A 72089-nucleotide genomic window follows, 5' to 3' on the forward strand; every position below is an offset into this window, starting at 1 on the left:
AGATACCTATCCAACTCTTTCGCTCTTTTTGCATCTCAAACACAGCTTTGACTCCATTTTAGTTGAAATTTCCCACGAGTGAAGTGTGCAGGTGCCCTGGAGAAAACTGGCTCACAAAAATTGGCGAGTCATGTATGGTACAGAATATGAAACAAAGGATGGGCAGTTTGATTGAAAAATAATTTCTTTTTGAGTGCACTTAAACTCTCACAATGAAAAGGAGTTTTTGAAATACTTGTCTCTGTATATGTTACCATTATTACAGAATGCTCACATTAAAAAAAATCTATGAGAACAGTTGAGAACATGTGAGCATGCCATTACTGTGTCAGTCTTGTGAAGGGAGCTTCAGATGTGTCCCTGAGGGACTGTCTGGAAAAGTGAGGATCTGGCCTGTGTGCCTTTTTAAAGACACTCCTCCAAACTTCTGGAAAAACTTTTTCATGTTGTTGGAGATCTTAAGAAACAAATCTTATCTTTCAATTTTCTGTATTTCAATTTTTCTGAAAGTTACTTTTGAATATTTTTTTAAAATTTTCTTTAAATTCGGGTAGATCACATATCTGAAGAGGTGATTCTAGGGTCACTTATGTGTGTTTTAGTGTTTATGCATAGTTGTCTACCTCTCAACACCATTTTCCAAGAGTTTTTTAAACAGAGAAGGGCTCATATGGCAGCAGCATAAGGCAATTCTCCTCTTTTTCCTTATCCCATCCCTCAAGTGAAAAGAAAAAAAAATAATTAATCAAAGAAACAAGTGTGAAATTCTTCATTCTTGCTACAATATGTTGTTGTCAAGGAGGTGTACTCTTCTTGGGGAAGGGGAGTGTCTTCCCTTGACACAAAATGACAGCTTTAATTACCCCATACATTCGTGATTTGTTTTGGAAACTTATTTTGACACATGCAGAGCCAGAAATTGGAATAGCTTAAGGGAGAAAGGAAACCTGTCACAGATGTGAGTGGCAGAGGAAGAACAAAAGACTAAGCCACCACAGGTTGCCATCTTTTTTCATAGCAAACTAGAGAAGAAAAAATTCCTGAAAGGAAAGCTTTGTCTTATCAAGTGTGATAACATCTCACAAACTGTACAGATCTTCCCCTCTCCCTTCCCCTCTCTTTTGTAAAGGTTGGGGCTAGGCTAACAACAGAGTAGCAGGTCATTGACCTATTAGCCTCTGCGATCATTTTACCCCAGGCCCTGAATGATGTCTGCAGACAGGTCCACCGGGAAAGAGAGGCAATAAGGTCACCACCTCCCCATTTCCTTTTCACCACTATCTCTGCAGCAGCTTCTCTGGGCTTGACTTCTGCATGAGTAATTGATGCGTTGAAAGTTAAGCATGTGCTTAAGTGCTTTGCTGGAGTGGGGCCAGCATGTGCAGCACCTGGAAAGGTCTAGTCCCGGGCAAGGGAGGGGCTGGCTCAGAGCTGTGTCTCCCCATGAAGCTGCTGAGAAGCTGCTGGGCTTGAAAACCACCATTTATCTTGGGCTTCTTGCTGCCAGCCCTGTCCAAGGAGCTGTATCCTACCCATGCAGAATCTGCAGAAATCTAAACTCCTTTAAAATATAACATGATAGATGACTTTCTCTATTATGTCTTAGAGAAATGAGACATTTGTCATGATCTGCATATCTCTGGTTGCATCTTACCACTCCTCCTGCCCTATCTCCTTTGAATTCATTGATGAAATTGATAGAGTAAAAAAAATCACTGAAAAAATTAAGATCTTCCAAATTTCTTTAAAGTAGATGGTGAGAAATATATGCTAAGATGGAGAAAGGGCCAAGGGATCCTCCAGCTGCTGAAATATTTAAATCATCTTCAATGATATGACATGTTCTCGGGAAGACAGCCAGTCTTAGTACTTCCAGAACAACTTCTAGGTACTGTGTGTCTTTTATTACAGGGCATTATATATTGACTTGATTCTTAAACCTGGGACTCTTGGGGAAAAAAAACTAAGAAAAAGGTACTTCCTTGATTCCCCAGGGCTCCCAACAAAGCTGAAAGGAACCACTAGGATTAATAATCAAAGCAAAACAAAGAGGGGGAAAGTATATAAATTCTTCCTGTTTGACCACTACTCAGCAATATTCTGCAGACAGTTCTTTGCATTGTGCTAATTGAACAGCTTTTCTGAATTTGAATTATATATAAATTTCCTGTTAAACAAATAAACCAACTGAGATTTAACATATCTTAAAGCATTTCATTCAAGTGGTCTAGTGCTCATGGCTGAAAAACACCAAGAGTAACAGAAAGATTGAAGTTACTTCTACAAGTAAAGCAGTCTTGAAAATAGCTTCACTGATCTCTTAATTATAGAAATTATAGAAATTTCTATGCAATACAAATTCCTGCATGCTGCTGAAAAAATAAAAAACAAAGAAAAAAGAAAAAAGATAAGTGTTTTAAACCTCTTTGAACAGATCAAATGCAAACTCAGTCTATGTTACTCGAGGAATTGATAGTCAAGTACTTATATTGTTCTCATATTCTCTTCTTAGAGAGAAGATACTCAGGATGCTTTTGTGAACCTCATAATTTAGGCTTCCGTGGAAGTACAGAAACTTTTAATAGTGGAGATGGTAAACAAGTTGTCTCAAAGAAGCTTTGGCAATTTTAAGAGTTGGAGTAGTGAGAGTTGATGCCTCTGCTGTCTCACATGGAGCAGCACATTACAACATTACAGCCATCCTTCCAGTTACAGACACCAGCAGCATCACTGTACTTAGAAACTTTCACGTTTCTGTGAAAAGTCAAGTGCAAGGCTCCAAAGGCCCTGGAAGGCTCCAGGTGCTCTCACAGACACCAACTTCAGTCCGAGAGCCAGTACTGTCTTTAGCAACATCTCTATAACATTATCTGTACCAAACAATGGGGATTCATTCAACCACTTGGTCTGTGAAGCAAAAAGTAGGGGCAGAAAGCTTGTTTTCTAAGGTTTGCTGAACACAATACATGCTTGGAATAAACTGTAACCTGTCACTGGCGACATTGCTTTTAATTGCAGATGTGCTGAAATGAGCAACTACTTCTCTTCCTCTTGAAAGGAAGGGAGAAATGGAAGCAAACATAATAATGTTTTCTTTTAATGTTACTTTTGTATCCCTACTATATAGATAAGCCAGGTTCGGACTTTGATTTCATGGCTAGGAGTCAAGGGAGACAGAGTTCTAAGGTAGATAAGGGCTTGGTCCAAAGTTCACTGAAGTCAATGGCAGCATTTCCACTGCCCGTGGTGAATTTCAGATCAGGTTGCACAGCTGTAAATAAGAAGATTCACTTAAAGGTGAAATATGAAAATTCATGTGAAGTAAGTAAGCACAAAAGGAGAAGGTGAAACTAAATATTATCATTACCTCATAAAGTATTAACAGGAACTTGCATTTTTAAAAGCAATGGGCTTTGTTTTGTTTTTTTTTTTCCCCTCTAGTTTTTCCCTCTGTGTTGTGCTGCTCTGCAGAGCACACATGGCACACTGCAGTGATTATGTGTCTTAAGCCTCTGGTACCACTCACTGACTGATAAAGAGGTCAGAGGGGGAGTCTGGGTGATGATAGTGGAGAGAAATGTTCCAGAAGAAGACTTACAAAGGGCTGTGAACTGTGGAAATTCACTCTCTTACTGTCACCAGCTATTAGCAGGGCCATTAATAACACAACTTCCAATGTATAGGTGCATTAGCTGTTGTCATGCTCTAGTGATGGACGTTCTATCGGACAGAGAGATCAGTGTCTTTATACTATAGGATAGTAATAGCCCTGTACTAACTTCTCTCCTTCCTTTGCTCTGACTTGTAGAAGGGAAAGACATAGTTCACACACACTTTTCTGAGGTTTTTTAACTCTTTTGTGCACTAGTCTTTCATATTGTTTGGGGCAAGTGCTGTACCCAGTGATTTTAACACTCCTGTTTTCAATGTTAATGTGTTACGTGTTCTCCACTTAGGAATTCGTAAATACTTGCTGTTGGGTTACTTTGGTTTGAAACTGATTCATCTGATACTATTTCTATTCTCAATTGCATGATTTCTGTCTCTGAAGAATTTGTACACTTTGTGCTTGCACAGTCAGTGGACACTTCTCAATATGTTGGTGATATTTCATCTTAAGGCTTGCAAATAGGCCAGTTTCAAGCTTCATAGCAGAACACCAACTTTTGAAACTTTGAAGCTTAATTTATGTGAACTGGCAACACTGCAAGTGTCTTACATGTTGCTCTGGATAGAAAATTGCTGTCAAATTCATGTGAACCATTAAAATGTATTTTTATTCATTATTTATTTTGGTTCATAATTCAATGCATATCCTTTTTACAGATTATAGTCCGTTCTCTAACCAAAACAGGTATTTTTTAATTGTCATTATAATGCTTTCTTTTGATGGCTTTTAAAAGGTTCTGATGAGAAGTATGTTTTCTTTATAAGAGAAAATTTTCATTTGGCCCCTAGAAAGAAAGGGAAATAAGCAAATTGGAATGAGGTAATGATAAAATGCAAATTTGTGGTTTAAATACAGAGATGTTTGGCATATTTCTTCGTACATCTAGTGAACTCAGCAGAAAACCTATCAGTCTTTAAAAAAAACCATGGCATTCCTCTTTCCGTCCTACAGATTCTAGTGTTGATAACCTGAGATGAAATATGAAGCACCAATTAAATCTGTGAGGGTATATTACAGTTCTGTGAGCAACTAAAATGAGATTTTATTCTTTGTGGGCATGTACCAATTCATTAATCTATTTTGAATTCCAGAAAATCAGAACTGAAAAAATAATCCAAGAATCTTTTATAGCCGCAATGAAATATACATACTTATGCCATTTTCTATTTCCCTTTGACATTTCAATCTTTTCTTAAACGTTGAAGTGATTGCACTTCACTGGCACGAATACCAGAGAAAAGGAATTAGTAAAGCTGGTTGAATATTCTCCCATGAGACTACTCTGAAAAATGCCTGTGCAACAGTTCTTGCAGGAAATGCTTTCCTGTTTATCAAACCCAGATAACAGCAATGATATCATATGAGGCCAGAAGACTGTCACAACCAGGCTCAAACTTTGCAGATAGGCAGTTTATGGAATACAAATTTTGAAGCAAGTATATTCAGCGGGAATTATCAGTGTGAAAACTTCAATATTTCTGTGAATGGCCTGACAATCAGAGAACATGTCCAGAACAATAAATACTTTATATCCTGACTTGTTAGCAATGGTCTAAAAACACAGAGTGACAGAGGAGACATGTAAAAGGAATTTTTCTCAAAGCCTTTCCATGATGCTTGTACAGGCATGCCTGGAGCACATTTCTGAACTTATTGTCACTGTAGTTTCAATCTATCATAAATATTGGGAATATCACATTTGGCCATGGCAGAGGTATTGGGTTGGCACAGCAAGACAAGGCAGCAGATAGAATTTCTGTGACTAAAAGCAGAGGAAGCCTTATGGAACAGCATTTGCAACAAATAAAGCTTTTGTGCTTTTATTAAGGAGGACTACAATTTGCTGAATAAGAGAAGCTAAACATTTCCTGTCATATTTTCATGACCTCAGGAACCTCAGAAGAAACCTTCTATGTATTATTTAAAGTGGATCTAAGCAAGCAAGACAAATATGTACGCCTGATGACCTGATGGGTAGACAAAAAAGAAACGGGGATGACTCTGGAAGGAGCTGTGTCCTGACAGGAAGTCAATGGAAAGATGGTACATGTATGTGCTTGTGCCTGCTCTTTTGGGGTTTTCTTCACAGAGAAGAATATGTTGATAGAGCTATTTTATTTTTCTTAACCTTAGCTCACACACTTATTCCCAATGACAGTGTCCCCAATGACAGGGTCTATTTTTCTTGGGAAAGTTAGCATGGCAGGGTCTGTTCATTCCTTCTTTCAGATATGCAGCCATTAGAAGACAGAATCATGTCTGTCTCACTGCACTTTGACCTATATCTTCTCAGCTGCTGTGCTGTATGTTATTGAAAAGGAGTAGGTTAAATACTCTATGATACACAGTACATGATAGTGCTCAAATGACTGCTAGCCAAGGGCTAAAAAGAGACTATACATCTGGATTGCTACTTTATAGCCAAAATCAAGCTCCATATTTTGAGTCATTATATGATCCTCCTACCTAGTAAGGAGAGAGCTCTGTTTTGCTCCAAGCTAGAGGAAAGACAAATATTTTCCCTCTTATCCTGGAAGAGAAGTAGACAGTGTCTTTCCACATGCTCTCTTTAACCTTTGCTGTTCATCTTTTGGTCCCTAAGCTTATTATAACAGTTCAGTGTTTCTTATGAAATCATTGTCTTATGTCTTCTGTTTGTCTGGGCCTGTGTAATGTCAGATGCTTTGACACTGACTTTCAGGCTGGCCAGGGTGAAATCAAATCACAGTTTTCTCAAGCTACTAGTTCAGACACTCTGGCTGACATAGCTGACATTGAATAACTGTTCTTTGTGAAGTTGCTAGTCCAGTACCAGTGGCTGGGGAAAATCAAAATAAAATAACACTAAGTTCTGTGGTTGTGGAATGACATCACATGTGTTTGGTGTCATGCTGGGCATGTTAAGTCGAAGTTTGTTTCCATTCAAGTGGCTTCTTTGGCAGTCAGGATGTGCTGATGTGCTGTTGGAAATGATTGTTCAAGAGAAGTCTGTGGGGATGATATTAATCAGTGATTCAGCAAGACTCAGACTCTTACAGAATTGGGTCTGGTGAAGAAGAGCTTATGTCTAAGGAGAGAAGAAAAATGAGGAAAGAACATGAAGTTTATGGAAAAGACATGAACATGACCAGAGGAAAGAAAATAAGCTGAGAAAAGAGGAAGTACAGGACAGAAACGAGAAGAAAAGAGAATGATGGGATGGCACCAAACACACTACTCTGTACCCTACTCTATAGTAAGAATGTCAGAAGGAGAATTAATCTGTTTCAAGCTGTCTGTGAAACATTTATCTTACTCAGGGAACTGGACCCTTATTGTAGGCCTTGACATAAAAGACCACAACCTATTATGAAAAACACTGGTTTAAGCTAAATTAATGTTAACTATATGAACTTCTCTCTTAATAATTATGGACACAGTTGTTAAACCCTAAAAAATTCCAGCTACCTAAAACTTTCCATTCACTTTTAAATTTTTATTTCCTTTTTTATAACATCAATAAGGAAAATGCATCATCTGGTATTAGCTGTGTGTCACAGATCCTGTTATTCACAGCTTACGAAAAATTGCCTGTCATCTGCCAGCTTACTTCAGTTATGGTCTGGACACCTACAGAGTTGATAGATTGTCCTGTTGGCAGCCCATGTGGCATGTAAATGCCTCTCATCAGGCTTGACTGAGGACATCTGCATTTATCAGTCTGCAGCTCTTCAACCTGCTAACATGCATTCTTAAGAGGATAATTTTACACTTGAAGTAACTGGGTGAAAAAAGACAAAGTTTCTAAACTAAACTAGAGCAAATTTGGTAGGCCATCATGAGGTCACATTCTTTTCTTAGAGTGCTTTGATCCTACTACAACATCTTTGAACTCAGTGTTTTTTCTCCTCTGCAAAGGTTTAAACCAGAATCCCAACTTCTCTGTCTTTTCTCTGTAACATAACCTATGAACCTAGGAATTAGAAATGGAAAAACTTTCCAGATCACAGCATAGCTGAGATGGGGAGTTCCAGATGTCTCTAGTTCAGCTCCCCTGCTCAAAGCAGGGTCAAGAGCAATTCACCCAGCACCTCAAATCTGTATCCTTTCCTTGCAACTGCAAAATCAACACCCCAATCCTCTGATCAGCTCTGCAAGGAACCTTTGTGGATGCATAATTACCCACCTATTCCAGTGGAAAGTACTCCTATCAGTGGGTGAATGCAGAACTCATCTTTGAGCCCAGTGCCGGGAGAAAGCATGACAGACACCAAACTACCTCCCAGTTCCCCTCCCTTTCTTTGCAGAAGATCAGGAGGGATAGTCTTTTACCTGTCATTTTTAGCAGGAACATTTGAGCATGGAAATGCCTCCTACCTATTCAGCAGTAGGAGTTCTGTCTACCTCTGAATATCATTTCCTCCATTGCTCTGCCGGTATCCCAGACTGTTGATTTTTTGGGCAGGATGCATGGTTCATCTGTTAGCTCAGGCCCTTGCCTAAGGACATGTTAGTGAACATGTCTAGTTTATCCTGGAGGGGACTCGGAGCTGAGTTGACACAGACCAATAAGCTGTCTGTTATATTTCTAATGGTAGTCAGAGACTGTCTGGACACATTTAATAAATTTAAAAAAAAAGTAAATAAAAAGCCACTACATTTCATTTTAACTTAATTGGCAGAGGAAGGACTCAAAAGGGAGCTATGTAAGGTTTCATGGGAGGTTCTTTTGACAGAAGCCAACATTTGCCAAGAGACAGAAAAAGCCCCAAACCCATTGTCAGAACTTTGTTTCTCATTCAGACTGCTCTTCTACATTACAAATCAGCAAAGAATAAAATCCAGACATAAAGAAACACAAAGATTCACTGGCTGTGAGTATAAATTTGTATTGCTTACTTGTCACTCTCAATTTTGCAAGTCACAATGTCTGCAATTATTTCAGAACACATTTAGGTTGTGACAGTAGAAGAAATATGCATATTTAGGATGCAGAGGGAAAGTAATAGGAGGAAAAAGGTTAAAAAGTTTAAGAAATATGAGTGAACAAGGAAATTTGAGGTGTTGAAGTTGTATGGCTGTTTTCCCATAGACTTATTTATGGTTTAGTATGTTCTGTACTTACATAATGGTGTTCCTTAATTTCTTGTGCCCCACTTGTCTTAAGTTGTATCAGTCGTGTTATATTAGTTATCCAAAATTGCTGGCAATTAGGGAAATAATATTGACCAGTTTCAGTACATCAGACCTTTTCAAGATGGGAGTCTTCAGCTGAAACAAGATGAGGGATCTATCACTGTATGCTAAAAAACATGATCACAGAATAGACAGCAATTTACTATATGAATCATCTGTTTCTCTTCTGAATAAAAGATACTATTCACATAAAAATCATATATTTATACTTAAATTAGTATTTATAACATGGTTTTGTTTTTCTTTTATTTCTTTGCCATTATCAAAATCAAGTTTTTCTGAAACGTAAAAAAAATTACTTCTTCCCTGGTAGTTTCTGGGACCCTTGGGATGCTGCCTTTTCCTTGGGCTGCAGTGACACCTAGCGCTTACACCCTTAAGGTGAGAAAATTCTGTCCTTTTGGCTTGTCAGGTTTCAAATGTTTTCTCATTATTACACACTGCCAAACAACAGTGTCAAGATCGTTAATGCAGCCACACCACTTTATTTATAGTGGTTTAGGTCTGCGGGGAGCTGGGAAGTTCCTCCAGTATGAACATTTGTATGATAGTCTCTGTTGAGGCAGTACTGGCCAAAGGCAGGACAGGGGCAACAGCATCTTTGTCACACAGGTGGGATGTGCCCACATCTCATCTGAACATGAAAGCAACACTTGGGTTCCTGGCTTAGGGAGGCTTTTCAAACAGCATTGCCAAGGTGTGGCCTTCCAAATGGCTGTGAATTAAGCCCTGAATGCAGGGCTTATAACGTCCAAAGGCTGCCACACCTGAAGGAGTATCCAATCTTTAATAACAAAAAATGAAAATTTTGGAGTATCTCTAATTCAATTTATCATGTAGTCTACAAAGTAGTAGCTCCAGTGGAATTCACTATGTTCTTGGTCACTATGTTCTTTGCTGCCACTGTGTATGTTGGACACTAACTAGTCAGAACGAGCCTCAGAAAAAGCAGGACACCACTAACCAGCTGGTCTCTTCTAGCTTGCACCTCTGTATGTTTGCAACCACTGTCCTCAGTGCTGTAAAACCAACGTTTTCATCTCTCCAGACCAGTGCATACATTTCTGCAATTTCTTTTCTATCTCCATCGTGCAATGGTGTGTAAGTTACCAAGAATCTGCCCAGAGCAGGCAAAAAACAGCAGGGTTCCTACTCTTCTTCCAAAAAAACATCACAAACAAAATCAGGACCCCTAGTTTTTCACCTTCGTTTCCTGCTATTAATAAGTGGCTGGTATCTTAAAGATGAGGAAGGCAGAAATGTATCCTGTATAAAAAAATCATATAACTACAGATACCCCATAGAAAGCATCTTCCATCTGACAGAGCTGGAAAGTCACCCTGCAGAGGAACTCTGAGGTGAGTGAGCATTTACCTCACTAAGCTCTGCTTCTCTCCCTTCCATAGAAACAAAATCTCAGTGCAACGTATTATCTCCAATCATTAGGTGCCATTTCTTCTGATTCTTTTGGGCTTTTTGAATTACAATCACTTCCTTCCCACAAAATTCCCCCAAAATATTGTTAGTTCATTAGTAATTTTTGATAACAGAGTAGTTATCAACTATTGAAACTGGGTAGTATTCTTTCAGATAGATTGTGAATTGATTGTGAACCTAGTGTGGGCTCTTGCATTACCTGCACAAACTTCACAGAAGCAACCATACTTGCCTGTTGCCTGACAATTTTTGTAAAACTCACCTGTGCTCAGACCATTTGCTCACATCTCAAACAGTCTGAGAAGGGTACACATTGCCTCACATCCAAAATGGGACTCAGCCCTCCAAGAGGGCTTTTGTCCCACACTCCTTGACTACTGGCTCCAGAAAGTTGGCCTGCGTTTGTAATCATCTTCTTCTTTCAGCTAGATTGAGATGGTGCCATTTGCCATTGGTGAGACTGAGAATGATGTGGGGGGCTGTTGGCCCATCATGGCAATTCTGAAGTCTCAGAGGGCCCTGAAGCCCATCCACCACTATCATGATACTCCTGGTCCTGTCTGTAAGACTTCTCACCCACACTACCCATTCCCTCAGCACACAAGTGTGTAGAAGCATCTGAATTCAGACAGAAATACCCACTGCTCTGCCTCACCACTTTTCATCCTTGCAGCAAGGGTAAAATTGAGCACAGCTGTGTGAAGCAGACAGCTAATCCATATCTTTCACCTTCAACTGATAAACCATCTCATTGGGACCACTCCTCCTAATGCAGGAAGACCTACGCATCTGTTCTTAGGTGGTTTATGCTGTTTCAGGTGGGTGTCAAAAGTTTCAAAACAAATTTGAAAGCCTTTTTACTATTACGACACTTGTAAAAAATCCGTTTCTTTTTAAAAGCAACAAAGCTCAGCCTAGGATCTGGAAACAAAGCTGCATTCCCCTGAGCTTGGGACAACTGTCTTAATGTTTGACAGGGTACTTGCTGCTTTTGTGTTAACCTCTACTGCTCAGAGCCCAATTGCTTCTGTGCATTTCCAGGCAACAGCAAAGATTGAACAGGTGTGATAAGGCACAACTTCTAATAAGGAGCAGCACCAATTGCTTCACCAAAGTCATGTAAATGACACCTAAATTGTGGTACTAAAAAACTTAGGACATCCTGAATGGGATCCCCAAGCCATATCAGAGGGATGCTTTTCTTCCAGTTGCCACTGCCCCTGAGCATTGCGGTGTCTGCCAGGGCCAGGAGTGACTGCCATGTACATGGAAGATGTATCCAGCCCGGTCAGTCAGCCGACTAGAACCCAGACACCTGCACTGAACATCCAAGCTAGAAGCTATGTGATCTGAAAGCAGCAGAAAGGATGTGTTTAGTTTCCATGTTGCCCATGAAGAGATAGGGATATTTTAAAACTTTATTCCACTAACCTAGGGAAGTAAAAATGATACTGAGCCAGGTGGCTAGGACAATCCTTACAGAAATTGCCTTTTCCAGAAAACCCTACTTCCTTTCTGAAAGGGATTTCAGCTCTCATTCTCAACAATAGTGATACTTCTAATTCCAGTGGTTGTGGAGAAAAGCTAAAAATATATTTTAAGTGTATCATACAGGACTAAAAATTGGAAGGTAAAAGACACAAATACCCTTTTAAAAAGAACAGTCTTTAAAACAATCTCCTTCTTTTTGAAGCCTGAAAAATGAATTTCATGAAGTTATGCTTTGTGTTATTGGAATTGTCAATTGCTATTAGATACCTATAAGAAGGAGTTCTGAGAAGAAATGTATTTCCCTTCTCATTTTATTGCTGTAAAGCACAACACCTCTGTAACCCTGACCTGTTGTTTGCCAACTCCTCCAAATTAGAAACAGTAGTTCCACAAAATGATGTTATGGAAAATAAGATATGGGTATGTTTACTGCTTGACTTGCTTGGGTTCTGCTTCCCTCTTGGGCATAAAATGTTTTTTTCCCAAGGGCTAATTGCTTATCTTTCCTGAGCCAACCTCCTTAGATTTAAACCGTGGATGAAAATGCAATAATGTGAAGCTAATTACATGTTCCAGCCTAAATGATTTTACAATTCTATGATTTACAGAACTCCATGAAATCTTCCTTGAGCATCACAAATGTTCAAATTTATGGAAAATATGTCGAGCATTTTTCATACAATTGGTAGCACTCTTTTAGATTGTCTTGCTTTGGCCTCAAAGGATTTCAGTTGAGCTGTGACAAGGACTTGTCACACAGAACATCTAGAGATGAACCAACATCCATGATGTTCAGCTCTTGGCTGAACAGGCTGTACAAATGGCAGGCTCCATCTACGGGGTGAGAGCCACCAGCTGCCAATGGTACAAGTCTGGCTTGGAGAAAACTCATTTTGCCCTACAAAAACTCTAGTTTAGGTATTTTGGATTTATAAAGCACTGCATTTTCTGTTATCTAATGGTACATAAGATAATCAGATGTGGCCACAATTTTTCCTCACATGTACCCTCCATACATCCATACTTGTACATACATGTACAAGTATGAGATTAAAAAAATCAGATCTATCATGGCTGAAATTCTACATTTTCCATTGCCAACAGAATCAGTTATCCTTGGTGACAATAATAGCACAGAAGAATCTGCTTGGTCCTTTTGGCACAGGAAATCCTGCCCACATGTTGCACTGCGATGCAGAAGACAATGCGAGAATATATCCAAAAGGCTCTCCAACATTTCTTTTCGCAGAGTACCCAAAAGTGCGAGTAACTAAGTGTCTGCTCATAGCTGTCTTGGATAAAGGAAAAAAAGTAAATATATGAAAAAAAGGCATATAAATACTTAGTGAGGTTCATAAAAATAGTACAATCTGTGATTGCTACCCTTGTCAAAACTTCAAAGGGAAAATGTACTAATTTCTTTTTTCCTTGTAAGGCTATTTAAAGCTGCCTGATTGTTTATCAAGATGTATCTAACAAGTATTTTCATACTTGAGTGACTCCTTGACACAGAACAACCTTTATCATGCCACTTTTTGTATTTTGCATTTTTAACATTTTGTATCTATTACTCTTGCACTAAATGAAGAAAGAAATGTCTGTTCACTTTGGGAGGTACCATCTGGTTTGAGTTTAGTCATGAGGAGGTGAGGGAGGACCTCTCTCCAGTGCAATAGTAGAGAAGCAGCTCAGTATACCAACCTGGAAGAGGTCTGTCTGTGCAAAGTCACCCCACTGGCCACATTAGCCTCATCCAAACACAGCTCACACCTGGACAAAGGGGCACGCTGGGATTTGCATCCCTGCCAGTCTGGCTCTGGAAAGCAGTCAATCATTTCCGCCCTCTGGTGTCCTTTTTGAGACATTGCGGGGAACAATTTAGGAGCACAGGATATCTCTTAAAAGCATCGACAAACGTGCAGGTTATTTTGCTACTGCTAGAGCACAGAGAAGGCAAGCCTTTATTGAAATCAAAATGCCAGTAGGTTATCAAAGGATCTGGAAGTGACACTAAGGGCCTCTGCCTCTCCCTTTTGAAACTAATGCAGATCCCTGAGACACAAACAGGTGTTGCCTGTTGGTAGAGTAGAAACAAGAGCATTATCCACTAGATTTGCTATTGCCTGACTGGAAGCTTGGCTAGCTATTTCAGTGGGCTTGCTTCCCCAGTGTGTTAGTGCCCTCATTACCATCAGTACTGGTGGAAGTTGTGTATTCACAGCACAGCTGAAAATTCTTCTAATTTTCTGTGTCCTACATATTTTTTTTCCTGCAAATATTTAACAAGAAATATCTGTTCTCGTTACAGAATTCAACAGGGCTGACTTTTTAAAAAACAGTCGAAGACTCTGGAGAGGATACATTTCCCTCTGTTTTTACAATAACTCATATGACTCTCCTGTTTACTTTATGGAACTCTTTTATTTTCATCCCTATAAAATTCTAGGAACACTTTCTATATTCAGTGAATACTATCATCTTGTAAAACTGGGATAAAATGAAAGCTGCATTGCCTAAATATTCTACTAATATTTGCTAATAAATGGATTTATTAATACTGTGAAAACTCTCATCTGATAAATTTAAACAAAAAAAAAACACACATAAAAACGTAAAAGATACAGTATCAAAGGTATTTTAAAACTAGTTTGCAAATGTTAGTATCACAGTCCTTTTGGATAGAGACTATGTAGTACCATTATCCTATCTGTGCTTGTGTGGGATTCTAGAACAGGTTAAAACAGTCATGTGGGGCTACAAGAGCCTTCCCAAGCTTTTGATTCCCATTAGGAGTCCCAAGTGATGTCTTCAGCTGCACAAAATTAAGTTACCAAACTGCTTCCAGCATAAACACCAGCACAATTCAACTCCTTGCCAAATATTGTTCAGTGATATCCAGGGAGATCTACATCCTCGGGTAAGTTATCTTGCCCATGGCATAGTGATGCTATAGCAGCATATATTTTCTGTGTCTAAGACAGGGAGCAAGCCATCCTCTCAGAATACACTGCCTCTAAGGTCCTCATGCCCCCTGTTAGCTAGAGGTGTGGGCATGCACAACAAGAAGACTTTCAGAGACTGTACAGATTAAATGCCCCTAAAGTAGAATGAAGCACAAACAAACTGTAAAATCTGACAATTCACACACATCTGGATATACCCTATGTGTTTTCAAAGATGATTTACTGGGATGGCTTTACAGTGGTGCAAAAACTGTGCATTTCAAAAGAAAAGTCTTGAAGTAATATGTTCCATCTGATTCTTCGGCTGAGTTTACTTGTCTGACATTCTTTTTGTTCCACATTTGTGTATATGTATATCACACAGGCTGAACTGTGACTCCTCATGCAGCTGGAAGCCATTGTTGACCATCTGCTGAAGCCCGAAGGATGTTTCACCTGCTCCTTTCTTCCTTCCAAACTAGCAGAAAACTAGGCAAGAACATTTCTAATGGTAAGCTGAAAATATCTTGGTGAAAAAGTGAGTCTGTGCTGATGGAGAAAGGTCCATACTGCCCAAAAAGTTGAAAATAAGCACATGAATGATAAGATTTACTCTAAGCAATGTGTTCTTGGAGATAAGTGGCATTAAAAGGCACACAGGAAGATGGAAAAAAGAAATGTATTGGGGGGTGTAGCCTTTACAGCTAGAAACACTTTGGACTTCTGGTCTCCTGACAACAAAATCCCTAATGATCTGCCTTCTCATACATGTGGAGCCTGACTGCTTTCCCTTTCATCCCAGTAGTTTAAACCCACTCACTTCAGAATCAATCATTCCTAGTGGGATGATGATACGGTCACAATTCATTTCCATCTTCATCAGCATCTGCAGGATGTCAAGTAGAAACATAGTTGCTGTAGTGCCAGTGGAGGCCAGAAGTTGATTTGATGCATCTAAATTCAGACTCACCCTTTGGGACTCAGTGGGATTTACTGCTTTACAGTAACTGTAGAAAGGGCTTAAGATGCTGCCTCAAGTGCATATTACTCAAACAATCTTTAAATGAGATGAAACTGCAACTCCTGTGTAGAACTGCCCAGCTCTTCTCAGCATGCCAGACAAGCAGCAGCTGAAAAATTGTACTCAGGCACAACTTTGTGGAAAACATAGGCTGGCTTTCATAACTGGCCTTTAAATTAAGTTTCTGTGGGAAGTCTATAAACTTCAGTTCAGGGAAGAAAATGGGAATTTCTTTTTTTTTTTCCTTGAATATTTTTGCAGAGAAAACTGATAATTATGCTGTGCTATATTAACCAACACATAAAGCACTGTTTCATATGCCATTCGCTTTCAAATGTTTTCCCCACAGTCCCTTAGCCTTCTGCCAATGTTTCCCTTCAGGCCACCAGAAGACCCTGCTTCCCAGGTTGGCACATTTTTCCTCAGCCCAGTGCCAAGGACTTTGAGCCAGGTTGCAATTACTAGAAGATCTGTTGTGAGCCTTTCAGCCTCCAAGTAATTTCGAGGTGAAGAAAGCATTTTAAAAGTGACAGGCTAAATATACAATTTTAGCAAAATATAGATTGTTCTTCTGGGCTTGTGTAGGCAGACCAGAATTAGCAAGCATTTTATTGTACTGAATGCTGTTCTGGAGAATCAACACTACATGCTTTGCAAAAAGTTTGTAAAAATTGTTAGCGTTTTCAGCTGTTTCCATCTGGAGAGGTCCAGATGGAGACTCATAAAGAGCACTCATATTTCAAAAGTGCTGAGTATAAGGGAAAGATGAGATCTAACTGTGAAGTTCAAATGAGCTGTATATGATTTCAAGAAGCCCCAGGGCTCAGAGCCTGTTAAGACAGAAGAGTTCTGGGGCACATCTTGAAGAAGACTTTGGGTGTCTAGAGACTTTTAAGACAAAAATGGAGTTGTATCACCTCTGGGATTAGGCAGCACCTGAGCTGTGGCTTACAGGATGAAAAATATTACACTTGTGTACTTTAATTCTTGCTTAAACTCCATTCAAGATATTAAATACTTCTTCTCATCCAATAAGGCACATACAGAATCACAGAATATGCTGAGTTGGAAGGGACCCACGAGGATCATTGAGTCCAGCCCTTAGCCCTGCACAGGACCATCCCCAACAGTCACACCATGTGCCTGAGCTTCATCTAAAAGCAAACATAACATTTATGGAGTAAATGGAATTTCTCAATAAGATATAAAAATCTGAGTGATTTTTCTTTTAGTTCACAGAAACTTTATGTCATATTTACCAGCAGACAAAATTGTAAGACTCCAGCTCGTTCCACCAAGGTCAAATAGAGCAGGTCACTTGTGCTTAACCTTGGTGAGGAAAATCTAGAATTAATATCATTAGGAATCCGCAGTAACTGATCTGTATTGCTCAGCTGACTTTTTATTTTTCCATATGACCTATTTTTCCATAACATAACCCGTCAATAGGTTGCTCTTAAATAAGTGATAAAGAAATTGTTGTAATTTTGGATGAGACTTCCTCAGAGGCCTAAACAGTCTCAGGGAAGAGTGGGTACTTCCGTAAGGCAATACCCCAACACTGATGTCTACTCTAATAGAGTAATGAACTTTCTGCTGCAAGTATTTCCCTCTCTGCATTAGGAAGACACATAAATAAGTAGCATAGATATCTAACTTTTAAGTAGCTGAACCTAGGCAACCTCAATGTTACTTGGTATAATTTTGTAAATGAATCCACATATTTTTCCGTGTAACATGAGTTATATAAGCACAATTGTGAGATATATTAGTACTAAGAAATAGAACAGGTTTTTTACAGCTGCCTACAAAGAATTGTCAGCTCACCTTTTCTGAAAAAAATATTCCCAAATGCTTTTGTGTTTCTGAGGGTTTCTCTTTTATAGCTTTGAAACTGGTCTTCTTTGCAGCTGCTTCAATCTCCACTAGTCAAGGAAACCCAAGGAATTTAGCTACCCTTCTGATTCCCAGCATTTTATTTTGATACAGAATTTATACAGAATTATATTTTAGTTCTACCTTTGGCAGAGTTTCAGCAGTGTTACTGTAGGCTTTACAGTTTTCCCTGGGCTTGCTGTGAACAGGCTTTGGGTCCCAGCTGCACTGAGGAAATCTAAGAGGCAGAGTAGAGAGGGAAGCTGTGGCAGACATTTCCCCTCATGCAAGGCTATATTGTCCATACAAAATGATGCAAGTGGGAAACATTGTGCTACTACTAACTTCTAGGAAACTGGTAGACTCCTTGACATGGTTTATGACTCCATTTTTGTAACAATGAGTTTTCTGGGATGATATAGGGTATGAGCCAAAAGCATACTTCCCAGGGAACTGATGCCAGTGGATGGGGAGATACTGAACTAAGGAAGCAGGTTATCTGATGGCAGGGTAGCATCCCCTATATGTCTACCTATTTCAGACTTTTTGAAGAAGACACTTAGAAGACATTTTTCATCTAGAGTAAGACTAATAGGAGACTAATACTGCAAGCAGTAGTTAAGCACTTTTGCAAAATGCATAATATTTCATGCAACTGCAATGCAGTTTTCAACTCCATCTATAGGATATGTATTTTGTAGTTAACTCTTCAATTCAGTCCTGTAATTTAAATTCCATGACAACATACTGGAACTTTAAAAAAAATAATGCTATACTGGGCAAAATTTCTGTCCAAAGTATCTTTATGTATCTTTATGATGATGTTATCGGGTCTGATTTTAAGAGCTATTCTGTGCTATCACCATCTACTGATACCCATGGAAAATAAATGCTCTGTAATTTTTAAAATGAGGTCACTGACTGTATTCATACATGGCCAACATATTTCAGATAATTTAGGAATAAAAGTGAACCTCTAACTGTTGTTCTGATTCTGTCAAAAGACTGGGGATTTACATCTGTGTGTAGGTATGCATACTTTGGATGCCAAGAATCATCAGAGAGGCACTGGACATATGGCTTGTAATACAAAGTGCTTTTGTTTGTGAAGCCTAACTTCTTTCTTACATTTTTGTTGGCAAAATTCCTCTTTTTCCAAAGGATTTAATTAGAATTATGTCATATCCAAACCTAATTTTTAGTGTTTCAAAATGCATTTCAATGTATATGGTAAGAGCTCCTGCCAAAATGTTTTCCAAAAAGAAAAAGGCTTTTTGACTGAATAGAAATTTTATGCAAAGTTTTCCATTTTTTTTCCCAAAAATATGTTATTTCAAGTTATTTCAAGTTTCAATAAAAGCCAGCATAAATATACATGTATATTGCATAAATATACGTTCTTTTAATGTCACTTGCAGAAACAGCAATTTTCTGACTATTTCTGTTTTGCAGCATCATTGAACTGATCTTAATGGGTCATTATGACCCTGCTGTACATGATTTTAGTAATACTCTGACTAAAAGTTGAAATATGCTTTACTTCAAATAATTAACCCCACTACATTTGATTCCTCATAGCTTATTGACTTTAGATATTCATCACTGAAATGCCTGTTTCACTCAATTGCACAGTGAAATCAAATCCAAAGCCACTGTAGAAGAGAAAAAAGTATTAAGCAACAGCGAAAGCATAGATGCATTATGTAAATAAAAGGTTCAATCTTCTTCCTCTTCTCCTTCTCCTTCCCCTTCTTCTTCTTCTCCTGCTTCTCTTCCTCCAGCAGAAGGATACTCAGGAGGTGCTTTATTAGATTTCAATTCTAGAAGAACCTTCCAAAAGAATACTTCAAATATTTTAGCATGTGTGTTTGTGATATAATTAACATCATCTATGCCTGTAAGAACATTTTCTCTCAGAACCTTCCATCTCTGTATTTTTGAATGTAGTGTGAGTTTTTCCTGATAACAGTCTTCCTCACTGTCATGTTACACCTTATTCCTCTCAAAAAAATTGCCACTCAAGAATTTTACTGCTCCATTTTATGCAGGGTATAGTACTCAACATGTCTTGTCTTTGGAATTTTTACAAATAGTAACAACAAAGCCTTAAAAATAGGTAATTGATATTTTATTACAAGCAATGAAAATGAATGAATGAAACTGTCCATACCATAAACCAATCTTAGCTTGTGAAAATTTTTCTTATGAACCCAAGACTTTAATAAACTTTTACCGAATCATGCATAACTAACATTTTGTTATGAGTTTGTTTGTTTGTTTTGTTTCTATTAATATAAGCAAATGTTCAGGCAATTACACCAGTCTGATTGCTGTGATGTTGTGCTTTGCACAGGTTGTAAACAGTTACATGTCTGCAAAAAATAAGTCCTACTCATCAACTGTCCAACAAGAAGTCTGAGGACTACATCCAACCTGTTTCAGTCCATCCTTCCCTTTTCCCTTGGATCTCAGGCAGATCAGTTCTCTGATAAATGAACATTGCTCAGGTAGCCCAGATTTGCTTCTTATCAGCCATCAGAATGTTGTGAGGCAGAGGTAGTGAGGCACAGAGAAATCGCTGAAGAGGGTACAGTGGCCTCCCTCCACAATTCCCTTCATCAGGTTCCAGCTGCAGGAGCCAACATGTACTGCATTAGTGGGAGTGAAGAAGCCAAATGCACAAAACTAGCCCTGTCATTAAACACTGGCTCAGTCACTTGCTAGGAGAGGTTCACTGCAGAACCTAATCACATCTGTGCTTTTGAAACCTTAAAAATACTACATGTAGTGTTTGTATACTTTTCTGTTGGAAAGACATAAATAACACCATGTCAAAAAACAGAGCTTCTGCTAAACACAAGGTCATATTCTAATTTTCTGTTAATTGCCCAAAAAAATAGACTCACTTTAGCTACAACTATTTTTACCTGTACATACTAATAATCAGAATATCTTTCTAGACAATGTAAAAGTACCTCTCCCACGAAGTACCTTCTTGCATAAGGATGTGAAGTACTCATCCTAGCAGCACAAGTAAAAGTAGAAGTAAAAATGGCTTTATCTTTGATGTTCTGGATGAGAAAAAAACTTAATTATGCAACTCAGTGGCTAGAAAAAATATGTTAAATACTCAGATATATTTTTAAATTTTTTTTAAATTGTCAATACTGTTTTGAAAAATAATTAATGTACACCTTTGCTAGTAAGCTGTTTCTTGACAGCAAATATATAAATTCTATATTTTTCAATTATTGAATGTGTTTCTTGCAAAAACAACAAAAGGGAATGCAATCAACACAAAATGATCACCATTGGATTTCAGGTCCAAAGTTCCTCTTAGAGAAACAAGTCCAGTTTCCCCTCTAGCCTAAAATATTATGACTTCCAGCATATCTACAACCACTGCTGCCCCTGTCCAGGCATGAGGGAGAGGGAGGTGGTATGTCAGTGCATGCATAGAGTGCTGTGTCTACCCTGTTCCCTTTCAGTGGCCAACCAATGGGTTGCCTGATTGCCTTGCTGTGCCTGCCCTGCTCTGGGTGAAGGAGAGCACTGAGCTGGGAAAGTCTGAATTTTATGGAGCATGGGGGCATGACTGCATGGGGAGGAAGCCTGCGGCGAGGGCAGATATTAGGAGATGCCTGAAAGAAGCAGAAAATAACAGATCCAAGTCTCCGAAGCAACAGAAAAATTTCTTTCTTAGTGACCCAGAGGGACCAAGGGTGAGGTTGTGCAAGACATCTGGGGCAATCTGACAGCTTATTGCCACTGAAAGTGTATATTTCATGCTGCTTCAAAAAGCTGGAGGCGTCAGACAAACACAAGAGCTCATGCAAAAGAAAGAGCAGACAACTGCAGTCAGAAGTGGGAAGTAAGCCTAGCCTTTGGGGAAGCCATGAGCTCAAATTTTTCAGGAATATTCAGCCTGTGTGGGGCCTGATGCAACCCAAAATGCCACAAAATGTTGCTGGACTGAGACAAAGAACTGTGAGTAAAAAGGTCTGTTATATTATTATGTTCTCACTCAGTTGAAACTGAGTTTCTGTATCTTAAATATTGATTGCCCTAGTTTAGCTAAAGGTAAATGTAGCCTTTAGAAGTTTGTAGCCCTCTAGGCGATTATGGTGTGTACGCTGTAAAGAAACAGTCTAGTTAGGCTTAACTCTAAGCTATGGACAACTCAAGATCCTTTCACAGTTAGCTTAAAGATATCCTAGTCTGGATTATTTGGGATGAAAAAGGCCAGGGAGCAGCTCCCCCAGGAAATTTGAGGGAACATTTGTCTTTGGCAGATATGAGTGAAGGCAACAATAACCTATGGTGCCATACCTAAAGAGAATGTGTGTCCCTAATCCTTATAAACAGCAATTATCAATTCATACTCAGAAATGTATCATTACCACTCTAAAGCCTACATACAGACTCAGAAAAGACACACAGGAAATTGAAAACTAATCTGTATGAAAATGCTATAAAGAACTAGTTTCAGATTAAAGCAAAAAGATTCCCCTTAGCCTTGGTTTGAAAAGGTACAAATGGGGCAGGACATGAGGTTGATATCAATCTTCTGGAAGATATTTTTTCCCTTCTCTTTAATGGGATTGGAAGCAAATACAAAATAAACATTTTACTAGAAACAGATAGTTCCATGAACTATAAATGAAACTAAAAAAAACAAGTAAGGAAAAATATTAAAAATTGTCTGTCTTAGGATGGGACTTTTATTATAGTCAAGGTTTCCAGCACGTACACCCAGAAGCACAAATAGGCTGAGAGGTCAGAAGAAGGAAATCCTTTAAGTACGTTGGGTAACACCAGCTGAGAAACTAGAAAATCTCACAAATCAGAAAAGACTGATTACTATATGCCTAGAAACAAATGGATAGCAGCCTGGAATGACAACTTAGTCAAAAGAAAGTATAATTTATCAATTTCTGAAAAGAAAATCTTTTAGAAATTGGAGGAATCAGTTAAAAGTGACAGTCTTCACAGGCTAAAAGAATTCAACTCCCATCCAAAGCTTTTACTGCTTTTCAGAGGTATTTCTTTGCAAACATTATCTCCTAATAACCAAAACTAGTTTTGGCCTTTTAACAATCAGGAGAGTCTGAACTCATCTCTCCAAGTCATATTGCAATAATTTCTGTGAAAAATGTTGGTTTAGAAGCCAGAAATCCTTTCCCTCATTTGAGCTAAAAGTTAGGCTGCATCTCTCTAAGCTTAGTCATCATTCACCATCACATCAATTAAGTGACTTGAATGCTGGCCATGTTACATTTAAAATGAATCACATAAAGCATTTTCTAACACAGTTCTTTTAAGATTGGTTGAAACTTTGAGATGTTACAACTCAGACATCAAATTATCTTTAAAACACTTTTGATATTTACATAAGATCTCACAATTTTATACCTTTCCTGTGTGAGAAAAAAAATTTCAAATTGAGCATTAAGTGGATGTAATGCAGATCAAACATAAACTCCTCTTTTTTATTTTTTCTTCAAATGACCTGTTAAGTTTTTTCTCAAAGGGACTGGGAGAAAACACAAAGGTAACCAGTAATCCCAAATGCTGAGATTGAAAGGCATCGGAAGGGAGAGGAAAAGTGTCCAAGAGTCTGGGTGGCAGGTGTGCCTGTACCTCCAGCCAGCACCCAGGAAAGACCTACATCCTGCAAGAGGAAGTCTATGGAAACACAAGTCCTTCTGCCCTCCTTCATGGAACAACTCCTGATCCTGTGCCTTCGCAGCAGTCTGAAGTCACCATTAACCTGTCGTGGGCATTATTGCTCTGTCATGTGCAGTTACACACTTCTGGACTGCAGCAGTGGACACTTCATCAAGTAAGAAAGATCTATTTTAGGAAAGCTGGTGAGAATCACATCATCACTCCTGGTTTAAAAGGATTTCAGAGCTTCCAAAGTTTCTGGGCTGCTAAGGTCCCTTAGGCTGCAAAATGTCTTTGCAGGGTGTGCTGGTTTAAAAGTTAACCAGCAAGGCAAAATGAACTCAATTCAAAAGAGAGATTTATAAGTCAGAATAACAATTTATTAAAATAATGCAATAAGTACAATTATACAGACAGACAATTGGTTTTAACCCACAAAACCCAAATGTACAAACCCAGCACCCTGGGGTATGAACAAAAGTGGTGTACCTTGGCCCACCCCCCGAGTCCAAAGCAAAGGGAGAGGGGATAAACCTGCTGGTGGGAGAGCTGCTGCAGTCTGGTCAGAGGTGGTGATTGCAGTCCAGTTGAGGGTGGTGGTCTCAGCCTGGTTGGGAGCAGCGGTGGTCTGCTGTCTTCCTCTGGGTCCCACGAGAGAGAGTCCCAAGGCTCTGAAACTCCCAGTTATATACTCTCCAGTTCAGGCGGGAGTGCTCAGTCCCTCCCTCAGAGTAGGGAATTCCATAAAAGGGCATGTGGATGCTCAGACCCTCTTCCATATAAGGGTATCAGAGCGGGGAATTCCATAAAAGGGTACAGGAACATCTTCCCACCTTGCAGGCCTCTACTGACAGCAGTTTTTGGGAAATGGCATGGAGGCTATAGAATACACAGTTTTGGGTTACACCCATCCAGGGATGAATTGGTCCCAGCCGTTCTAACCAGGACACAGGGAAAAAACCCAATAGATCTTGAGATGTCCCCTTTTCATTTTAGTAAAAGCCTTTTGAATATTTCAGTGATGGTTTCCCATTTTTGTCAGTCTTGTTCCTTTGTTCGACTCCTTGTCCGACTCCTTGTCCAGCTCCTTGCAGACATTGAGATTGCACACTGCTTTTGATATCACCGTGTAGTAAACAGCAAAGGACCTGTAATAAGTAACAGGTCAAAATATTATTAATTCCAAAATTATGGGTCATGGTGGCTTGTCTCTTTTTATCCACGGAAGTCCAGAGTAAGATGAAGTCCTTCTCTTCTGGAAATGAAAACCTACAAACCCAGAATCGTCAGGTTCAAACAAACATACCTCTCCAAGCAAAGCAATTTCACATGGGCAGCTCTTGCACAGACATTTAGAAAATCTGACTGGGAAGCAGGTTGTGAGTGGCCCATCAAAGATGAATCTACAGCACTTCTCATTATTCCTGCCAGGGAGGCATGAGGCAGGGCCCAGTGTTACAACCCGCCCTAGGAAAAGGGGAGGGGGGGTAACTCAGGTTTTTATCAGTAATTCCCTTGGGGTGGATTAGAGTGAAACGACACTGAATAATCAGTGTCTGAAAACATATATTGGTAAGGTTTATTTCAACAATTTTGTATCAACAGGCATGCTAGCATTTTGGGTGTTGTCATCTACATCATTTATAGCAATATGGCATAAGGATAACTTCGGGGTGGGAAAATGCATAAGGGAGAGAAAGGAAAGACAGGATAAGGGTAAGGGAGAGTAAGGGAAAGAAAATATGAGAGTGGAAAGGTGCATATAGTCACCGCCCACAGGGTCCAGCGATGACACTTGGTAGTTGCCGCTTCCATGTCCGTCAGTTGAAGTGGTGGTCTTGATCTGCTGGGGGTGAAGGAGGGAAGCCCTCACACTCCAAGAAGTTATGAGTTGTTATATCCATGGTTAGTGTCACGGGCCATGTCTAGAGCCTCTAACCTCTCCCTGGGCCTGTGCAGAGTTTTTTGAGTCTGGCCTGGTTCCCGCCTTTCAAGATTGGCGGGGGGGGGGTGGGGGGGGCCGAATTGCCCATCAGAGGTGTAAGGCAAAAGTCAAAAGCCTGCAAGCTCGGCTCTTCACTGGAGGGAGGGGCAGGCCCAACTGTCCATCTGAGGTATAATGCAAAAGTCAAAAGCCTGCAAACTCCTGGAATGCATAAATCATTAACCATTTCAGTCTCTGACACCCAGCACTTAGTGCCCATCACATCCTCCAGGTGGGTGCAGGGCAGCCGGGAGCACCAGGGTAACAAGCCTCAGCCACAGGCATCAAACACTTTCCTGGGAAAAGTGATGGGCTGAGGATTGGCTGGCATGCAGGTCTGTGGATGGGTTCAGCTTGGCAAGGCTGGTGGCCAGACAGCACAGACTGTGGGGAGCTGAAGTCTGATTCTGCTGAGGCATCACTGGAGCAGGGGATGACAGCCCCAGGGGCTGATATGGGATCCTGGGTCATGGGCATGGTGGGGGCAGTCCTGAGGACCACTTGGACAGGGACTTAACAATTTTCCAATTTTTTAAATTATATTTTTGGTTGCTGATTGCTCCGTTTTTAATCTTAGTTCAGTGTAAGTGTCCGGCAGATAGATCTGTCTGGGAATATGTCAGAGAAATCCCTCTTCCAAGGAACTAAATTCCCTCTGCCAGACAGACATTTCCTTAGTTTTTCTGGTTTCCCAAAAGAATGGTTGTGACAAGAGGTCATGCAGCAAGTTTTGCATAGATGTAAGCAAGGACACTGACATGAGCAAGGAGGGTGTGGAAAACATAACTATGTAGTATAAATGTATTTATTGTTGAATAAAGCCACTTCACGCTAATTTAGTTACAGGATCATCAAGGGGCTTCTTTCCCCTGATCCTCTCGTTTGAATGTCATGGTCCTTCCTACTTGCCACCTACTTTCCCAGAGAGGCCAATGGGAACAAAACACTTCAGAAAACATATAGCTGTTCGTTCATGACTGTAAGAGCTCAAGAAGTCCCACCCTTCATCAATGTGTGGAGTTTGCCAAAGTGTCAAAGGCTTTTCTGACCTGTCAACACCATGGTGGCCGTGTCAGATCTAAAACCAGACTATCATGTTCTCCCTGTACACAGACATTTGTGGGTTTATATCCACACCATATATCTATGTAAAGTCCACTGTGTGTCAGAAGGAGAGACTCTGTGTTGGTCCCTCTGCCTCGCCACTGAGCACTGCAGGGGCCTTGTTCACCATTTCAGGCCATGAAGCAGACACAGGGAGGCCACTAGACTAGTGCTATGATGTTTGTGCACCATATCCCTCCTGGAAGAACTCCAGGCATTCACTTGAGGTATACACACATTTTATTTGGTTACACCAAGCAAAGCACATGCCCTAGACCCAGGACCCACCTAAGAATTACCACCCAAATTCTTGGAGATACCAGATAGTTCTTAAAGGGATTTTTCTCTTCTCTCACAGGAAGGAAAAAGGGGGACTATCCACGTTTGGAGAAACATCTTTGGAACATGACTTGCTGTCATGCTACTCATCTGCTTATTTTCAGGTCTTGCAGTACACATCATATTTTATCTTTGCTGCCATCTTTGTTCCTCCTAGGGTATCTTCAAATTTCCGGTACATTTCTTCATTCTGAGCCTTAGAGAAGAGATCTTTCCAGTTCCCAACAACCCCTGTGTAAAACAAGTACAAAAAACTGAAGGAAGATGCTCCTGAGAGAAAATAATACCTACACAGGAACAGGACAGAGTCATTGCCTACACAAGGTAGGATCTGATTTATTCCCCTGAGAAGTCTGATTGTCTGGGAGAAGCAAGGTAGCAAAGATCAGAATCAAAGGCTGTAGCCAGACCACAGGGAGCACTGCTGGTGGGCTGCCTGCATGCCAACCCTCCCCCTCCAGAGGGGCTTCCATGGTGGTTCCATGAATCTTTTACAGAGAAGAGAGGAGAATCTGCTTTTGTCACAAGGGAAAGCTCATTCATGAATGGCTTCCTCTGAAGAGGGAAGTTTTTTGTGGTAGGTGGTAGAGAGGAGAGTGGCTAAATCCCTCTTCCTCCAAGGAGGGGTGAAGAAAAGGGGTTAAAGCAAGCCCATACCTGGAGTATTCAGAAACTAAAGACTCCTGATGTCATGGGGAGCAGGTGGGCTGCCAGAGCTCCGACACTGGCCCCAGGTCTGCGAGGGACCATCTCTGGGGTCACAACTGACACATTCATTGAGAGGAGACATATTAAGCTCTCACTGAATAGGTAACACTATGATGCCTATGAGGCCAGCAGAGCAGTTAGCAACGCGTTCCCTTGAGGTTCAAGAGACTCTTGTCCTATTATCACACCTCTTCCCAAAGGGGACTTTTATGAAGTGACATGTGCAGCCTTATCACCTGACCAACAGGCAAAGGCCACACCACAACCCCTCTTCACAGAGTAACCATAGAGCCCAGGCAGACTTGGTGCATAGTTGTTGGCATAACCTCACCAGCATTGGCCCACACCTCACTTGCCTAACTAACCAGGGCTACACAAAAAAAGAGCAACATGGAAGCAATGACTGAGAACACTAAGCCTGGCACTCTGATAAATTTCTCACAAACAGCCCCCAAATCCCATCACTGGCAGAAACTTGTACAGGATGCCATAGGAGAGAATTTACACAGTCCAGTGAGTTCATGGCTAAGTGAGGAAACATATTCAAAACTCCTTCTAGAGTTATACTTCAGAAGGTAGATTTTCCATTTGCAGAGACTTACCCTTCCTGAAGAGGGCATCCCCAAACTTTCCGTGGGTTTCATTGGATTTCTCTTTCATAGCTTTGAAACTGGTCTTCTTGGCAATTCTCGAAAAATCTTCCTCACAGAGGGAGAATCCAAAAAAGGCAGCAATCTTTTTCATCCCCTGTACCTGGTCCTGCCCAAAGGCACATAGCACAGAGGTGAAATCAAAAGATTTGGCGATGTGGCTGTGGCATGGAGCCAGAACCCAGTGGGAAGTGCAGCAGAGGAGGTTGTCTCCCACATATGTCACCAAGGAATTCTAAGAGCTCTAACAGAGAGGAAATCCACACATACTGCCCTCAGCTTCAAGGCTTTTTCTTCTTTCCTCAAAGCAACTGTGCCTCTGGTAGATATGACTCCTTTCATGAACAGGCAAGAATATCCTCCTTCTAAACCACATAGACCTCCCCCAAACATAAAAGAGTAGCTCAGAAAGGCACACCCTTCCAAATGGGCTGACAGGCTTGACTCAAGAATTTCTACTTCCCCACACACATATGTATCAGAAGGGTTGCATACTACACTCATCAAGGAAGAGCTGGATGAAATGTCACACCTCTTTGAGTTCCTCGTAGCTTATTGTCATGATCCTCTCATTGTCGATGTATTTGTTCCATTCCACTAGGTGGTCAAAGTAGGATCCCCAGGCCACTGCAGAGAAAGAAGAGGTATAGCTGTGTAGAGTACTCCCCAAAACCCAAAACTGGCCCTTAATCAAATCAGTCAGTCAAGACAGCTCTCTAAGCATGGCACTGGGATGGTGAAGTAGTGACCAGCTCAACACGTCTGTTCTTTCTCCTAAGGTCAGTGCAGAATGCCCCACCTATGGCCATTTGGTAGCACCAACCACAAGCTCTGTTGTGGGAATGGAAAAGTTAAGTTAAAGCTTTCTCATGATCTCTGTTCTGAGTTGAAGGCAAAACTCTGATTCTCTGGAACTCCCTGTTTCTGCTATAATATGGTCCTGTCTGTCTGTTCTGGGAGTGCCTTGGCAAGGTATGTTAGAGTAGGATTCCCATGCACAGGTCTCTGTGTATGTCCCTCATGTAAGGAGGAATGCCAGGGCAAGGTACCTTTCCCATTCATGAAGTCTGCAAAGTATTCATCCCAGGAGGCAAAGGATGGTAGCAGTGGCAGGTTGTTGTAGAAGTGGTAATAGGAGACTGCTGTGTCCTTGGGGTTCCGAACTAATACAAGGATCTAGAGGAAGAAAACACATAATGCAGTTATGATTTGATGGCTGACCAAAACACCATCTTCTCAACACATCACATAGAGTCATAGTATCACAGAATCATTTAGGTTGGAAAAGACCTCTAAGATCATTGAGTCCAACCATTAACTAAGCACTGCCAAGTTCACCACTAAACCATGTCCCTAAGCGCCACATGTACACATCTTTTACATACCTCCAGGGATGGTGACTCAAGCACTTCCCTGGCAGCCAGTTCCAATGCTCAACAACCTTCCATGAATAAATTTTTTCTAATATCCAATCTAATCCTCCCTTGGTGCAACTTGAGGCCATTTCCTTTTGTCCTGTCACTTGTTACTTGTGAGAAGAGACTAACCCACACCTGGCTGAAACCTCCTTCAGCCCTTTCAGGGCTACTGAAAAAGAGAGCCACAAGTATGCTGTAGAAGTTCCCTAGCTTTGCTCTGCAACAACTCCCATTTAAGATTATCTTAGTCCCAGCCTGTGGTGGCTTTTCCAAAAGTACTCTGGTCTTGGAAGCAAGTTAAAACAAACAGAGTAACTCCTCGCCTTGCTCAGTTGTCTGACACAAACCTGGAAGCACCTTTCTGAAGGAGATTTGAAGGGGCAGTCAACCCAGAGACAAGCCCACCAACAGCAACCTCTCGAGCCAGTGTCATGGGTTTAACCTGTGTCTGGGTTTTAGTAGCAGGGGGGGCTACAGGGTGGCTTCTGTTAGAAGCTACTAGAAGCTTTCACTGTCCTATGAAAAGCCAATGATAGTCAGTTCTGGGAGGGAATTCCTGCTGCTGGCCAAGACTGAGCCAATGAGATGCACTTCTGTGATAACATATTTAAGAACAGGGGAAGAGAAGGTTGTTGGGCATAAGAAATTCCAGTCTGGGAGAACAAGCAGTCACCAAGGTCGGTGCAGCCAGAGGGTGGGGGGTTGGGGGTTGTGGGGTGGGGGGAAGCCCCCACCCCCCCAGAAGCAGGGCAAAGACTTAGAGCTGAAGCCCCTGCAGCCCATAAAGAACCATTGGGGTGCAGAAACCCTCCTGCAGCCTATGGAGGAGTCCATGCTGGAGCAGGAAGATACATGAAGGAGGCTGTGACCCCCTGTGGGAGGCCCAAAATGGAGCGAAGTCCTGCTGGAGACCTATGGCCTGTGGAGAGGGAAGCCCACGCCAGGGCAGTTTTTTCCGAGTAGGACTTGTGGCCCCTGTGGGAGACCCATGTTGGTAGAGCTCAACCCATGAAGAACTGAACCCCCTTGGGGAAGTTGTCCACAGGGCAACAGAATGAAAAGAACTGTTGCCCAAGGGGTGGATGGACTCACGCTGGAGAGGTTCATCAAGGACTGTCTCTCGTGGGAAGGACCCCATGGAACAGGGGAAGGACTCAGATCTTTAGCCCCGCCATAGTCTGTGGTGAAGACCATGGTGGAGCAGGCTGCTCCCTGCAGCCCACGGAAGGGTGACCCACAGGTGCAGCAGACTTGGAAGACCTGTTGCCCTATGGGTAGACTTCTCTTCCTGTACTGATGCAGGGGGAGAAGGGAGAACATGGAAGGAAGGAGGGGTGGTTGGAAAGTGTGTTTAAGATGGTTTTATTTCTCACTCTTTAGCTGTTATTCTGTTCATAATAAATTTAAGTTTTATCCTCTGAGTTTGTTTTGCCTGTTAACACTGCCTTCTCTCAATCATTATCTCTACTTATGAAATTCCTTTGCTTTTTTTTCTTCCTCTCTCCTCTGCCCAGCTGCAGGGGAAGGAGCGAGGGTAGTGGTGTGGTTTTAATAGGCCCCTGGCATCTGGCCAGGGTCAAACCATGATAGTCAGCAAAGCTGCTGCTGGGAGAGGATGTTTTTTCACAGTCTTAGTTCACAGAGCTGTCCCTTTGACCTTGGAAATCTGCCTGTGTATTGACCAGCCCAGGTGAAAAAGCAGAAAACCCATTTCACACAGAGGGAAGTTAATTTGAGGTGAAAAAGCTTTTGCAGTGTGCTGCAAAGACTCACCTTAGCCTTGCTTTGGAAAATGGATGGAGGCAAGAGATGAGGTGTCAGATGGGTTACTATAATTCTTCTGGAAGGCAGTTTCTTCATCCTCTTTAAAGAAAGTAGGGAGAAATGTGACAAGACAGAAGTAGCTTATTCAGTGATATGCCTTTTCAGGAATTGTGGGTTCAGAGAATAAGGATCTTATCCTTGGAAAACTCACAGGAATGCATGCACTGGTGGTGTAGGCTTCTACCAGCCTCTGCCACCAAACACCATTTCACACTAGATAGGCCTGAGGACAGGACACCCAAAAGAAAGGTCTTACTGATCAAACCCACTGGTTCCAAGGCAGGAACACCTTGTGGCTTCTCAGCCCTGTGTGCCGTCTGAACGCCTTTGTATTGAGACACCAAGGGCAATAGCACATGCTACTTGTGCAGAACATAGCTGTTATTAAGGCTCTAGGCTCTTCATTACCTCTGAAATCAGCCATTGTCTTTCAGCTATTACTACTTGTAGGTAGAGCAGTGCCAATATTTTCATTTTCTGCTTACCTCGTATATTCCAGGATCTCCAAATTCTAGACGCTGAAATGTCTCTAGCTTCTTTTCAGCATTTATTCTCTCTTTTCTTTCCTCTTCTGTATATTTGGCATCTGCCAACTCCTGCACCATTTGTTCAAGCCAGTTGGTTCCTGAAAGGATAAGGACACCAGAATTGCCTTCATTCAACTGCACTTTTCCATGTAAACCTGGTTGACAGGATATATTGTCAATCTGGTTCCATGTGAACCAGTCTTGTTTTATATTGTACTTTAGCCTTTCAACAAGTATGTGTGCTGGTTTGGGCTGCAATGGAATTAATTTTCCCCATAGTAGCTGGTATGGGGCTATGTTTTGGATTTGTGCTGAAAACAGTGTTAATAACACAGAGGCATTTTAGTTATTGCCAGGCAGTGCTTACACAGCACCAAGGCCTTCTCATAATGAGCCACCGGAGAGTAGATTGAAAGTGCACAAGAAATTAAAAGGGGACACAGCTGGGACAGCTGACCCCAACTGACCTAAAGAATATCCCCCAAAGGGGAATTTTGAGAGTCATGGCACTTGTCTTACTAAGTCACTGTCACATGTGATGGAGCCCTGGAGATGGCTGAACATCTGTCTGCCACTAAGAGATAATTCCTTATTTTGCTTTGCTTGCACACATGGCTCTTGTTTGACCTGTTAAACTGTCTGTATTTCAATTCATGACTTCTCTCACTTTTACTATTCTGTTTCTCTCCCCTGTCCCGCCAGGAGTGAATGAGCGAGTGGCCCCTGTGCGGCTGAGTTGCCAGCTGAGGTTAAATCATGACATTGGGCAATAATCAACAAGGGTATGACAAAAGCCAACAGGGACAGAGCTGTCAAGCAGATACTGTGAAGTGCCACCCTGCTTGCTTCAGAAGCACATCCCATCCCTCAGTAGAAGCAGAAGCACACCTCCATTGCTCTTTTCAACTCTGGCACTTTTTGGTTACCTCAGACTACTCCCTGTGGAAATTACTCAAGAGCAGTGGAGGTCCCAGCACAGGACCAAGTCATTCCTTGGCTGTTTCTGCTCTCCTTCCACAGTGCTGCCTTTGGGAACATTCTGGCAGCAGAAAGGGTCATCAACCAAACCACCAGACCATCAAGCTCCTGACAGCATCTTTGCACTAAGCTTAGCTGCATTGACCTCTGCATCCTGACAAAACTGGTGTGTGAGGGACTGGGCTCACAGAGCCAAATCTCAGCTTTCAACACCTTTCAACTTTCCACACCTTGTGTGGTATGTAGGTGGACCCTCACACATTTAAACCATTTCTGCCTATGTACAGCTCTACAGGCTGCACAAAAGGGGTTGTGATAAAGATCAACTTTCTCTTTTTCTGCAAATGACCTTATTTCTCTAAATTGAACAGGAAAAAATGAAGGAATCTGAAATGCCCACAGTGAAAGAGAGAGAAAATATCCAAATACTGTATTCTGCAATGCAGTAAGACTGTGGAAACAGTAGTTCCTCTGCTCTCATTAGCAGGATATATTCCTTGTATTGTCCTTGCAGAGAGTTGGGTAACAGCATACTTTCATGTATTAGCAGTGTGGTCAGAATATCAAGGGATATCATTATCTTGCTTTACCCAGCACTGGTGAGTTCACCACTGGAATACTGTGTGCGTTCCTGCACTGAAGCACAAATTATTTTGAGAATATGGAGAAAGTCTTATTGTACTTTCATGAAATTACTGAGAGCTGGAGGAAATGAAATGCATAGAAAGGCTCGGTTTGCTCGGGTGGAGATTAAAAAAAAGTCATGGGGGACTCTCGCTGCAGTCTTCCTCTCCTGGAGGTCATAATGAAGACAGTGCCTTTATCACAACAAGGGGATGTATGAATGCATTGATGTAAAAACAAGCAAACAAACTAAATCCCAACCCCCCACCCCCCCCAAAAAAACCACTGTCATAGGAAAGCACTGCAAAAGATTTCAGCGGGTGGTGAAGCTCCACCATCAAATGTTTCAAAACTCTTCTGGACAAGGCCTTGAACAACCAAACCTAACTTTGAAGGTTAGCTCTATCCCCAGCTTTGAACAGGAGGTTGTATTATTTGACCTCCAGATATGCCTTACAACTTCAATTCATGATCCTATGAACTCTGATGGTACCATAAGCTTTTCTTGGGAATTACTACTGTGCTAAATGATGGCTCAAACTTCTAGATTGCAGCACTTTGTGTTTGACTACTGATCAAAAAAACAAGACTCACCTGATTTAGGATAGCCTACTAGAATCACATCATCGCTCCTGGTTTCAAAGGATTTCAGAGCTTCCAAAGTCTCCGGGCTACTAACTGAAACAGGGAATAAAATATCTCTGTAGGAAAACAGCATGTCTTCTGGGGCAATCTTTTCACTCTCTGAAAAATATTTTTCCATTAATTCAACGACTCTTTCACTATTTCTGGTCATGTTTGTATCCTTCTGTAACTCTTCCAAAACAAATACAGACTGTCTTTCCACAATGCAGGAAAGCTTTATGCAACACATTAGCAAATCAGACCAGATGTTCACTCAGGGTTGAAGGTACAAGTCACTGATTAACTCTGTACTCTGTTAACCCTTTTGGACATTACAGGACTGGAGACTGACAATAGAGGCATAGGGTCTTTGCTGCAGCCAATACTAGGAAGAGGATATATTGGGGCAACAACTAATAGCATTCAAAATGTTAAATGAAACAAAAGAAAGACCTATAAAAGGTATTCCCTGAAATATTTTTAACTGTTGAGCAATGCAATGCAATTTGCAAACTGGACAAGTGGCATGTAGTGGACATGTGGACAGTGAATCTCAACCTGGCTTATTGACTACATTGATGGATACACATCCACCATGGCTTCCTTACAGATGATGGCTCTGTCCTGAAGCCTATCCCTGTAACATCGTCACTTTAGGCAGTATCTCCAGAGCTAAGGACAAGTACTATTTAAGCCAGAATTCTCATGATGAAATACTCACACTTGAGACTTTTATGTCACCAAATCCTACAGGAGGGTCACTTTCATATGAAGATCAATACTTAGGTTCTGCATTAATGTGAATCAAATTCTACCTGTATTACTTCAGTTCCATTTCTCTCTCCTAACATCCATAATTTAATCTTTAGGTGAAATTGTTCTTTACATGGCTGTTACTTGTATTCTAGCTGATAGCTTTTTAGAAGATAAATAGTATTGAGGTGCAAAAATAGATATCTCCACAGATCATCCAAACAGACAGACAATATAGAAAGGCTTAATTGCCCTGTGGAGGACCTTTCACTCTTCTTTTCATGCCCTTGAATATAGTATGAGTCCTGTTCACTATCCATATATCAAACCCTTGCATCACATACTTGTCTCTTTCATCATAAATGGCTGTTAGACACTTACTTAGTAAATCTAAACACAAGTTTAATTAAACATGAGGAGATGTTAAATCAAAAGCATAACTGTAAGACTTGGAAGATCGATTAAAGTTACTCACAGAGAATAAAATTATTTTTATCTCAAAATGCAGAACCATCAAAATGGACCATTTCATTGGAAATATTTTCTCTAACAGTGCTATTTTACTCATAAAAGTTTGAGACAGTGTTCACACATTATACTCTCTGTCAGTTTTGTTTTTGTTATTGTTTTCAGTTTTCTGTCCATGTGTTTACTCTGAGTTGCAAAGGAAAATTTCCTCCCCCTTGCCAATACTAAAGAGCATCAAGAAATTAACACTTTTTTTCTCCTGTCTTTGGAGCCAGCCACCTGAATCCTGAGGGAGCCAGATAAGACCTCAACATGAAATTTAACAACTTGTCACCTGAGCTACTGGGGACACAGGTGCCTCCAGGTCCTTTAACCCTTAGACTCTGATCTCTGTTTATGAGCAGGGTGCTCGATGCTGTCACAGCCACCTGTCAGTCTGCTCAGGAGCTGCAGAGGTGAGGGGTCAGAGCAGCCCTTTCTCTCTGGAGAGACTAGGGGGAACCGGGTGCCTGAGGATGCTGGGAGTCCCAGTCCCAGTGCTGTCTGTCCAGCAGCCAGCGTCTCAGGGTAAGCAGGTGACTGACTCATATGGCACAGCTCATATGGTCGCCAGGCAAAACTCTGACTTGTTCAGTTATCTACAGGAAAATCTGCCTTGGATAGAAATGCTGGTGTCAGAAGCATTTGCAGTACAACATAAAGAGAAAATTCACCTTAGCCAAAGATTTACCTTAGCCTTGTTTTGAAAAATGGATTGGGGAAAAGACATGAAGTAAGAGATGGGTTATTATAATTTTTCTGGTTTGTTCATCTTCTTAAAGCAAGCAGAGAAAAATACAATGTAAGCATCCTCTTCAGTGGAAATATATCATTTCAGGAATCATAAGTAACAAAAAAACAAGACCAAAAAGAAAGATAATTTATTTTTTTTATTTTGAAGATGGGTAAGGATCTAGCAGTAATAACATTTGAAAGCCACTCCTATTGTGTTAGACAATTATGTCTTACCTTGAAAAGAGATTCCCAAATTTTTCTGAATTGATTCTCACACTCACTGACTTCACATCTGCTGATGTTTCACTCCCTCATAATGTTAGTCATCCGTCAAGTTTCCTTACCTACATTAATTTTCTAACATGGCAGCTTGTCTTCTCTATCCTCCCGTCTCCCACCTTCTTACTCCACTAAATGAAAGGGCCCATAGTGTATCTTCAACAGAGCAAAAGTACATCGGGTGTTACTGCTTGAATAGCTTGGTCCTTCAGAGTGAGACTATAAGGGCACAAAGGGACTAAACCCAAGCCTTGGGATGACACAGGAGAGGATAAACTGCAGAAATAGGTCAGGGTCTGGTTTTCTGTCAGATCAGCGAGGACATGTCTATGTTTTATTTTAGTTTAGGTGTTCTCCAACTAATTTTAATCTAGTTCAATAGAGTAATGGTGATGTATTTTTATTTGAGGAATTACCCAGAGAGCTTGTCTTTCCCCTGGAAGCAGTGTAGCATCCAGTGTTTGCAAAGATTGTTTCCAGACTCAGTAACAACTACCTACATAATCTCTCACCCAAAAATGCTACAAAGGTAACAGTTTTTTAAGATTAATGATTTCACCTTCTCAACTAAAATAAATGTGATACGCAGATTTACTTCTCAAAGTCCATTGGGTCTGGAAAGCCTCACTGCAAGGGAAGGCTCTTGTGTGGTATCAGTGTCTGAAAACCCAAAAGCTGCCATGAAGCTACAATGGGATTCAGCCAGTGAGAACCCAGAACGCAACTCTAAACTCTGGTGTGGATCTAATGGGGGGCAAATTATCACATAAGAAGTCAGACTTGATAGACTTTTGCCTGTTCCATAAACTGGGGTGTTTGGTGAAAATATAATTCAAGCAAGAAAGGGGCACGGACAAGGGATCAGTAAGAACGCAGAAAGCTGGTGTGCTATATTACAAGATGCCTACAAGTATAGATCTAGAAGGGACTTTATGTGAATTTCTAGTCCTCACCTTGTACTGCTAAAGTATCAAGCATGATTATCTTTTCCCTGACAGATGAAATTTCTTTGCAGTCTGTGCAGAGCATCATTCTCCAGTTAAGACTGACCTGCAAACAGAGGCTGTAATAATTATTGCCTGTGTTCTAGGTATGGTACTCCTGTTACAGTAGACCTGAGTACGATTTGGTCATTTTTTTCCAGCACTGTCACCATGTTAGTTCTTGTTGAGTGTGATTCCTCAGGTCTTTTCATGCCAACTCCTGCATCACTGGTTTACCCCCATTAAGTACCTGTGCCTTTGCTTTCTCTTTTCTAAATGTAGTGTTTTACGCTTACCTTTACTGATCTTTGTGTTTGCTAATCTTTTCAATTTGCTATGTTCTTTCAAATTGTTTCCCCATTTTCTCAAGTACTTTCAGTCGTCTATTCTGATCTCCAGACTTAAAAGTCAATCATTTATTTCTAGCATTCCTATTTCTTTGCAAAACTCTACATGTCTACATATGTCCAGGCAGAACCAACATGCTTTAAAAGAGTGAAGCAAAAAGTCAAAGAATACTTTATTATTCCCTAGTGTATCTTTTATTTCTATTTCTTATCTGCTTAGTGGTGAATCTATAAATTGGGTGTGGTTTTTCCTGGTTTTAATTCAACTGTTCCTAAAGAACTTCATTTTGTTTCTTTTTCCAGAACAGGTGGCTGAAGTGCAATCCGCCTCTGGACAGGTCTGAAATACGGTGTCCACAGTGCCAAATAGCAATGGCAGTACAATATTGCTGAGTATAGTAATGTCTCGCACCATCACTCTTGGCAATCCCACTCTCTCAACAGAACCATTTTCAAGAAAGACACTGACAAACTGGAGGGGTTCTGAAGGAGGATCAAAAGGATGAGAAGGCTCAGGGACAACCTCATCACAGTATTTCAGTAGTTAAAGGGCAGCAACATAGAGGACAGAGGTTCTCTATTCACAAGGAGCCATATGGAGAAGGTAACAGGCAGTGGGTTCACATTGCATCAGGAGAGGTTTCATCTTAATATAAGAAAAAATTTTTCACAGTGAGAACAATCATTCACTGGAACAACCTCTCCAGAAATGTGGTAGAATCTGTCCTCATCACTGGAGGTCTTCAAGATGCAATAATCTCACCTAGGCTCCCTTTCTCACAAAAGGTTGGACCGTATCATTTTTCAACATCCTGGGCTGTTCTATGTTCCCATAAAAGCAGTGATTCTGAGCAAATCTTTCCGGTTGACACCAGCCCATAATCTGAAATCCATCCTGATTTTTTGCATTCAGAGAGATTAAAATCCTTAAGAATGCTGATCCTCATTCCCTTTCTTTCTTCTCCCTCTAGCTCTGATCCAGTTTGTGCTGAAGTCATGGAAGACATCCTTTGTCATTAGGTTTGTGTCAGATCCATATTTTTGCTAGTAATCTTTTCTGTGAAGATGTTGCTTGATTTGAAACATTTTTGAAGAAAAAATTATCTGCACAGTAAATAACTACAAAATAGTCTAGAAAGATGGGGTTTGGCTAGAAAGAAAAGGGGCATTTCCTTCCAGGTGACAGCTACTGGAACAGGGCTGTTGAATTTTTGTGAATATGATTAGTTGACACGTTTTTCAGCAAATGGGTGTAGCCAAAGCAAGCCAAAGATCTCACCATAAAACAAAAGCCTACTATTCATCATTGTCACTATAAAGGCTGCTGCAATGTGTTTACTACAGTAATTTTAAGGTGCTTTGATAATTTGATCTAATTTTCCAGTATATAGTATTCAGGTTATCAGCGTGTGCCTTGAGAAGTTCTTGTTCTGACCACATTTTTTTACTCTTCAGGCTTTACAGTACACTTCATACTTTAACTTTCTTCCGAGTTTAGTTCCTCCTACATATTCTTCAAATGCTTTGTCCATTTTCTCATTCTGATCTTCACTGAAAAGATTCTTCCAGTCGCTTACAGCACCTTCAGAGAAGTAAAGAAACTTGAACATCAAGAACACTTTTTCTATAGATCTGTCATTCTTATTCCATTGTGCACTAAATACTGTTGATCTATTTTTCCAGATAAAACTTTACTCATTTCTGCACCAATATAATTCTGTGAAATCAGTGGAGCTACATATCTGCAAAACTGCTATAATGCAAAAGAGAATACTCCTCTTCAGGTGACTGTGTTCAAAAAGGCAGCCTAAAGTCCTGGTTCCCTACAGCTCTCTATTCCAGTCAATTATGACTGACAAAGTGAAAGATCACGAAGAATTGATTAACAATTATCTCGCAGGAGGCAGAGCTGGGTTTCTGCTCCTCTGGCAGCTAGAGTTTTTATCTAATGACTTCTTTAACGTAAAGTGCATAAATAGATTGACAGCCAGTTGGCCTTCCCATTTCTGTGTCCCCTACACTACGCTGCAAAAATAGTTCCCTTTTGTTGCCCCTCCTTTGTGTACCTGATTCTTGCATGCTTGACTTACTCCTAACCGGTAAGAGTGAACAGGGGTTTGGCAGTGGCCCTCCTAAAAAGTGTGATCGTGCCACTCAGGTTGAGTTTGGCCCAGTGCTGCCTGCTCGGATAAGCCTCTAATGGCTGAACGATCAGTGACATAGGAACAGAGGTGAAGAGGAGTTCAGACACATGACAGTTCCTCCTTCCTGACAGCCGTCTGTGGGCCTATAAAATTTGCTCTATTGCCAGAGCCTTGCTGGGTATCTTTCTCACCAGTGCTCCTTGAATAGCTTTCTCAAGTGAAACAGTGATAACCTGCTTGATACTAACTTGCAATGCTAATATGTGTGCAAAAAAAAAAAGCAAAGAATGGCCCAAGTTCTTGAGAATGTGACATTTCTACCTCTGAACCACTTGGAGCTTCCTACCTTTGCGAAAAAAAAGGTTGCCAGATTCCCCATGGGTCTTCTGTGAGTTCTTCTTCATTGACTGAAAGCTGCTCCTCTCTACCACAAGCTGAAGCTCCTCCTCAGTCACTGAAATCCCTAAGAAAGCAGCTATGTTTTTCACACCCAGGGCACGATTCTGGAAAGAGGAATGTAACATGCCACATGACATTCAAGCAAATTACACTGCTTTCCAAGGTGTTTACAATTCCCTACATCTCTCTGCTAGCTATATGGATGGAATATTCATACAGTTCAGTAGGACTAGAGTGATACATAGTGTTTCTCTTCTCCATAATTATTTTGGAGGAGATATGAGCTGTTTCCCTATAGATTACAAAAGATTGTGCACGATTTACAGCTGAACATAATCTACACTGTTGAATATATAAAAGCTCCTCCCAGAAAATTATTGGGGATTTTGATTTACAATTATTTAGTCTTATAGCACAGTTAAATAAAAAACAATAACAATTTTCATAAGCAAAATTTTAAAAGGTTTTTGAGTTTGCATTTTACCTTTTCTTTACGTAAAACAAGAATCTATCCCACACAGTTTGCGTACCCTACATGAATATAATGGTGACTTGGTTTAGGAAAAAATGCTCTTTCAAGTATAAAGTATTTGTAATTATTGATAACCTCACCTCTTTTAGCTCTTCATAAGTTATTGTCATAACATTTTCTTCATCAGCATATTTGTTCCATTTGGAAAGGTATTCAAAGTAGGATCCCCAGACCACTAAATAAAACAAAAGAATCCTAAGATGTGTCATAAATGAACATTAGACAAGCTCCTTAAAAAATAAACTAAATTTTATTCATTAAGTTGATCTCTCAGCCATGGGCACTATTAATCATATCTATGGCAGAGATTACACCCTTCTGTGGAAATTATAGGTTTTGCTCCAGGCTGTTCTGGCATATGCACAAGTCTCAGGGATATGATACAATTTGTAAGTTGGAACAGTAAAACTTGTTAGTACCTCAAGGCAGATGGGGCTCCACCAAAGAGCTATCAGTACTCAAACCATCTTGCAGACTCCCTTAATCCACTTTGAAACCTTGTGTAACCCTCCCTTCAGCTGGCCGTGTGCTATGCTAAACTTATGCAATTTAAACTAGTGTTATTATTTTCTCTCCTTTTTAATGCATTAGACTTAGTCCAAATAATTCCTTAAATCCTATTTGGCATGTCTGTGTTTATATGCCTGCATGGACACAAGATGATGGACATTGGAGAGGAGAGGTGAAGAGGATCCAAGACAGAGATAAGGAAGAACTACTTCTTCCAGAAAAAATATCAGTTTAGACAAGTTAAAGCAGCTTGTGGAACTGCAGTTTTGACAGAGACTTATCCTCAAGCAGTAAGACAAGTATGATAAACTCTATTGCAAATGTCTTTCTCTCTTAAATCTGTGCTTTTGTACTGTAAACCAAAAAATCCTAGTGAAGCTGATTTACTGAAGTACAAGCTTTTTTAGACAAAGACAAAGCACTGAAAAATTGACACAGACAGAATAATATAATGTACCTTTCTTTGTCATGAAATCTGTGAAGAAATCATCCCAGGTCTCATAGGAGGGAAGAATAGCCAGGCCATTGGAGAAATGGTAAAAAGATGTAGCTAAATCTTTTGGGTTACGAATCAATAACAATATCTAGAAAAAAAATTCATTATTTGTACAGAAAGTCGTAACAGACTACAGCATGAAAACAATAATAATATACTTTATCATTGCAGTTGGGGAATTTCTAATATCTTGTATGCTACTTGCAGACATAGCAATTTCATTCCAAATTAAGAAGGTTAAGCATTTAACTTTGCTTTGGTACCATATGAAGATGATTGCTTTTAATTATTAAAGTATCTTATACAGATTAACCAAATTAATTACGCAGCATCTAAGTATGTTTTGCTCAATACAAACATAATTCATCATTTAGGTAGCAGGGAAAAAATCACAAAAATACAAATTCTCTCTGAAACTTGACACACTGAAGCTCTCACTTATGACAACACCACAAAATGTCTCCCATGGGAAATTGTGTCAAAATGCATTTTGCCTCTGCAGGATTTGTTCAAGCCCTGCAACTCCCTTATGGAGACTGTCACAAAGGTGCCAATAAGGATGAAGAGAGGTTAAGTGAGAGGAATGGCAGTTCTTAAACAGGCATGTAGAAATGGGCAGGCTAAACACTTAAGTATAAGAGTGATTCTGAAAATTGGCAGAAAAGTTCTTCATTGGCTACTAAGAAAAAAAAAACAACTGTTGAAGTGTTTGCTTTCAAGACATTAAAATCAGCACTCACCTTGACTTTATTTTTGAAGATAGACTTGGGAAGGTTTTCAGGACGGAGATGAGTAACCATAAATCTTGGAGAAGGTAATTTGGTCATTCGCTTTAGGAATTGGAAGGAGGAGAGTGGACAGTTCAGTCAGTACAAGTATTCTTTCCAATAGCCTATTCTAAAATGTTGCCTTGCTAAACTTATCAACTGTTATTGGCCGATAAAAGCACTTTTTTGTGTGTGTATGTGTTATCCTGGGATATTAGTGGGCTGCTGTGAGTAGCTCTAATCTTCAAAATCCCCTGAGAATGAGTGACTAGAGAAAGACTATCCATCATTTATTCTCTTCAGTGATAATGAATTTAACATGTTCTGGTAGACAAGGGCTCAAATCTGAAGGTAAGGTACAGACTCTAACTGGGTATATGTGAAAGCTGAAGGATCTCAAGGACTGAAAGAAGGGGTCAGGAGGAAGAGCTAGTAAAAGACATAAAAGCTAGTATTTCATTATTTGATATTTCTTGAAACTCTTCTTAAATACAGAACATGCTATGTTAAATTTCTGCAGTTCTTGTGTATCTAATAGGTAAGTGCTCCTGTCACTCTCATTGAAGTGTTCATTTATCCCTCACCATTTGGCAATCCAGACAAGATTCATCCTGACCACATGCCACATACAGAAAAGCAGGATAGTTCTTTTCAAACAGTGGAATATTTCACACCCCATATATTCAGTATTCGAAGCACATAATTTCAATAATTTTATGCATATTCTGTTCCCACCTCATATTTCTCAGCATCTCCAACTTCAAGGTAGGGGAATTCTTGTTCTTTATCACTCACACCGCTTTCTCTATCCTGTGTTTTCTTTTTGGATATGGTTATCAGGTCAGTTAAGATTTGACTTAGCCAGTTTGTGCCTGAAAGAGGAAAAACACAGAATTTCTTGTAAAAGTTTTAGAATAAACAGAAATGGATTTTCCAGGAAAGCCAGGAGGAAGGTAGTACTACTAGGTGAGTTACCTGGTCTCCTTTCATGTGATACAATCACAGCTGACTATCTGGACAATCACCTGTCAGGGTCCTACCTTTGGTCCTCATAAGGATACATTCCTCCAACTGGAAAGCTCAGGACATCGTAAATTAACTAGTATATTGTAAATTAACTTGTATATTGTAAACTAAGTAATCAAGAAGAAGAACCATTAAGATTCAACTAGGAAAACCTTCATTAATGTAATAAACATTATTGTGACGAATATAAGGGCAATTGGAATGCTAAACCTGTACCATAAAACCTAATATATTATATGTTTTTTTATGTGATGCACAGGATGGTCTTAGGAGGAAAGACAGGTCCCAGTACTTCGACATAGGAGCAGAGCTAGATCTGAAAACTCTGCTGTATGTACTCATTTGCTTTACCAATAGGAAAAAAATTCTCTGAACTGACATTTCCTATACACTTTTATTATATTTTTCTCAAAACATACCAAAGAGTCTGTAGCAAACTCCCATCTTTAGTCTACCATTTCCTGACTTTTGGATACTGGGTTCCTACATCTTTCTCACTACAGTCTTAACAACTGCAGTCTGGTGCAAGCATTTCTACAAAAAGAAAATATGATAAAAAATCAAAAACCTTGCAATCCTTTCAGCTCTAAGACAGTGCGAGCCGGTTGCTGGAGGAGAGAAACTACTAGATTAAAATGGATAGGAGATACATCTCACCCAAACCTGTGGCTCTGATAAGGGGCAGCACAGGGTACTTTCAGGCAGAAGGAGCAAAGGAGTGAAGGTTGTAAACTTACACTCCTGATTTCCTAATAAGTATTGAACAATGTGATCATTTCAAGTGCTACAAAATATTTTTGATGGCTATTTTCTGATGTCTATATGAAACAAACTAAAGAAAATGCAGCATGGCATGGGAAGGTACGGAAAGCTCAATTCTGTGTAAAAATATAAAGCTGTTAACTTTACAAAGATAAATGTGACAGCAGATCCTGTAATATGAAGAGATCTCATTATGTGTGGTGTAAATCAGTGTATTTTAATTCTCTCCAATTCATGCATTTAACTTCATAACTATGAAAAGATAACAAAAAACTTTACATATTGTAGAAACGAGATCAGATTGTTTTTCTCAGTCTTTTGGAAAATTTCCTACATAAAATCCTCATAAATAACTTTCTAGTGCTTTTTGAGAACAAAATACATTTCACAAAATTTTGCACACATTCTAAATACAATTATTTTATATTATATATTATATCATATATATTGCATATATTTAGTACAAATCCACCTATTTGCAATTATATGACCTTATTTATCAAAAAAGCAAAATATATTCACCAGATTTAGGGTATCCTGCCAAAATTACATCATCACTTCTGGCTTCAAAGGACTCCAAGGCTCTGAATGTTTCAGGACTACAAATAGTGACAGGGTAGAGAATTCCATTGTAAGAAAACAGCAGTTTATCACGAGGCAGTAAATTGGCAGCCGCTATTCCTTTATCTATAAGATCAGTAAAATGTTTCCTGGACTTATCCATTCTACTTCTCTCTCTCACACACACAGGCTCTGACACAGTGTGAAATGCTATGTAGAAGAAGAAACCCACGTTACCTTTTTATAGGTACTTGATTTGTTGGGGGGGGTTGTGTTTTGTTTGTTTGGAGGGTTTTTTGACCCTATGATAATAATTTACTACTCTTTCTGAACTGTGCCGCTCCAAAGAGTAATGGAGAAATCAATAATAGTTGAACATAAACAAACAAGACAAACAACCAAATGCAATTGCATTCTAGGAAAAAGGGCTTAGATAATTTCAAAATATTGTGTCTGTCACATGAAAAGGGGCAGAAAAGAAGCATTTTCTGTCCAAACTGTATTAATTTATTTTTTTGCTATCACTGTCCCCCAGGAGATCAAAGCCTCTTAACGTCCAAAACAGTCTGTTAGCGTCTCACCTAATGAGATCCTTGGCTTAACAGATTCACCAAGACTGATAGGATATTTGATACCTTTTATATGTGGACTGCACTTAATAGCAGTAGAAAAACCTCTCAGCAGGTTTCTCCTATGAGTTATTTCGCCGTCAACAAAACTGTCAGCACCTGAAAAGGAACTCACTCCAACAGTTCACAAAATAACATGTTTATTAATACAAATCTATGATAATTTATGGTGTTTGCTTTGCCTGGAATAGGGTCTAACTGCAAAAAAAGCACACTTATACTATGTAGTAATAACAATAATACACACGCTAAAGCAAAAGCAACTTACAATGAAGTAATAAGTAAAAATTTTAAAGTTGTGTGGAACAAAAGTAAAATTAGTGCATATGTATAAAGCAATCACTAACCTCACGGCATTCCAAGAAGGTGGAGGGAGGAAAGGTAGACCTTCGGTTACCTCCGCGGCATTGATGGAACTTCTCCCTGATTTCTGCTTATGTCCAATATCTTTTTATACCTTTTTCTTTAGGCAGTTTGAGTGGCTCTACTCAATAAACTAATTTTTGGGGTGATAGACAGATTAAATAGGCCCAAGGGTCCACTTCCCAAGTTCAGGGGTCAGGATGTTCAGGAAGAAAGGCCGTGTTATCTCCATATCACTCCTTTCTTTAATCCTTTTATCAGTTCCTGGGAATGTCTCCCCCAGCGATGGGTTTTTCCGGGAAACCATCAGGAGCCTTTTTCTTCTTTTGTGTGGCCTTACCTATCACCTTATACTGCCAACAAAAAGCCATGATTGCAACACAGAGTTTGTAAAAAAAAAAAAAAACCAAACAAAATAGAATTACATAAATTGCAGACTGGAATTTAAATGTCAAAATCCTAAAGGCAATTAATCTCTTTCCAGTACTCACTCTGCGGGAAATTTCTTTTTTTTTATTATCTCACCAAAGTTAGATCAAACTTGTTGAGATTGGGAGAGGAAATGTTCAGTGTGCTAGAGACTGAGCTGTGGGCAGTCCCGTGAGGGTGGCAGACTGCTCCCTCCAGCTGGTGCCCAGGAGGGCACAGGGGCACATGCAGTCCTTGGCCACTGTTCAGACTGTGGTACAGAGTTCTATTTTTCTGGCGGTTACACGGAAATAACTTATTTATACATTTCCTTAATGAGCTCAATCATTGTTTAACAATTGATCCGTCATTCCTCAGTTGGTAATAATATAACCTCAGCTACAATGATTAGCATTTATAATGTACTTAAGGTGATGAGCTTCTGAGTGCACTGACCTCAGCAGAAAAACTGGTGTTAGGCTTTAATACACAAGTCTCTGTCAAAAGGATGGATGGGTCACAAGGAACAAGAAAATAGCTCCTCCAAAAAATTTATGCCAAGCACTTAAATACCATGCTTTCCTATCTCCAGCTCTTGAATGCTGCCTGTTAGGCACTTGAAGCACGAGGACCAGCAACTACCTACCTGTGTACTTTTGCCATTTGCTCTCTCTGAGGGATTCACACCTGGTCCCTGAGGCATGGGATGATGTAGCCCTACATTTTACTTACAATTATGTTCAATCCATACAAAATCTTTTGCTTTTCCCTTCGTCTCCTATTCTTTGTGCGGCTGTATCAACATAGAAAGACTACCTATGTACAGGCATGATCTGAAACAAGTGGATAACATATGGCTCTTCCTGGATCCATCTGCTGAACAAGATCTGGGCCAAAGGGCAGCCAGTTGGCCCCACCTGCATCACTGCACTGATGTTAGCTAAAAGTTGCTGAACCTTGAAATAGCACCTTTGCTGATTCTTGAGGTATAACCAGCCACCCTAGCAAAACAAAAAGCAGCTTGCTTATTTTTTTGCCTTACATTCCCTTGGCATTAAACTGTTGTGGACTGAAGCTAAGAAAATGTGTTTAATTGGTATTTTTACCTGCTGGAAAAAAAAATTAGTTGGGACAGTCCTCCCTCAGGATGGAAAAAGAGAGAAAATGGTATGTAAATTATTAATGTACCTCATGAAATAGCATAGCGTTGGAGTAGGATTTCCATAACAGAAAGACAACTCATTTCAATCCTACACTTCACTTATCACAGAATAATCCAACGAAATTTTGATAGCAAAAATGCAGAGGGTTTACTGTGTATTTTCGCAAGAGAGGGCACTCAGGCCAATTATTCTCTGGAGGCATGTTTTATCCCTAGGAACCAAAAAAAAAAACCCCAAAACCAAAACCAAACCAAACCAAACCAAACAAAAACAACAACAACAACCAAAAAAAAGACAAAAAGATCCCAAACAAATAAACAAAACAAACAAAAAAACCAAACCAAACCAAAACAACAAAAAAACACACCAAAAAAACCCAAAAAACAAACAAACAAAAAAAACAAACCAAAAAAAAACCCACAAGAAATGTATTAATGGAGAAAAAAACAATTAGAAGACATAAATCATGAGGAGTGATATTGAGGGGAGTTAAATTTCTCGGCAAAAAAAGCAGCAGCATCAAGATTTACAAATATGAGCCTTTGATACAGGCACCTGCCATGACAGCTGAGCTGGGAGATGGGAGCGATGTACCTCACCCCATATGCATTACACAAGACCCTCTGATCCTGCTAAATACTGAACAAAGAGACTGACAGAAAGTATCAGTTGATTTAAAGTTTCTAAGAAGCAGTTTTAAAAACACAGAGATTAAAAACAGATTAAAGGATTTTATAATCTCCAGATTAATGGTATTTGTTGTTCTAGCCACCACAGTTCCTCTAAAGGATTCTGGCTTCCCATGTGTGGAGTTTTGGAAAAAAAATTTTAAAAAGCTAATTTCAGAAGTTTTTCTACAATTTGTTCTAATGTGTGTAGAGAAGTTTTCAGATAGGCACAATTCAGTATGGGGGAAGGTAATTATATTACAATTTATTACTTACACAATAAATACTATAATACTTATATATACATATATATAACAATTTTAACTATCTCTTCTATGGTGAAACAATATATATACATAGACCGTCTGTCCTTTCCTTCAAAAAAGCCCAGAAAGAAAGAAGTCTTCTTTTTACTTTGAGGTCACAGCTCTTCCAAATTAATTTCTGTGGCACTTGGAAGTGTCTCTTATCTTTAAGGCAGTAGTTTTGATTTGTTGTAGCCAGAATTCTTCTTTCTTCTAAGGAGTGTGGGGGGTCTGCCCCCACTTCTTGCTCCTCGGCCACCTCGTCCAAGGGTATTACCGTGGGTTTCAGGGGAACACCTCTGTCACCACGTCTGCAGCACGAAGTGCAATGGGTTAAAGTTTAAAGTCTTTATCCCTTGCTCTTGCTCCTGAAGGGAGCCTCCAGGGACTGAAGCTCTCAGGAGACTTCTTTGGGGATTTCCACCCCTCCTTCCCGGGGTCAAAGAGTTCTAAGGGCTTTCAGTTTAGTTTAGTTTAGTTTAGTTCAGATTAGACCACTATCTCTTGTCTACAGAAGTATACCCTTTTTGGTCTTTCTGCTACCCAAAACTTTCCACATCTCTTCTAAACTTTCTTCTCACAGCTTTTTTTCAGCCTCAGCTTTGCTATCTCTGGAGAGTTTCCATTCTTGTAATCCCCACCCTGGAACAAACTAGGAAATAAGCAATTTTCCACAGCTTTCATCATCTTTATTAATGTATTGGCTAGTTCCCAAAGTTGCAATGTCACCTACACGCTCTCTCCTGTTAATACTCCACTAGATAATGTGAAAGAACAAGCCATTAAATACAGAGAATGTCACGGCACACAATGATGGAGAAATAATCTTCTTACACTAACTTGAAGATGTCAGATGTGTGTTAACAGACTCCCTAAGCCACCATCTGGTTTCAGAGGGTATGGAGTTAATATTCTTCCCAGCAGCTGGTACAGAGCTGTTTTTGATTCAGAACGAAAATAATGTTGATAACACACTGATGTTTTGCTTGTTGCTATTAGTGCTTATCCCAAGTCAAGGACTTTTCAGTTTCCCATGCTCTGCCAGCCAGCAGGTGCACAAGAAGTTAGGAGAGAGCATGGCCAGGACAGCTGATCCAAACTGTTCAAAAGGATATTCCATACCACAGAACATCATGCTTAGTAAATAAATGGGGGGGAGTTAGCCTAGAGGGGCCATCCGCTGCTCAGGCATGGGCTGTGTGTCAGTCAGCAGGTGGTGAGCAATTGTACCGTGCATCACTTGTTAGTCCTGGGTTTTATTCTCTTTTTCCTTTTTGAATAATTATTAGTTATTATTAATTATTATTACTTTCACTGTTATTATAATTATTTCTGTTATTAAACTGCTCTTTTCTCAACCCTCAGGTTTTATCTATTTCTGATTGTCCTCCCTATCCCACCAGGGGCAGTGGAGGGTGGGGAAGTGAGAGAGTAGTTGCGTGGCACTTAATCACTGGCTAGGGTTAAACCACAATACACCAAAACAAATTTATTTCCTTGCTTGTTTGTTTTATCTGATCTCTCCCAACTATATTGGTCAAATTACTGTAAAAGGCTGGAATTCTCTGACTAGAACTTTATTACTATATAAATGTCAGGAGCCAGGCCAGTGATCTCAAGAAGTCTTCTGTTGCCTCATTGTGTATCTACACAACTTGACATTAAAAGAGGAAGGGGAAGAAACAGGAAGGAAGGAGCAAAGAATGTCAGAAAACACTCACTGATGTTATGGAGGACTTTCTGATTCTTGCTAATGCACTAAATGTCTTATTTCCTCCAAACCTGTCATTAATCTCCTTCTGGTCTATGCCCCTGAAATAATCAAAGCCCTGGAGCCTTTAGGAGAGAAATTATGAAGTCATATAGAGTGTTACATGGCAATACAAATGAGGCTGAATATAAAATGCAAATGCAAAATATGCTAAATAAAGCTGATTAAAGAGGCATTTGAAAATTGAAAGGTGCATTAAAAATTAATCATGTCACATTTTTCCATTCCATGCAAAAAAAAAATCCCATTTTAATTTTCAGTATAGCAATTTGAATGCACAAATCAGTTTTATCAGTGTGACTGGCTCAGTAGAGCATATGAGACATCAGCAGATATAGAGGTACAGGAGCTGGAAGTGTACAGCTCTGGTCTTAAACATGAAGTGAAAATTGTATATTTAATTTAATTCTTTTTCTGAAACCCGTATTTGAAGTGTTTTTTTTTTTCCATTTAATTTATCAAAGACATTTCATTTTATTCAAATATCATGGTATTAGAAGCAGAAAGTCATGCAAAAGAAGTACAAGGTATTTTTCTCTAATTTATTTCAAAATGTTTCTCTGGATTTTGTTGAGTCTCAGTCCATGACTGTAAATTAATCCTTTAGGAAGTTCAAAGAATAACTGACGGCTAATGGCCTGTGGGCTAATTCAGATGCTGATTACCTGGCTACCAGGCCAAGATGGGCACCACCAATAACACCCAATGATCTTGGCCCATGACCCAGTAATTCTTTCAGCTCCTGCTGCCCTCCGAAGGACCAAGAGAGCTAACTGAGCTCCACATGGTATATTGTGGAGAAAGAAAAGGGCTGGAAGCAAAGGTGGGACATAGGAGGACATAGAGCTTCGTAACCATTCCCTCCTACCCTCACAGGGTATGGAGATGAGGGAATAGCAACATGAGTTGATGTAAACAAATAGAGAAGGAAACAATACTCTGAGCATCTCTTCCCTTGAAATATCCAGTTCACCACTCTCTGTGGGCAGTTTAGCCAGACTGAAGATTAACAGCTAGCAGAGGAACAAGAGTCAAAAGTTGAGACAGAACTCTGTGATAAGTGCTTTTCTGCTGCTTCCAGGGTAAACTTCGCAGCATAGCTCTTTTTGGTAGCATTGCTTCTAATAAACCCTGAGAAACAAGACATAGTTCCATGCAAAGCTTCTTCAGATGTCTGTACTGCATTTCCTAGTGCTCTGGGTGAGTGCTGTATCCAACCTCGCTCCAGTGTTTGCACAGCGCTGAGCCTTAGCAAACAATTTTTCCTAGAAGCAGCACATGGAAAGCCCAATGCAAAGACACCTAACCACTTCCACAGGGACAAAGGTGATGCCAAACAGGCAATCCAAACCCTGCAAGACACAGGCTAACAAAGCCACTGTATCAGTATTTGGTTTCCCAGCGTGTCTTCTGGTAGCCATATAATCAGACTTCCCAAGTCTGAACACAGGTATCTCATAATTGCCCATCTGTCTTTCCCTGCTTCATATAGCATGTCATCATTAACAAATTATAAAATTCCTGCACTGCATTTTCTTCCTGAGGAAACCCATTGCTAAGGAATTCAGAAGATTATTTCCGCAAAGATATATGTGTCAGACTATCTGAAATTCCCCTGCAATGCCCAGGTAATGTGCATTATTCATAAACAGAAGTAAACTCCAGAGCCAAGGCAGCGAGTACATTTGTGTGCCTGCTTAGCTCTTGGCCTGCTTCCCATGAGTACTCTGCTTTCTACAGAGAGACTCTACTCAAGTGAATTCACCATGGGCCAAATGTCAAATGCTCACCATAAAGTTCCTCCTCATCGTCCTTCCTATATGTTCTACCATTTACTTACTCTCCTGGTCCATCAAAAGGTTTGGTTTTTTAAATTAAAAACCCACTGTTTTTTATCCTCTCGTGATTTTTTCTTCTTTTATATGGTCAGTGGGTTTGATTCATTTCATAAATTAATTATTTTGAGCTCAATCAGGACTGCATAGCTCTCATCTTCCCTCATCATCATGGCTAGGCTTCACGAATGAAGATTTGAGGAGGGCTCTACCCACGTTTGTTACAAGCACGCTGGCGGCTAAAAAGGCCAATAGAGACAGGTACGTCTGGTTGCAAAAGGCACAGCAGAAAGACTCCTTAGGTGGTATATTCTGCAAGGCATGAATCTTTCTGCGTTGTCTTTTCTCCTCGAGAGTGATCCTGTGTGCTTTCTCAAAAGCATCAGCGGCATTATAGGTGGTGTGCCTCCAGGCCTCCCGATTGGAGGCCAGAGTAGACCAGTTATGGTGGTCAATATGGCCAAGGCTGAGATGTTGTTTCAGGGAGTCCTTATATCTTCTCTTCGGGGCTCCTCTCATGCGGCAGCCAATGGCAAGTTCACCATAAAGCAAGATCTTAGGGAGGCAGTGGTCCTTCATCCTGGAGAAGTGTCCTGCCCAGCGCAGCTGTGTTCTCAGTAGCATGGCCTCAATACTTGTGATTGCTGCTTGTTCTAGAACAGACATGTTAGTCACATAATCTGACCAGTGGATGTTTAGGATTGTATGGAGACAGCGTTGATGGAAGCATTCTAAGAGTAACAGGTGGTGGCGGTAGATGACCCAAGATTCAGATCCATATAAGAGAGTAGACAGCACAATGGCTCTGTAAACACTGATCTTTTTACTTTTCTTCAAGCGTTTATTTCGCCAAACTCTTTTATGAAGATTTCCGAAGGCACTATATGCCTTTGTTAACCTGTTGTCTATCTCTCCGTCAATCTTACCATCCGAGGAGATGAGGCTGCCTAGGTAATTAAACTGCTGGACTGATTTGAGCACTGATTCGCCAATGGTGATATGGGGATGATGGAAGACTTCCTGAGGTGCTGGTTGAAGTAGAACTTCTGTCTTCTTTAAGCTGACTTCCAGCTCAAAGAGCTCCGCAGCATCTGCGAAGCAGGATGTTAAACACTGCAGATCTGCTTCTGTGTGGGTGACAAGGGCGGCGTCATCAGCATAAAGCAGCTCCCGGACAAGATGGTTTAAGTTCTTAGTATGGGCCTTCAGTCACCTTAGGTTGAAAAGGCTTCCATCAGTACGGTATCGAATGTAGATACCGTCCTGATCATTGAGGTCTGCCGTGGCCCTTTGGAGCATCATGCTGAAATAGATTGTGAATAGAGTTGGTGCGAGAACGTAGCCTTGTTTCACACCATTAGTTATTAGAAAGGGCTCAGAAAGTGCATTGCCATATCTGACTTGGCAGTGTTGATCCTCATGGAGTGAGATGATCATTTTAAAGAACTTGGGGGGACAACCTAAGCATTCCAAAATCTGCCATAGACCTTTTCTACTCACAGTATTGAAAGCCTTGGTGAGGTCAACAAAAGTTACATAGAGATCTTTGTTCTGTTCCCTACACTTCTCTTGCAGTTGTCTGAGAACAAATACCATGCCTGTGGTATTCCTGTTGGCTCTGAAACCACATGGGCTTTCAGGTAGAATTCCTTCTGCTATAGCAGGTATTAGTCTGTTCAAGAATATTCCCTAATTAGATTCCATTCAATGCCTCCAGATTCATTCCTACAGGGGAAAGGGGAATTCATATTCTACTTGATGTACCTGATATTGGACAACTGTCTTTTCAAATCTTCAATCTGAGGAACTTTTATAACTTAGACTTAATCAAAACACCCAGTATCCTTTGATGTCAGGAAAAACAGAGATACAAAAACATAAAAGCTTCTCCCTCTTTCTATTTTACCCCACTTCTTTCTTAGTGTCAAGACTCCCTCATCTTCACCATTCCCCTTTTTGATCCTAACATGATCTTTCAGCTTTCATCTTTCTTTACACATTCCCTAGGTCAAGTCCATTGCCTGTATTGAGATTTGCTTCACTGGGTAAGGTTGATGGGATTTTACATCCAAAACAAGATAAAAATAGTCAGCAGTAGCACAGGTCACCAGACTGACTAATATGTTCCTGAAATATATTTCCACATATCATTCAGAAAATGTAAAATTTCTGTCTCCTTTTACTTTAAGTGAGCAATTTATCTCATTTAAGTAATTATCTGTCAATAGTTATAGCTGTTCTGCATCACAGTAACTCCACAGCTGCTGCCTTTGAAGAGTAAATACAGATAGTTAATGACAAAACTCCTAAATACCCTCAGCTTTTACCATTCCATTTTAAAATATTCTTAAACTGATGTTACTTTTCCTTGATGTACCAGGGATACCATTCAGGAACTGCTTTTGAAGTCCAGTCCACCAGGCCTTTCTCCTCTAGCCAGTGATGGAGGAGTCCTCCATGATGGTAAGATAGCACAGATACCTGAGGCCAGTCCAGTTTCAAATCTGTCTCACCATATGGCTTGAAACCTGTGTTTCTCATTTTATATAGCAATTTTATAACAGCTGTAACTGCTGACTTTATCAGAATTGCCAAGATCTAGAAGGCAGCGCAACAAGACAACAAAAAGACCCTGCTAGTGTAGAGTGCCAAGTTAGTATACTAGTTTTCACTCCTCATTAATTCCAGTGGTGTTCTCACACTTAATCTCTGTCTTGTGACCAGCAGCAGGAGGTGCTTGGTAACTGGGATCCTTCATGACTATAGGAAGAAGTGAGGCCACTGATCAGAGGACACCAGGACTAGCTTTGCTGGATCACCCTATTCCTCAATGAATTGAGGACATACTTAAGGCTTCAGGTTATGAGTCAATATTATTTGAAAGAGACTCCGAATAAGCATGATTACTAAATCATATAAAGAAGTTCAGGTTAAATAGCACAACTCTCAGTGAAGGCTTTATTATACACAGACCAGATCATATCGTGGGAAACTGTTGTTTCACTCATTAGGTCTTAACCCCCACACTTACCTTTCTTCCCAGCTGGGTTCTCACTAACCTTTAGTAGCTGTAGGCTCGGATAAGAGTAGAGTGATCTCCAGTTAAGGCAATACGTACCAAATAAAAGCAAGTTATGGAAGAAAAGTGGTAGAAATGCAAAAAAAATATCCTTTTCCCCAGACCTGAATACTATCAGGTTGGAGAATTGCAGGGTGAGGGAGAAATGAAAAACATAACTTTGAAGAGAGGGATAAAGAGTGGCTCTGAGGAAATGCCCCTACGAGAGACAATAGATTTTATATATTAAAACACTAGATTAATAAGCATATATATTTTTATGAGTATTGAATATTTAATTGATTTGTGAACTACATGTACTCCAAAGAAATGTTAATGCAACACATGCAAAGAGCGGGTAGCAAAAGCTGTCATCTGCTATGTGGGGAACTAACTGTTGAAGAAGAATATTTGCATAAGTGCCTTGCAGATTTCTTGGAAGCCCTTTCTTCTGGTCTGGAGGGAACAGGCAGGACAAAAGCATTCCTGGGACCACTTCCTATATTCAGGCTCAGAGTTGTGTCCTATCTTTATCTGCAGCAGCCAGTAGCAGGGGGAAAAAATCTTTCTCAGAGTCTTTAATCCTGGTGTGGAGGGAAATGTTGCTGCTTTGTACATGCTGAGTTCTGTCAGGGCATAAGGCTACAGAGATGGTCCTTCACTCCCCAGGGAAGGCATGCACATAGACTCTGGTGCAAACAGAGGTGTCCTTTAGGTCAGCACACTGACCTCATGGCACAAGCAGCTGTTACAAGTCCTTTTGTGGTCAGGCAGGGTGTGCTTGTGAAAGAGTAGCTAAAGGTTAGCTGGGAAGTTTCTTCTGAGCTTCTATAAAAGCACAAGAGGCTAAGGCCCTGAGCAGACCTCAGTAGACTTCCATAGTCAGAGCAAAGACATATCCCTCCCACAGAAAATATCTAACTACCACACATACAGCATAGTGAGTTGCCTTGAGCTCCTATCAGCATTCAGGGGAAAGTCTCAAAGTTTGGGACCAGTGCTTCACTTTTGACTTCAGAGCAGACCTGAGTGGAGGGAAAAAGTAGCCAAGACTCAAGTCCAGGGCAGGAACATCTACCCATCACTCTTCCACATTCATGCCAGTCTGTTCCTTGCAGTAGTGTCTTAACACATAGAGCTACCACTGATGATCACAAATATTCCCATCAAAAAAGCTGTTACCTGTAGGTGACTAAATGACACCACTGAGTGATGTCAACAGTGAAATTATGGTTAAGGGTCCACCTCCTGCTTCTGTGAGCAGGAATGAACCTCAGAGCAAGACAGGTCTGGGGTGTGTTAGAAATCCATGAAACAAAGGCAAAGGCAGCTCTAAACTGTAGCTTGAACGCAGAAAGAATCGTGCCTTGCAGGATATACCATCTAAGGAGTCTTTCTTTTGCAACCGGACATGTCTATCTCGTATTGGCCTTTTTAGCCACCAACGCGCTTGCAACAAACGTGGGTAGAGCCCTTCCCAAATCTTCGTTCCCGAAGCCTAGCCATGATGATGACTGTATAGTGATGAAACCAACAACAAAAGCAGCATCTAGGAATGACACACATAAACATCATCTGTTTGCCTTATGACAACCATTTTTATTAGGCTAAAATAATAAATCAGGAGGCTCAAGCAGCCATGATACATGTTTATATGATTCAGATTTTGGTTGATGCAGACTTGCAAAGAAGCATAAAGCCTGGCAGAAAATTAACAAAGCAACCTTTGCAAGTAGATATGCATCAGCATTACCCAAAGCTATGGAGACAGATGCTGATATTCTGCCTTCCAAAAGATAACTATACTTGAAACAGATTGAGCTACTAATGTGTCATGAGCTTCTTTCTTAGTAGTGTTTAATGCAGATTTAATTCAGATTTCAATTAAGTAAATGAAAAATTTCCATTTATTTGAAATATAATTGGATGAAAGCCTTACTATGGCAGAAACTTTTTGCCAAGAAGCCAAGAAGTGACCTGAATTTAGTCTTTAGAAAGGTCTCTAGGTATAAAATACACTTCACTACTCTAAAAAGACTGAGGAATTCAATAATAAAATGGAAAATATATTCTTCCATTAAGAAGGCATAGCATGAAGCACAGCTATTAGATTCCTCTGTATGTGATCAATTATAATACTGTTCAGTAAATTAACAACTTCTCAGTATGTCAAAGGTCTTACATTTAGCATTAACACCTGACATACACTGCAGCCACTAAACAGGCAGCTGTAGTCCAAATATTACAACAGTTATCTGGAATATCAACTTTTGTCCTGTATATTGTGCAACTGTATTCATAATTAGAGTTCAAGAGATGATTGCTTTAACAGCTCTCTTTTATCTCTCAGGATTTGCAACACACATTATATTTTAATGTGGAGTGCTTGCTATTAACTGTTCCTTGTACACTTTCTCCATTTCCAAACTATGCTTTCCCTCAAAAAGCTTCCTCCAATAGCTAACATCACTTAAAAAGAACCCTTATTGACACTGTAAGATTAATGCAAAGAATTTTTTTTTTACTTTCTCAGGAAACATTATTCACATCCCTCTACATAGCATATAGTTTATTGGAAGGGAGAAGTCTACAACATACAGTATTACACATGAAAAGAAATTAGACAGCTTTATGACAAAGTTTATGGTGGGATCTTTTTTAATTTTCAAGTAAGAATGCCATTGTCCTTTCTCATTCATCTCAAATAAAACCTGAAATAAATACTTCATAGTTGCAAATGCAACATCATAATGACATTAGTAGTAGTAATTACTATTATTATTATTATTGTTACTGTCATTATTATTGCTATTGATATATATGTTCTGATTATCAGCATTATTATGGCAACTTCCTTTGTGCAGTGAGAAAAACATACCTCATTTAGGAAACCTTGCTAGGATAACATCATCTCTTCTGGCTTCAGAGGACATCATAGTTTTAAATAATTCAAGAGTGCAAGGAGTAGTGGGGTAGGCAGTCTCCTTGTAAGTAAAAAACAGGTCTTTATGTTCCAGTCTGTCAGCAGCAATCACTGATTTTTCCAACACATCAGCTTAGTCAGGTTTAGACTTTTCTATTCCTTTCTCTTCTCTTTTGCTTTCCAGAATTCCATGTTGATGTGTAATAATCATGGGCAGCAGAGGAAGACACAGGTTACTTATTTATGGATTATTTGTATCCATGAGTGCTTCTTAATTAAAAGGGCCTTCCCAGGTAAGGTAAAGAACAGCCCTTTACAGCCCTTTGCAGAAAAAAAGATCCAAATGAGCTGCAGCTCAGTCACTCAAAACTGTCTCACTGATCTCACTGAGAAATCCATAGACTCCAGAGGAAATATAAAGGAATCTATCTGTTTTTAATGATGACTCAAAGGACAGCTAACATGCAACATATATCATCAGGTATTTATTCCAATTTCATCATCGTTAACCTGGCCTCTGGCATATGTTCATTGGGCATGAGATAATTAAGAGAATTTAGGCTTTATACTTGGCCTATAAATGAACACGATAACATTCACAGAAGAATGTGGTTTTGTTTTGTTTTTCAAATAATCTGAGGGAGGAGATTTAGAACACACAAGTTTTGGAAACAATGCAAGACTATCTGTGATGGTCCATTTTCAGTTTACTTCAGTAACCCCAGAGCTTTGACCTGGGTATGTAGGTCAAGGTATAGAGGTCCAGAAGAAGGGGGAAGGTAGTAGGAATATCAGCATGATGACAGGGCCCTGAAAAGAGATTTGATGGCTGACAGACTGGACACTCATTGCAGTGTCACTGAGGGTCAGATCAATGGGTTCAGTGTGATAAAGGCAGCAGAGCAACAGGTTCTAAGAAAAGTGTTCACTGTGCTTTTTCAGGTATCTGCCTTTCCCTAAAAAGTATGATCAGCTTGAAGAACGTGGGAGTTGGACTAGATGATCTTTAAAGGTCCCTTCTAACCCAAACCATCCTATGAACTAGCCAATATTTTATTGTCATTTTAGGCAATAGAAAGGTGATAGCAGGTCTGATACACAAGGATGGGGTAAGTTTATCAGCAATACTTTATTCTAAAAGGTAAACTAAAATGTTTATGTTCTATAACCAATGGTCCATATGTAAGTGTTTTAAATGGTGAGCTACAATCTAGACTAGAATTTTATAATTTCAAGTATTACATAAATGAAGAGCTTCCATGCTAGAAGTAAGAGTAGCCATAGCTCTTGATTCATCATAGAAGTATGTAACCAATTAAAGAAAACCCTGCTGCAGGACACTGTGTTACTTAAAGCCAAGAAGATTTCAAAGGGCAGCAACAACCTCATGGAAGAGAAATTCTCAGAGGACTGTCAAATACAAGGACTTCAAGATTTAAGCTGTCTCTTGTTGGAGACTGGGAAGCAATTTTAAGGAATTATTATTATATGCTGGATATTCTGTCATCCACACTTGTACCTAGGACACGTGGCTAAATGCTACTTTATTCCATTCTACGACCAATATTAGGGTCCCATATTCCTTAAAGACTCATTTTAACTTGGCCTCATGTCACAGGAGTCTAGCCAGAATCAATATTTATCCTGTAATGCATAAATAAAATATCTGATCTAAAATATGGCTTGAGCTTCAATATATATTATGCAATGTTTGTTTAAAGTACACAATCGCATTCTCAGATTACAGTTGGTGAAAGGATCAGTTTTCAGGGTTTCATTTCACTGTTCTGTTTGCTTAGCTGACAATTATACTTAAAATTAGAGGGGTTTAGCCTGCTCTAGGTGGATGTACTTGTAGGGTCTGTGAGTACTGTTTCATATTATTTTATGAAGAATGGATCATGTCAATTCTGTCAATCATTCCAAAGCCTTTAAGACTAAGAACTTGACTTTTTGCCAAAGGCTATATTTTTATGAGAATTTGAGCGAAAATGATCTTGCCATTTTTAAGTATCTGAAAAAATGGTTTTCTTCTCTCCTTTTTATGACTACTATGATTAGTACTTAATTACTGAAGTCATGACTGAAGCCTTGCCTTAGTTAGAATTTTAATAGGCATGGTATAATTCATATGAGATTTATCCAGTTTGTTTTCTTCTGCATGTTCAAAAGATTAAGATAACAAAAATTTTCAAGCCTTACCCTAGTTAGAGCTTTAATAAGCATAGTATAAATCATGTGAATTTTATCCAGTTTTATTTTCTTCTCCATGCTTAAGAGTAAAATAACATACAAATTTTCCTCTACATAAAATGTTATCATTACTTATTATATAAAGGACACATATTTAGCAGAATGGAAACTACAGCTACCACCAGCCCACTGTTGCCTTATTTGCATAGGTAGCTGAGCTGAAGTTCATCACTGGGGTAAGGAGCAGAAATTTGACTTTGATACTTGTCATTCAACACAGGGCCCTGCATAAAAGCCCAGATCACTACAGAGCATGAGAGCAGTAAGGAGCAGAAGAGCCGAGTCCTGTCTCCTGATAATGTTGGGCAGAGTTGCAAGTAAACCAAGTAAAACCTCCTGTCACATACTTGGTTCTTAGCATCAAAAAGGAAACCTTTTTTCAACAGTTCAGCTGCTGAAATAGCCAAGTAGCAGCAATTTGGAAGCAGTGATCCAGCCTTTTTTTTTATGACAGATATTTGAGCCCATTCAATAGAGATTTTGGTTAGCCAGCTTTGCCCACATTGTATCACAGAAACACAGCATGCCTGAGGTTGGAGAAGGCCCATGGAGATCATTTAGTCCAATTCCACTGCCAAAGCAGTTACCTTTGGTGACTTTGGCACCAGATTGAGCCAGATTGTGCCCAGATGGCTTTTGAATATCGCCAAGGACAGAGATTTCCCAGATCAGATCTTCACTATTTGATACATATAAAGCATACTTGAAATATCACAGGATGGACACTACCTTGATGCTTATGTAGTCTTACTGGCATGGGTCACTGCAGAATTACTTAATGTTTATAGACAATATAGAATGTGCACTCCTAAATGTATACACATATAATTTCTGAGAACCCAGTTTGGAATACAGAAAGAATTCGGAATAAAACTAATGGTATTGGTGAATTTGTATGTAAAGATACAGAGGAAACAGTATTCTTATAAAACTGCTCCAGAGCCTTTCAGAATATTTTCTGATCAAACTTTGTTTCATCAGAAAAGTTCTCATCAGCTGTACTGCTGATACCTAAAACAAAAAGCAGATTATGGATGACACTTTACAAGAATCTTGTATTCCGAGAGGCAGATCTACCTGCTGTCCTTTGTATCTTTGGTAACTTGTCTTTGCAGAAGAGAGAGCATTCTCATTCTCCATGACTTTTCTTGGCATTTTTTCCCAAGACCAGAATTTACTATTTTCAACAATTATTTGAACACCCTTTCCTGTTACTTAGATCTGGGGAAAAAAAAAAAAATTATGCCCAGAATCTGGTTCTGAAAAATAATAGGTGATACACTGCAAGTTACTGGCATTGAACATATTTTTTCTTGGTCTTTGGACAAGCTTGATGTTGGAAATATGTTTAACAGAGTTATGGGAAATTCAGTTAGACTTCCCAAATAATTTTCCAGTAGTTCGAATGTTCTTATGTTATTCCCTGCTTTCCTAACTGTGCAAACAGAAGCTTCAAGATATTAACCAGACTGCAGCTCAGAAGTGTGGCACTCTCAGAGTGTTTGTTTGCTCCACTGGAAATCAGAGTGCCAGCACAGTTCTCATTAAATTTCTCATGTATCTTTCAGGAACTTTCAAAGCTTATCCCATTTTAACCCAACTGCTCCAGGAAAAAAAACAAGGGTTTTGGACATCCAGAGAAACCTCAGTCTCCTCTTTCTTCCAATAATTAAATGAATGGCTGCCTTGCTTTTTTTGAATTTTCTGGTGTCATCTAAGTTGGAAGTGGGAAAAGATAATCCCTCTGTAGCAGCCTTGTATTTGTCTTGTATTTGTCTTGAGAGTTAAGAGGGTGCAGAGAATAACTACATCTGTGAAACTGAACTCAAGAACTGAAGTAAGGAAGAGAATAGCTGAGAGTAGCAATGGAGACAGAGATGGTGAGTTTTCAACATCAGTTTGGGAAACCACAGATACTACAGAACAAACACCAAGACTGGTGACTGCAGGAAGAAAGAAATGGAACAGGAGCAGTGAAACAACTTCTTAATAAAGATTTTGCTATCAGCAAAAATGGCTATGTTGATCTGTGGGAATTATCAATTCGTTGATATTGTTGTACCTGGCAGTCTATGAATAAATGGCCAGAGCTGCCACAAGAGTGCAAGTTTTCCCTCCATACTTAGTTGGAATCATGAAACTTGAGGCTTTCTCTGTACAGTATAAGTTGCTATTTATTCCGCCTTTAAAAAGCAAGGCATTTCAGCTGATGTCCTTATGAATAGCTGCAGTGCGGCCACAGCTCTGTATGTGAGTTAGTTCTCCAAGGACTCCATTACAGTCAGTGAAGAGATGTAATCGCTGTCAGGGCATCATTCTTCTCATCCTAAACAGATAACTAAAATGAGTCATGAATTGCCTCCCTGAAGTACCAATGCCTCTTGGCACACTTACGGAACAGAATAGCCATTACCCACTGAAGAGCATCTCTCCAGCTGAAGAGCTTTCAGCCACCACTACCAGCCTGTCTCAGGGCTGGCAAAGGGGTACAGTTGCTTTCATTTGTGCTCAAGGAGTGCTGAAGCAGCTCTTGCTCTTGGTGGTGTAGTGGGTGGGGAGGTTCAAAGAAGGGCAGAATGCTTGTAATAATGTGCAACTTACCCGAGTTTCCCAGTTCAAGATATGAATAATCCATTTTTTCTTCATCATATTTCATTTTTCACCTGCCACCTCTTTGTTTTTCTTTGCATCTGTTGCAGGTATGTCCCATGATATTTGGAAAGTGCAATGAAACAGGTAAGAAATGGCTTTAGAAAAACACCATTGAGCAACTGCATCACCTTGTGCTAAACTTTTTAAAGGGTCTCCACAGGAAAAAGAAAAATATCTGTCAATTTTTCTATCTAAATGCATTATAAAAAAATGAGAAAATAGAAACTATGAAAGAAGTATAAAAATGGTGGAAAGAAGAATAATCTTGGCTGTTGCTACCTGGAGAGTATACTCCCATCTGTCTCAAAAGTAGCTGCAAAGTTTGAAAGATTGATGAATTAGGGGAAAACAACAAAAGAAGGAAAAACAAATGTGGACAACACTGGAACAGATTTTGAGTCTTTGCAATAATGCTTTCATCTGCTGAGAAGTCTCTTCCTGCTGTGCAGAACTGTAATAAGCAAGCTCACGAGAGCACTTGCCCTTCTTCGGAATTAATGAACTTCCTATGAGTGAACTTTTCACACTGTACTAAGCACAGAGGGAGGCTGAATTTTGCATTATTGACAGTGATGGCCCTGTGTAATAAAGGAGGACATGACTCTGCAGACATTTTCAAATATAATTTGGCTCTTTTGTCAAATGTAGAATGCCTTCAAGGACAATGTCATCCACTAAAGTTACCAATTTTTGCATTATTATTTCTATTTAGTGTCCTCCATTTTTCTGAATTTCTTGCACCACGATGACACGGTGCTCTGGCTAACATTACATTTCTGTATCTGTTGCTGCTGCCTCCAGTGAAGAACTGCTTCTGATTTTTCCCCCTCAGGACAAGTCTTGCTTAACCTTGAAGCAGGTTCAGATTGCAATGTTTTGAAACTCCTGATGAGCAGGACCTTCAAATGCAAGAATAATTATTTTCAAAAACAATCAAACCAAAAATTAACACAGTGACATGTTCACTTTCCCATGGTGTCACATGGAAATTATGGCACAAGCTGTCAAACAGACAGCTCTAAGGTTGACTATTACAATTGCATCAACCCCCCATTCCCATCCTTTATATTTTGGAGCTCTCATTGTATTTAAGCCTGGAATACAAAGCTAGGTTTTGTTTTGCTTTTTTAATTTCACATATGGACACCAGCCAAATATCTGGGGGCTGTTATTTTGATGTTCAGATGTGCATTGTGCTGTTTAGCAGACGGATTTTCTTTATAATCAGCACACACCCAAACATTTCCTCTCCATATGGTAATGCGATAAACCCTAAACCAGCTGTTATTAGTTACCTCATTTATTGCTCATTTTGAAAGACACTCAGCTATCATGCCAAGAAGCATAGCATGAGACCCAAAGAACAGCCCTTCTCCTGCTGACAACTTAAGTTTCTAGATGTCAAACCACAAAAGAAAGATTTTTGAAAAGCCCAAAGAAAGACAGTGAAAAACTCCCGTAAAAAATCCAAGAAATGTGTATCTCCCATTTTATGGATGATATAATTTTCACTACTTGTGCAAATGTTGTATAATGAGAGTTACTTTATATTATTTTTCATACTGGATTCACCTATTCCTTTCTTAAACCCCTTAGGTGTACAGGTTCTTAATCACAGCATTATACTACCTTTCTCTGTGTTTTGTTTTAGAACTCATTGCTCTTCCAGTTTTATGTCACACTGGATAATCCATATTTTGACAATTGTTAACACCTGACATCTTAATTTTGTTTTCTTAAGGAGAAAGATGATCATTAATGTTTGTGCTGTTACCTAAAAATCTGTGCAAGTTAGTGTTTAATATTGATTTTAAATTTGCATTAAGCAAGCAGTAATATTTGAAAACTTGCCTTTGTTTCATGAAATCTCAAGACTCCATTTCTACAAGTATTTCAAGGTGTGAAAAATGCTCTTCAGTCACACAACCATTCTGAAACCAAATTGCTGTCTTCTATACTTCTGTGCACTTGTCCTAACAGCTGCTTTTAAGGGGGAGAATTCTGGCCTCTCATTCATAATTACTACTGAATTGTATTCAACAAATGAGCAATAAAAGTTCTTAATCAACACCCTTTTTCAACCAGCAGCAGTGATCACTGAGAAGAGAAATGCTAGGAAATTCTTCAAGCATACATCTGGAGTATATCAATGAAGCACAGGGCAGACGACCCCACATCCATGGAGATTAAGCTTTTAAGTCCACAGTACTAAATTCAGTAGCGTGTGGGTCCACAAGCAAGGGTACATAGGCAGTATAACTCTGCCATTCAGTGAAAATCATCTCCCTGCCTACATTTAGCACTGCCTTGCCCTCAGTTTCATCTCAAACTTTCCACTGCTTTGGGCATGCTTTATTGTCCCTTGTTCCTAGCAAGTCTATTTATTTGTGTGAAGACTCCCTGTTACCTACCCATCTTCTGCAGAAAGCATTTCCACAATTAATCTAGTTCCATCAGTACCCAAAATACAGATTTAAGTCCAAAAGAAACAATTAATTATCTGGTTTGACCACATTGGGAGAATGTGACGTTTTATCCAGTTTCTTGTGTTAAGACAATTCACTTTGAACTGAACTACCAGCAGTGGTTGCCTACTTTTAACTTCATTTCACCAAAGTGCAGTTTTCAAGATCTATTTCTGGACTTCACTGCACTGGACTTTAGTTACTCTCCTCCCTTATTTGGCAGTTCTGTACTAGTGCTTGAGAGGCAGCATTAACATTACCTGAGGATGGATGTACTTGCAAGAAAAGTGCATGTAATTCTGTCTGCTTCTCAGTTTTCAAGTATAGCATACAGAAAAGTATTGGTTATAAGCAGCTACATTATTCACATTTCCTTCTAAATGTTTCAGAAAAAATAAGTGCAAGCTCTGTTTAAAACAAAACCATGCAATTGCAATGAAAAAAATTACAACTTAAAGTAAAATCCTTTATTAAAAGAAATGTGCTGAAGAAGCTTCTATATTTCTCATTTGGATCTACATTTGGCAGATAAACTTATTCACCCCAACCACTAATTAATAATAAAATCTCAGTAAGGATCTGTCACACAAACCACGGGGAAATAACTGTTTCAAGCATAGTGATGACATCTCAGTGTCTTCCATTTGCAGCCCACAGCAATGTTACTTGACCCAGTCCATCACTGTTCCAGCTCTCCCTGCCCAGGAATCTGACATGAAGGAAAGAAGAACGGGTTCAGCAGTCAGTGAAAACTCTTCCTGACATAGCCCTGGCACGTGATGGGTGCAGTGGAAAAGAAGAACTGAGCTCTTCGATGGTCATGCTTCCCATACTCCTTCCAACCCCAAAGCTCTTCCCCTTCACTGGAGGTGGATTTGGGCCATACTAACTTTTGAAGAAGAAGTTACTGAGTACCACCCATACTATGAAGGTATGGAGGCCAGTCTAAGACTGCTTTGGGCACAGTAACTTTCTATTGCTTAGTTTTAATTTCCAATATCTTAATTATTAATTAAAGAAAATATATTATGCAAACACACATACACAAGTTCAATGCATTTACTTTTTATTAGTGGTCACTTAGCAGTAGATTAAGATTTTTTTTTTTAATTTCATTTAATTTCATTTTTATTTCACTCCTTTCCATTCAATTTCATTTAAAATACTTCCTGATCATCTTATAATACTTTCACTTGAAGTTGAGAAAAATTATTCACCAGATTTAGGATATTCTGCTAATAACTCATCATCATTCCTGACTTCAAAGGATTTAAGAGCTTTAAAAATTTCTGGCTGCTTATCACAGCAGGGTACAAAACTCTCTGGAAGGAGAACGTCAGCTTCTCTGGGGACAGATTAGCAGGGAAAGTTATAACCTTGACCACATGTCAATGAACTTCTTGTTGGCCTTTTTTTTTTCCTATGGCTATGTAAATCTGTGCAAGCAGAGATATAAGGAGGCAGTTAGGTTATTTGTTTCTCAGCAATTACATAGAAAGCTTGTATTACATGTTTATAAAGATAACACTAGTTAATAAAATGTGAATAGTTTTGATGACGTGCAACAAATTAATGTGACTTTGACCCCTGTATCAGAAGTGTTGGCAATGGCACATTGTACCATTGCACTGTTTGCATGTGGCCATGCAAGCAGGCGTCAGCAAATGCTGAGGAAGACATCTATCCCACTTAATGGAGCAGGGTGCAGTGACTCCCCAACCAGTTGTGCGACCAGGAGAACCAAAGGGTGAATTTATCACCTCAGATATGAGCCTGTACTAATGCCTTGGGCCACAGTCTGTTGTCTCTGCACAACATCACACTATCAGATGGATGCCCTAGCTTGGGTTAGAACTACTTGCAGTTTCTTTCCACAGACCTCCTTTGCTCAATGTAAATGAGGCTGGAATCAAACTATGGCATATTATGAATATAACAAGAAGCCTAAAAGCTCTGGAAACATCTGGATAGCAGAGCTGTCCAACAGCCATAAGTTTTCCTCCAGGTGGGCTAGAAAGAAGCTACCTGCATCTTACCAGAAGCTTGTTGAAACCAACACGTTACTAGAAAATGTTTCTATTGGAAAAGCGGTTGGTTTTTAAATTAAATTTGTTTCAACAAACATTCTCTGATTGCTTGAGAGTTACCAGCTCCTCTGTCAAAGTACTGCCCAGACACCTGCTTCTTCAAGCCCCCCTCCTTTCCATGCCTGTCTGCAGCCCAGGGTATTCAGTATCCTTGAAGCTCATTTTCTTACTCCCAGCTGGAGTCTTTGTAATGCCTGGTCTCTCCTTGGTTCTCTCTTTTTAAGGTGCCACCACCTTAGAAGGCACCCACTGTTCTGTGTGCAAGCAACATCCCTAGCATGCCTAGTCAGCCTTCCATAACTACTATTAACTGCCAAGATCCCGTCTTCCTCTGCAGAAAACCTGCCTCTTCAGTTCTTTACAACCACACTTACAACTGATCCCTACTTTGGCTCCATTTTGAGTGCTCCACAATCTCTGCAGTTGCCTTTTCTGGAAGCACTTCTATCTATCCCAGAGGCAATGCCTACTCTTGACTTTCTAAAGTAGGCAATTTACCAAAGTTTTTCTCTCCTCCTTGTCCCGTCAAGCTAGCCTTATATATAGATATGGCTTTGTTCCTGATTTCCACCGATCACTATCACCATATCTGCCCATTCCTACCTTCCTTCCTGCACCCCAGAAAAGCGCTTTACATAGTACACTTGCAACTCCCCTGCACTTCACTGCAAGTCTCCTACCTCTGAGCTGTTGCCAACCCCTCAAACACAGTAGAGGATGCTAAGTGATTTCAGAGAATGAAGAAGAGCTAGGATAAATTTGGGGAGTGTGTTTTGACCTAGAGCAGAAAATTTTGACTACTCTTCATTTGAGCTGTTTTCCTTTCCCAGGCACACAGTGGTGAGAGATCATTTGGGGAGGCTGGTGAGTCCTTCAGACTGACATATGTGTAAGGCTGTGAGATGGCAGCAGTTGTGTGGAGAGCTACAGAGATGCTAATAATAGCTGGCAAACTCACCAGCTCCATGTACTTGAGACATGAGTAGACCCTGTGTGACTTCTGCTTACCCCCAGTTCCACGATCATAGCAGGAGCAGGGCTGAAATGCTGACTCCTATGCCCCACAAAAGTAGGGGAATATCACAGTGCTCTGAAAGCTGTAGGGGAGGTTTTGTCAGGAAATGCTGCATCATCATCACTTTTTATGAGAACTCACTTCCTCCACCAAAATATTCACACGTAATTTTTGTCGGGTAAAGTTTCCCAGCTTCAAAATGAAACTTTTAATGGGAAGAAAGAGACTATCCCACCCTAAACAGAATATAACTAGCCAAGGTATAGAGCCTGGAATAAGGATATCAGGGAGATCAGAAAGAAAGGAGTTTAACATGTCTATCCTATAATCTAGGTGTGGGGGAGCACTGCATGGCAATGTATTAAATATTTTGGAAAGTTCTGAGGGCTTTGTTTTCTCTCAAGGTGGAGTGGAAAGATTCAAATTTGAAGGACACAACAGCTAAAAATAAACACATTGGGAAAAGCTACAAAGGTGTAGGTGGAGGTGTAATGTTTGTAAAACACTGTAATCAAAAAATTTTAGCAGTAGCATTTGCAGACAATTCACTTTAAAGCTGCTATATGTGGCACCCATATAGACTGCATTCTTTAATTTCCTCCCACACATTCAGATACTATTCCTCTTCACATGCTTACCCTAAAACCTTCTGGAATCTGATCCCTAACCCGAACCTGGAAAGCCAGGAGGTTGCCTGACATCTTTGCGCCATCTACTGTCTTCCACAGATCTTAGTAGTCAAATCACACTTTTTTTTAATCACACAGAGCACTGATTAGATGTTTTTATAGGAACACTGATTATAATTGTATTGCCTTGTTCCTTGGAGATTATAGTTGCTCAGAATCCCAACTCACTTTTTTCCTTTTCCTTTCTTTCTCCGTACTATTATCACAGTCAGACTGACCTCCAACAGGTCACAGTCTATTCAGGATTTCTCCAAACTATTTACAACCCTTTAGTAAGTCATCTTCTTTTGGTTTTAAAATGTTCCAATACTTAATTACCTCAGCTTCAAAAAGATGCCCTGTTTCTAATAACTCTTATCCCCAAATAAGGTATGGTTTTTCCTCTGAGATGGAAAGGAGTCTTTTAAGAAGCCAGCACAATGAAAACATAACATTCTTTGTCTTTACACAAAGAGAGCCTACAGAATAGTTCGTGCATTCCCAGGCTACTTCCTGGATGTGAAACGATATATAATTAAACACCTTCCTCAGAGCCAAAGAAAGGACCAGTGTCTAAAAATGTCAGCTCCAGCTGCTGGATACCAAATACTTCGTGAGAGAAAGGCTCCTTGCCTGAAGGCTGTAGATGTTCAGCTGAAAGCTTCTTCTGAGCACAATCAATAACCAGCAAAAGGAAGCTTTAGGCTATCAAAACCATTACTTTTCCAGATATGCCAGCTTAATAACTATCTAAGATATTGGATATTAGGTTAAGATGACATGGCCACAACAGTAACAAATTTACCTTTAAAATACAGCCCACTTATTAAGAAAAGCAAATGCTTTTCCAGTCTGAATTCATATAGTCAATACAACAAAAAAACCCACTAGCTTATGTTCAGCTTGTTGCTTCTGATGGAAGAGGAAAAAAAAAAAGAGAAAGCTGCTACTGGAGTTTCATGTAACGAAAATCAGCCATTAGCACAGCCATAGGGGAGAGAGCAAAAGTGCAGGTAGCTGAAATACATTTCTGACAGTAACTAATACTGGATGCTAAGAGAAATAATATATGTAATGGGGCAGAGTCAGAGAGTATTCATTTCCCCTGTTTATCCACCCATTCTTCAACAATCAGCAGCTGTGAGTTCCTGAGCTGATGGATGTACTCCAAATACATTTAATAGCCACCAGTGGACCAATCTTTCATGATTTTTCCTGATCTTCTTTTGTCTAGCTATGTGAACTTTAGTCTCCACAGCATCCTGTAGCAATAACTTCCTTAACTGAACTTAGTGTGGTGCAAAAAGGATTTTTCTTGTACTGCTTCTGCCCTATCATCATCATCATCATCATCATCATCATCATCATGGCTAGGCTTCGCGAACGAAGATTTGGGAAGGGCTCTACCCACTTTTCTTGCAAGCGCGTTGGTGGCTAAAAAGGCCAATACGAGAGAGGCAAGTCCGGTTGCAAAAGACACAGCAGAAAGACTCCTTAGATGGTATATTCTGCAAGGCACGATTCTTTCTGCGTTGTCTTTTCTCCTCAAGGGTGATCCTGCGTGCTTTCTCAAAAGCATCAGCAGCGTTATAAATGGTGTGTCTCCAGGCCTCCCGATTGGAGGCCAGAGTGGACCAGTTATGGTGGTCAATATGCCCGAGGCTGAGTTGTTGCTTCAGGGAGTCCTTGTATCTTTTCTTCGGAGCTCCTCTCTTGCGGCAGCCGGTGGCAAGTTCACCATAAAGCAGGATCTTAGGGAGGCGGTGGTCCTTCATCCTGGAGACGTGCCCTGCCCATCGCAGTTGCGTTCTCAGTAACATGGCCTCAATACTTGTAATTGCTGCCTGTTCAAGAACAGATGTATTGGTCACATAATCTGACCAGTGGATGTTTAGGATTGTACGGAGGCAGCGTTGATGGAAGCGTTCTAGGAGACGCAGGTGGTGGCGGTAGATGACCCATGATTCGGAACCATATAAAAGAGTAGACAGCACAATGGCTCTGTAAACACTGATCTTGGTACTTTTCTTCAAGTGTTTATTACGCCATACTCTTTTATGGAGTTTTCCAAAAGCACTATATGCCTTTGCTAACCTATTGTCTATCTCCCCGTCAATCTTACCATCCGAGGAGATGAGGCTGCCTAGGTAATTAAACTGTTGGGCTGATTTGAGTTCTGACTGGCCAATGGTGATGTGGGGATGATGGAAGACTTCCTGAGGTGCAGGCTGATGGAGAACTTCTGTCTTCTTTAAGCTGACTTCCAGCCCAAAGAGCTCAGCAGCATCTGCAAAGCAGGATGTTAAACGCTGCAGAGCTGCTTCTGTGTGGGCAACAAGGGCGGCGTCATCAGCGTAAAGCAGCTCCCGGACAAGATGGTTTAGGGTCTTAGTATGGGCCTTCAGTCGCCTTAGGTTGAATAGGCTTCCATCAGTACGATATCGAATGTAGATACCGTCCTGATCATCGAGGTCTGCCGTGGCCCTTTGGAGCATCATACTGAAAAAGACTGTGAATAGGGTAGGAGCGAGAACGCAGCCTTGTTTCACACCGTTCTTTATTAGAAAGGGCTCAGAAAGTGAGTTGCCATATCTGACTTGGCCGTGCTGATCCTCATGAAGTGAGATGATCATTTTAAGGAACTTGGGGGGACAACCTAAACGTTCCAAAATCTGCCAAAGACCTTTTCTGCTCACAGTATCGAAAGCCTTGGTGAGGTCGACAAAGGTTACATAGAGACCTTTGTTCTGTTCCCTACACTTTTCTTGCAGTTGTCTGAGAACAAATATCATGTCTGTGGTGCTCCTGTTGGCTCTGAAGTCACACTGACTTTCAGGTAGAATATCTTCTGCTATAGCAGGTATTAGTCTGTTCAGGAGTATTCTTGCCAAGATTTTGCCAGCAATGGAGAGCAGAGTAATACCACGGTAATTTGAGCAGTCTGATTTAGTACCTTTCTTCTTATAC

The 72089-nt window shown here is 40.1% G+C and overlaps 2 protein-coding genes across 2 annotated transcripts; both read right to left on the reverse strand.

Annotated features, from left to right (window-relative positions):
- Nucleotides 1–26588: 26588 nt before the first annotated feature.
- On the reverse strand, nt 26589–34317 carry LOC113969054 (sulfotransferase 6B1-like). The gene is made up of 7 exons (XM_027686187.1): nt 34029–34317; nt 31791–31930; nt 31255–31344; nt 29113–29239; nt 28596–28690; nt 28016–28172; nt 26589–26936 (listed from the first exon to the last, which is right to left on the reverse strand). The coding sequence occupies exons 1-7, from the start codon at nt 34306–34308 to the stop codon at nt 26806–26808; spliced, it is 1020 nt and encodes a 339-aa protein (XP_027541988.1). The 5' UTR covers nt 34309–34317; the 3' UTR covers nt 26589–26805.
- A 2407-nt stretch (nt 34318–36724) lies between these two features.
- Nucleotides 36725–45087, reverse strand: LOC113969058 (sulfotransferase 6B1-like). Its single transcript, XM_027686199.1, has 7 exons — nt 44821–45087; nt 43246–43382; nt 42484–42573; nt 41705–41831; nt 40818–40912; nt 40153–40309; nt 36725–39244 (listed from the first exon to the last, which is right to left on the reverse strand). The coding sequence occupies exons 1-7, from the start codon at nt 45020–45022 to the stop codon at nt 39114–39116; spliced, it is 939 nt and encodes a 312-aa protein (XP_027542000.1). The 5' UTR covers nt 45023–45087; the 3' UTR covers nt 36725–39113.
- Between the last annotated feature and the right edge of the window lie 27002 nt (nt 45088–72089).

The sequence above is a fragment of the Neopelma chrysocephalum genome, unplaced genomic scaffold, assembly GCF_003984885.1.
Source record: "Neopelma chrysocephalum unplaced genomic scaffold, ASM398488v2 Primary Assembly neopelma1_23, whole genome shotgun sequence".
NCBI classification, from domain to species: domain Eukaryota; kingdom Metazoa; phylum Chordata; class Aves; order Passeriformes; family Pipridae; genus Neopelma; species Neopelma chrysocephalum.

Coding starts and splice junctions, on each gene's coding strand:
- LOC113969054 (XM_027686187.1), bottom strand. CDS start 34,308: ATGTGTTGCATAAAGCTTTCCTGCATTGTGGAAAGACAGTCTGTATTT. Junction 31,931..34,028: donor AGTAGGCTATCCTAAATCAG/GTGAGTCTTGTT, acceptor TTATCCTTTCAG/GAACCAACTGGCTTGAACAA. Junction 29,240..31,254: donor TTTTCCAAAGCAAGGCTAAG/GTGAGTCTTTGC, acceptor TTCTTCCTCTAG/ATCCTTGTATTAGTTCGGAA.
- LOC113969058 (XM_027686199.1), bottom strand. CDS start 45,022: ATGGATAAGTCCAGGAAACATTTTACTGATCTTATAGATAAAGGAATA. Junction 41,832..42,483: donor TCTTCAAAAATAAAGTCAAG/GTGAGTGCTGAT, acceptor TTTTTTTTCTAG/ATATTGTTATTGATTCGTAA. Junction 40,913..41,704: donor AGATTTCATGACAAAGAAAG/GTACATTATATT, acceptor TGTTTTATTTAG/TGGTCTGGGGATCCTACTTT.